The sequence below is a fragment of the Aythya fuligula genome, chromosome 16 (assembly GCF_009819795.1).
Source record: "Aythya fuligula isolate bAytFul2 chromosome 16, bAytFul2.pri, whole genome shotgun sequence".
Classification (NCBI taxonomy): Eukaryota; Metazoa; Chordata; class Aves; order Anseriformes; family Anatidae; genus Aythya; species Aythya fuligula.
Window position 1 is genome coordinate 13,241,604 of NC_045574.1, and position 66,853 is coordinate 13,308,456.

Consider the following 66,853-nt stretch of genomic DNA (forward strand, 5'->3'; position numbering starts at 1 on the left):
TTGTATCCGAGATAAGTTCAGTCAGAACATCGGACGGCAGATTTCTTCCAAAGTGATTTGGGACCATCTGAGCACCATGTATGACATGCAGGCTCTTGTGAGTATAAAAGAGGAATGCAGGCACGCTCGTACCTCCTGTCATTCAGGAGTGTTGATAAGCCATAATCACTGGACCTAACCAAACCTTCATGTTACTGAGAATTACATGTTAGAGTGAGATGAAGTTTTTCTTGTATAAGAGTGTGTTAGGTGGAAAGCAGTAAAGCGTAAAGTGTTTTTTTTTTGTTTGTTTGTTTGTTTGTTTGTTTTTTTCCCTATACTGTGTTCTGAATTTAGGGAGATTTTTTTTTTTTTATCGCCAACATGCTGATCCAGCAAACATTTACACAGTTACTTAACTTAAGTACCAAACAGGGAGGTATACGTGTTTTTATTAAGAATTTTCCAGGATCAGTTTATAGAAATGATCTCTCATGATTATGATTTGGTGTCCTGATCTCAATTATCTTGACCTTAGTAATCAGTTTGACATCAGAAGCATCCTGATTCTCTAGTGTCTGAGTATCTTGTTAAGAATTATTTAGCTACTAATTGCACTTAAAATAGTTTGGGATTGCATTTCTACGTCCAAATTATTTATTTTACCAAAATCATTCATAAAAATCTTTCTTTTCTTTCTAAGCATGAATCTGAGATTCTTCCATTCCCTAATATAGAGAAGAATTTTGTTCTTCCTGATGAATTGATTCAAGAAGTGAGAGAAGGTAAGATGTGATAGCAGTCTCTTGCTTTCTGTTCTTCTAATCTCATCTTAGAACAAGTAGTTTAACACAAAAAGAACGTAACATGCCAATACATGGCTATTCTTTCATTCTGGTGTATTAGGTATATTCATGAAAAAGAGGTATTGAACAGATACAACAATATCTCGTGAATTTGTGAACTGATGACAGAACAAAACTATCAGAGAAAGGATCACACTGCCTGTGTGGTTCATATTTCCCACCTATAAGCCTCTTTGATTCTCTACTGTAGGAGATAGGCCTTTGGTTAGATTCCATACAATATTTCTCCTATTCTTAAATATAATATAAATGGGATGTTAATATGGCACAAACAGGTTCTGCTTATACCATTTAGATTCAACTTCTCTTTCTGGGTGTAGGCAAAAGATATTTTAAACTACAGTGAAATGCTTCTCAATTATTAGGTGTAATAAACTTTATACTAAAAATGCAGTAGAGAATCATATCTAAGAATTGCAATAAGTTTTTCCTAATTAGCATTTTACTTTGTTCCTGTTATAATTTCAGTGGAACTTTTATGTTGTGTGACATGTGCCTTGCTCTTAGTATGGTTGGAGTGTTAGCTACATTTCTCTGTCACAGGACTGAAGAACATTTCTAAATTAATGCTGAATGTTGAACTGAATATTTGTATACACTGCACATATGCTGAGGCTACTAATCCAGAAAACCTACATGTGGTACCTCAAAATGATCTAACCATTGCGTACTGATCATTCCTGTAGGAAAAGTAATGATTGAAGAAGAAGTGAAAGAGGAAATCAAAGAAGAAATGGAAACACATGCAGGTCCAGAAGAAGGTAGATTTGTATTTCTCTACTGTATAGTATGAGAAAAAACAACTACAAAAAAACTCTGAAAGAAAGTTAAGCCCAGTTTTAGCGAACATAAAGTAATCTGTGATAGGATCTCACGAGAGAAATTACTGCCTATAAATAAAAAAAAAAACAAACACAAAAGGTTACAAGATGGTATGCTTAATTAGGAAGGAAGGAAAAGTGTTTTTCTTCTTTTTTTCCATTTTATTTGCATTGTCTTGCTTCTTTTAAATGAAGCTTATTAAGATTTTGCATAGAATGAAGTCAAACATGAACAGTAGTGATCCTGCTATTATCATAACAGGCCAAGCCAACCGTTAACTATGTATTTTCATAATCTTTACATCACAGAAAAAGTGGTGTGTTAAGATTGAGTGTAATAAAAGATCTAAACACACATTTTAAAGGTATATTAAATTTCTTATTCTGGATGTTCAGGTGTGTTTGGTATCTATAATACCAAATGTAATTACCATTTCTGATTATAAATTTCATAGAATGGTCCTATGTTGTGTAAGTGTTCCTATTTAGTATTTTAAGTACTGTTTTATTTCACTTTTAGCCTGTCAGTATACATGCCTGTCTTTAAAGTAAATAATAAAAGCACGCTGTGCCTTTTGAAAAAGTGAGAATAATACTTGAAGTGTCTTTAAAGATGCTAAGAATTGATTGGCTTGAAAAGTTTTATGTAATATAAAGAAATATGATATCAGTTCTTGTTTACCTATAAGTCTGATCTTGAATCATTACTTTGATTCTATTTCAGTTTTTGCACCCTCTGGAAGTTTAGGAAAAACAACTGAAAAGCCAAGCAGCAAAGAGAAAGAGAAAACTTCATCAGATTCTGGGTCCAAAGAAGGATCTGATAAAAGGAAGCGCAACAGAGTCACTGAAAAGGTCTTAAATGCAAACAGTAATCCTTCCAGTCCGAGTGCTGCAAAACGACGCAGAACATAAAGCTGTGAAAAGCAGAAGAAATTAACGATGGGACATTTAAAAACAAATAGCAGGATAGTCATTACGTCAACTTTTTCAGAAAGGAGAAGATACCTGAGCCAGGTACTCGAAGAATCTGCACATTGGCTTTATGCGTACAAGACTTTGCCAGTCTTTCCTGATTTGTTTGCTGGTTGGCACTGAGTAGCCGAGCGATGGCTACCTTCTCAGGGCGTTCAGGAAGGAAGCTGGCAGCGTTTAGTGGTTTATGCGTTTGTAACAGTTGCTGTGTTTGCATTTCCAACCAGAAGCACACACTGTCTCGGCGTAGTTCATGAAACAAGTGTCGGTCATAACACAGAGCCTCAATTCATGAGAAGTATGGGTTATTTCTGTAATTTTTGAATTGCTTGTTTTTTGCCTTTTTTATTGTTGTGAATATCACAGACCCTCTATGGGCTACGTTGTTTGGCCGTTTTAATTTATGCAAACATAGCATTTGTATTAAATGTCTGAATTTGTTGGTTCAGTAAAACTAAAATACTTTTAAATACAGATAACTACTGTGTTGAAGTATTCTTTCACACTGTTTGCTGGAGAAATGTCAACTTTTACCTTTAGTGATGTAAATATTTTCTGTTTTTACAATTTTATATACTGTAAGTAGAGTGAAAACAATAATGCCCCTAGAGAGAATAATTAATGTGTCCTAAATAAAGCATCCAGCAGCATCACTGGTTTTGAAAGGGAGCAGTTGAGCTGTGCCTAAACCTGGGGGTGTTGCTTCATCCGTTTGTACTACAATAGTATAAAACCGGGGGGGTTTGTACTTTGTTATTTATTTTTAAAGCGGTTTTATAAAATGTTAAGTGGAATTGGTACTGCAAAGCATTAACCCTGTTCAACAATTTCATTTTTTACTGACGTTGTAACACTTACTTTTTATACGCTAGAACACTAGGATTGCAGTCGCTATTTTTGACTGGTGCAAAGATGGACCGCGGTCACCAAAAAGCCACGTGACCGGGCTGAAACACTACCAAATTTGTTCCACCGCGTTACCTGTTCGTTAATAAAAGGAATTCTCGCTTAATCTGTCCGCATTGCTTGCGCGGCGAGGAGCCCAGCACCCACCTCACCTAACGCGTCCCCGGGCCCCCCCGCAGTGCTGCCGGCTGTGAGGGGCAGGGCCGGGGCGGGCTTTAGCACCGCGATTCCTCCTCCTCTTCCTCCTCCTCCTCCTCTTTTCCTTTCCTCCTCCTCCTCTTCCTCGCCCCCCACGTGCTGGGCTTTGTGCCGGCCCCGCCGCCCCTTTCGCTTTCCCTTTCCCCGCCCCGCTCCCCCATGGCGGCCTGGCTCGGCTTCAGGCCGGAGGAGGCCGAGGCAGGGGCTGAGGCGCGCTCATGGCAGTACGACTCCACCTGGGAGGAGGACGACGACGAGGAGGAGGAGGAGGAGAAGGAGGAGGAAGAAGAGGAAAAAGAGAAGGAGGAGGCTGGCGATGAAGACCGGCTGGAGGATGCGGAGGAGCCAGCGAAGGGCTCCGGGCAGGCCCAGGTGGGTCCCGGTGGGTTTGGGGGGAGTCGGCGGGTGCCACAGGGGGGGCGCGGAGGCCTCAGCCCCTCACAGCCCTTCCCTGCACCTGCCGAGCCCTCCCGCCGGGGTTTTTAGGTTATTTTCTCTTTAATACTCGAATTTCCAGTCAGCAACCGGAGCAGCTTAAACGGCTGGTAGGGAGCCGAAGGTGGTTTGGGTTGTGGTCGCCGTTCTGGCGCTGAGCAATTATTTTTAATTGCAGCTTCGTGCTGGGGAAGCAAATCTTCAGCCCCCCCCAAAAAAAAAATCCAGCCCGTTTGGAAACGAGCTCTGCAGGGAAAGGTTGTGAAGGCAGAGGTGTGCTGGGGCTCTGCAGCTGCTTCAGGTTTCAGCAGGCTGCGATGTGCTGGGTTCTCGTTTATTCTTTATGTTGTAAATACAAGTTCAGTGTCCTGGGGGGTGCCAGCCGGCTGACTGCACTTTGACTTTCAGACATCAGTGTTTTTCAGCAGCTCTTTGGTTTTAATCGTTTTTTGTTAGTATCCTACTCTTTCTACAGTGTCCTTGCCTACGCTCTTTCATGCCATCGAGAGCCATCACATCTGTTCACTTACAAAAAACGAACTGTAAGGTTTTATTTCTTGTAGCCATTTTTTTTTTTCCTAGGGAGCATGTTATAGAGCAGCTCTGAAAGTGTAAAAGATTCACTGGTGGTCTAAAAACTGCAGGTACGCGTGCAGTTGTGATGAAAAGTGCGAGCGCTTCTCCCACTGCCTTAAAATAGTGTTAATTTGATGTAAAAAGAACTTGTTGATTTTATCTAAAATTCCTAAACTTAGCATCAGTGTTCTGAGTGTCATCAACTTCTGCAACATGGCTTTGCAATTGCAAAACTTGTTCTCTGTTTTTCAGCCTTCAGCTGAAACCCATTACTGTTCATTAATTTAACTCCTCCCCTTTCAAGGAAAGCGAAACTTATCTTTTACTTTAGTTTTGTTTCAGTAAATCGTCCTCAGAATAGAAATAGGCAGATAAAGCTGTCTAATTAATATATTCTTAAAGGAGTTTAATACTGAACTTTAATCTTATTTTATAAACATTAAGTGAATAAAATAATCTCACTTATAAGAACATATTTATATTTATATATATATATATATATATATATATATATATATATATATATATATATATATATGGTAAACATAGTTTTCCAAACACCGGTGACTTCATACCATAACATGCCCTCTATACTTTGCAAACAAAACCAAAATGTTAATGCAGATGTATGTGTACATTTTCATGGGATTTACTGCAGGGAACATAGTTAGGCCTTAGCTATGTATGCGGATCTGTGAAAGGTCACATGTTTCAGATGGAATAGCTGTGGTACTACACAGAAAATCCTTGCTAGTTTCTATAAGTGACTTGCGTTGTTTGATGGCACACCGTCATTTTTCTTTTGTTCACAGTTAAAGCTCTGGTTTTGTGTACAAGCTCTAAAACCTCATAAAATGCCTCAAACTTTTAGATTATCCTTTTTGAATGTGTTTTGTTCTTCAGATTTTTTTTTTTCCTAGAGCAACTTCTGGACTATGACAACAGTAAAAAGCAAGGAGCATTTTTTTTACTCCAGTGAGTGGACTTTTCAAACTTTACGTTACGAAGAACGATGTTCTCCCTGAGACTTATGGAGTATTGCTCTGCATCTTTAAAGAGTTCTTCCTTCGGTGGTGAATGCGTAATCACCTTTATCTTTCAGTGCCTGATTTTTTTTTTTTTTTTTAAGGGGAGTGAGGCCGAGTACAAAAATATCTGCTATCAGTTGTGCATTTACAACCTGCCTAAGGCATGAATCAGTTTCCAACATAAGTTCCTACTTCTGCTTGTATTACACTAATTCTAATTCTTCTCCCCTCAGTCTAGCTGGTATGCTATATTCAAGAAGCTACTAAAGTGTTTTCTCAATAAGGAGGTTAGAGTTTTTTATTATTCTTTTTCACTACACACTTTCAAAGCCTTCTTCAAATTTTACTTCTGTGTTTGCATGTCACTTGTGCCTCTTGCAAATGCTCCAGATTTGCAATCTGAAATTCCTGCAAGTGTATCATTTCAGCTCTTTTGCATTCCGGTGCTTTTAGCTTCTTCTAAAATTAAGTATAGAAAATCTTGGGGTTTGTGCTCATTTTAAAAGTTTGCTTATTAGTCTGCTGTAGTGCACAGGGTTCATGCTCCATTGCTCAGAGCCACGTAACAAGCTCTGTAGTTCTGCCTTCTCCTAACTCTCCACCAACAAAAGGCTTCAATTGCTTCTCAAGGATTTTGTCTTCTTTCTTGTTCCTTTGTCTTGTTGATGCTTTGCGCGTCCCCTTCAGTTGGAGTTGGTTTCTAGTTTCCAGCCAAATGCTGTCCATGTATTATTGTCCATGTTTCCAGCTGATTCTGTCCACTTACCCTCTCTAGCTTTGTTCTCTGCTTTCCTCTCACTCTCCACAAAGCAGTGCAAGTTCTGATTGATGCGTGGCATTGCTGGAGAGGGAAACCCACCTAAAATTGCTTGACAGTGTTGTGAGAGAAATAAGGAGGTTGGATTTATGCATACAAGTTTGTCTCCCTAATCTAGAAAGAAAGGGCAGGTTATGTTTCTGTGTGGCTTGAATTGAAGTTTATAGAGACCCAGGAGCAACACCTCAATGGACAGATGAGGAAGTAAAGAGAGGAAAGACATCTTGATTGCTGTGCTCCAGCTTGCTTTCTTCCTGTATCTTCTTTCTAAGCCAAGTTAGATAGAAGTAACACAATTTTGTAAGGTGCTGTTTCTGTATCTCTGCTTATTCTTCAGCAAACCACTCCTTTCTCAAAATTGGAGGCAGTTGATTGTCTTTCCCAGCTAACTGTGTTAAAGGACATCATTTTAAACTCTTAAGCATAAAGAATGTCTGTAAATTGATTCCCCTGTAATTGGTAGTAAAGTTCTCATTAATTTCACATGTATCAGGATTTCATCTGTGGATTTCAAAACCTACAATTAAAAGCATTGAATTTCGAAGTGCTAAATCCTAGTTTGTGCTTACATCTTGAACAAAAGATTAATACTGACATTCTGGCTGAGCATATTTCTCAGTCTCGGGTTTGCAGCTGCATATTTACTTATTTTTTCCAGCATTAACTGTATAGCAAAGCTTTTTATACTTATGTGCATTTCTAACCATTGTATTGGCAGAACAGATCACAGGGATGGGCACTAGTGCATGGATTGCTAATCTTGTGTGGGCCGTGTGCCTTTGGGAAATGTACTGCAGTGTAGACAGGCGTTATTTTAAGACATCACAGGTTAATACATTTAAAAAAATAAAAAATTGTTTTTCAAACTCATGTCACCAAAATATGGGGGAATCATAGCGTGTAAATAGATATTTAAAATGTAACTTTAGAAATTCTGTATTGATGACCTCCCTCTATAGATAAAGCTTTGATCTCTCTACTGCTGTGCACGCTTTGTAAATTTTAACAATCAACAGGTCTGTTGAAGGGATGACTTCGTTACAAGGAGGTGTTACAAAATCTAATCCCGTTCCCACATTAATTAACAGAACCAGTGATCAGTGTTTGCTGTTCGATAGGAAGTGATTTTCTTTTTCACTTTTCTCTAGGCGAAGGAGGCTGAGAAGTATCCAATGAAGTTTAAAAATAATTCAGGAGATCATTTGCTGCTTCTTTCTTCTAAGTTTCTTAAAACACTGATTTTGCAAGATGGTGCACAGCTTATCCCTGTTTCACAACAACTGCTCCCAGTGTTGGCTGGTGCTGAACGCTGATTCTGGTGTGCTTTGCATTGGCAGGATACTTCTGTTCACAAGCAGCCTCGTTCATTTTGATAGCTCTGCCTTGACATTTCAGAATGCTTTTCAGTGGTTTTTCATGATTTGAGACCAGATGGTTCAGCACATAGCAAGACTAAATCTGTATTGCTTATGAATTGTAACAAAATCTGAAGTAATCCACTTAAATATACCTAAACACACACATAATTCAGTTAAAATGGGTTTTAAGTGATGTCATGCTTGCAACTTTCACAAAGTTCAGAGGAAGAAAGGAAGCTGTTCTTTGTGATTTCAGTGTAGATGCTACAACTGAACTGAATCCACCATATCTGTGTAGTAAGGAGAACCTGATACCGAATTGTCAGGTGAATGTGGCTCTGCAGTTTTTTTTCTATAGGATTTTCAATTATGAATCATGTGAATTCAGCTGTAACTAGGTAAATCTGTCACTTGGCAACTAATAGGAATCATGCGAATTACTGCTCTGGGTATCTTCATCTGGTATATATTTATTTATTTGGTTTCAATGTGTTTCCTACTAAATGCTTTCTCTTTATAGGAGCAAGGAAGTTCAAATTTGTTACCGTTGTCTCAGATGGCTTTTCAGGTAGGCTTGGCATAAAGTTTTGTTACTTGGAGAGATGAGCAGTAATGAAGGTGATTGTTACGGGAATAAAATAAATATGTGATGTGACCATGTGGCTCTGTTACTGTTCACTGTCTAAATCATGATGCCACATCAGCAAGGCTGTTCTAGATGAGGAAGCAAAGATGAAGAAAGTTTCACTTTAATAGTGTCTAGAGGAAAAAGGAGTCTTGAATGATCTTTCTGTGTCTTGAATTCAACAACTTAAAGTATGATCTCTGTCGTGACTAAGGTATGTAGTGACTCAGAGACAAACAGATAAAGGTTTCTAAAAGACGAACTAAAACCTGAGTTAACAAACAAAATGAGATTTTAACATTCAGAGACTTTCCAGCTGATTCTGACCATTTCTGTAGGAAAACCTGTCTGGGGTAAAAGATAAGCATAAAACATGAAGACCCTGATTAATAAGACTGGAAATACAAACAAATATTTTGGTTCAAGGAGATGGTGTTAACTTCTTGTAATCCTAAATAGCCCTCAGGAATACAGGGGAACAACTATGGTAGAAACTGGCAGTTCTTGGGGTGCTGGGACAGCAGGGTGGAGGGTGCAGGGGAGTAGCACACATGAGAGATGCTAAGTTCAGTTTTTTCTTTCCATTTATATTTTTTTTTTTCAGAAGACAACTTTGTTCTGGATGTCTGATCTGTCACTTTTCTCTAGTTCTCAGGCAGGCGCAACTGGAATGCAGCAAGAGACTTGCAGAGATACAGGCATCGTTACCCGGTATGGACTAAATGATAATGCACCTCTCTTGTGGCTCTTCCTCATTGCATGCTAAGTTTAGGAACATGTTCTAGGTTTGAGGACACCCTCTTATCTTTACATCGACAGGCTCAGACCTTTAAAGGATTAGTTTGTGAGGGGGAAGGGATAATGTGCATGTGGGTGCATCAGAAACAAGCTGTTATTTCCCAAAACATTTAAAGGATTTAGCCTGTGCTGAGAACAAGAGGGAAGGAAAGTAAGAAGCATTGAAGTGAATACTGCGTTTGAAAACAATGCTACTTGTTGATTTCTTATTCTCATCTCCAGGGTTTGACAGAACCAGAAAATGAGGAGGAAGAACAGATGTGGAACTTGAGCTTTTACAAAAATGAAATTGTTTTTTTGCCTCAGGGTGAGTACCTTGCTTGATGACTGCTCAGTGCTGCTCTACTGCAGCTGTTTTAAGTTGGTGAAAGATTAGTGTGATCCATGTGGGACAACTATTAAAAAAACAAAACAAAACAAAAAAAAAACACGTGCGCACACACACCAAAAAAAATAAATCCCCTAAAAACGTTTTTGTTCCTGCTGTAAATTCCTTAATTTTTGTTTGCTAGTACAATACTAGTTGTTTTTTTTCCTGACTTCTCAGGATAGTTGTCTAGTAGAGAAGCTGATGTCTGTATACTAATGCCTGCTGATGGATAATGGGCCACCTTAGATGATGGGCTAGCTTTTAATTTTCATTTGGTGTTATTTTGTCTTGCCTCACTTTATTTTTTTTCTCTTCAGGTTTGCATATTGAAACTCTGCTTGAATTGTGGTGGGACAACTATGAAGTTCTGGAAGAAAACCATTCATACATACAGTGGTAAAGTGCCTGCATGAATATAACGCCTCTTTTAAGTCAGTTGTATGTGCATTGCTGAATTTGGCTTCCCAATAGACCAAGAGTTACTCTTGAGCTTTTGACTGAAACTTGTCAGGTTGTGGGTATTATTTTTATTTCATTTTTTTTCCCAAATTCTTTTGGAAGCAGTGCTCTGGAAATCCTGAAGACAGATTTCCAGTGCAGCTGTGACAATAGATCTCAGTTGTGAATGGTCTTTTGACGTACTGCAGAACAAAATATTAAGGCAGTGAGAGATGCAAATAAGTATGTTGTTACAACCTGTGTGTACAATTATTTTATGTAATGGATTTGTCATGAATTGAAGTACTTTCATGTCCATAAGTATATGAGCTCTCCAAGAGGCACCTGTGATAGCACAATTATTGGAAAGATTTAACAAAGTGGGTTCCCTGGGCTGAGTGTCATCTTTGATCACCTGGGCTGAAAACTTTTTTCCTCTTAGGCTATTCCCTTTACGTGAACATGGGATGAACTGGCGTGCCAAACCACTAACACTTCAAGAAATTGAGGTATTTAAAGCTTTTTAAAAATTTTTCCCTGAATGCCTTATATTTGAAGTCTAGCTTTTTTTCTTTTCCTTTACTTCCTTGGGGACCTAATGTGAACAGGGCTTGATCAAGTGCTGTTAAGCAGTTGTCTGTCTTGTGTATGTCTGCCAGTTGCTAGCAGCAAATGAAGTGATGAGTGATATAATTAATCTGTGTTTAAAATTCAAAATGCCACTTAACGATGCAGGTAATTAGAGAGTTGCAGCTTGTACTCATTGGTTTCCCTTGTTTTCAGGCTTTTAAGAAGTCCACGGAAGTCATGGAAAGGTTTATACGCGCTTACCAGCTCATGTTGAGATTTTATGGAATAATTCTGACTAACCAGGAGACTGGAGAACTCAAGAGAGCAGAGAATTGGGCTGAAAGATTTCAAAACTTGAACAGGTGAGTCTCTGTTTATACTACTGGTCATTTACTACAGCCATACACTTTTATGAGAAGAAAAAAAGTCAAAGTCAAGAAAATCTTCAACCTTTGGCAAATAGAGGCTTTTGTTGATATGAAGGCTAGCTAGTTAATATATACTTAACTTGTCTCAGCCTATGACTATATGTTGTCACACTCTGTCACTTGATAAAGATGTAAAGAATTTTATAATAAGTAAACCAGGTGAGACTGATTTTTCTTCTGTATTCAGTGCAACTGTTAACAGCAGGCATTTTTCTTGTTGGCTTCCTAAAGGATGAAATACAGGTTTGGAGATGCTGATATTGGCTCTGCAAGTACTTGTGTACTATAAAATCTATATTTTAAGCAGAAACTACTGGAAGAATTTTAAAGGTAGCAAAGATGCCTTTGTGTTAAGCATTTAAGCTACAAAGTAGGAGTGTAACTATGTGCTTCCCTGATTGTTTATAAAGCTGCCTTAAGCTGTGTGAAAAGCTTTGAACTCTTGGTTGAAAAGTGCCCTGCAAATCATTGGTAACATTATATTATTGCAGGGCTTATCATAGAGGTAGTGTTAACCTTTAATATTCCAGTATCTTTAGTGGTGTTAAAGTCTAAAAGGACTGGGTATACTCAGAAGAAAAATCAATTTTAAGCGTGTCAGGTATTAAAAAAAAAGCTGTTGTGTCTGGCTTAAGTCCTGAAGTCATGAATCTCTGGCAGCATCTTTACATGGCTGTGTTCTTAAACTTTTGTACAGTCTTACCCTGTAGATCACCGTCAGGGGCAGAATATTGGGCTGCATGGGCTTGTCTGTCTGACCCTATATGGAGGATTTATTTACCAGTGAATGATGCAGAATGTCAAAACATTTCCAAGCAGTTGAGGCATTTATTCCAAGCAGTCCCAGAAGGGCTAGGAAGGTACTGTTGAAGGTAGACAGCTGCAACAGATGCATTAAAATTAAGCCAGCCTGTACTCCCATCTGTGCTGTGAAGTAGCCCTCTTACAGATCCCTGTCAACAGCACACAAAGCATTCTGCAGGTACCCCAGAGGTTCGTTTATGACTCGAGGCTTGTAAGGCTGTCACTTAACTTTGCTCATCTGTTTGTCTCAGGTTTAGCCACAACAATTTGCGGATCACTCGCATTCTGAAGTGCCTGGGGGAGATGGGATATGAACACTATCAAGTGCACTTGGTAAAGTTTTTCCTAACTGAAACTCTTGTTAAGGAGACGTTACCAAATGTCAAGAGAAGTGCCTTGGATTACTTTCTATTCACTGTCAGAAGCAAGCAGAAGAGAAGGGAACTAGTCCACTATGCTTGGCAGCACTACAAACCTCAAGACAGCTTTGTATGGGGGCCACATGACAAACTCTCAAAGTACAGACCCCGCTCTGCCAAGTCCCAGCTGCACCAAACAGTTGGAAGTAAAGAGGAAGAACCTGGTAGAAAATGTGATGATTCTGTGGAAAAGAGTCAGAACCCATCTCTAGAGGAAGCCCAGGAAGTGTTGCCTAAAGCGAATGAAGAGGACACGAGAGAGAGGTTAAGTGAGTGTGTTTCAGAGGGAGGAGATGGTGAAGATGAGAAGGAACCTTTGTTTACCCAGCAGGAAGAGAATGATTTCAGCAGTAAGGCTGAAGCACAGGGTACCGCAGAGAATGATTGTGCAAAGGAGAGCAAGAAGAGAAAACTGGATGCAAACGTGGCAGACAATATAAAGAGTGGACCATTGAAAAGCCCTCCTGATATTGAGAAAATTTCCCGTAATCTGGGTGAGTGTGCACTTGATGCAGAAATCTCCCCCTCAAGCTCCCTCCTGCAAACAGAAGAGGGTCAGGAAACACTAAAAGAAGACAATGTAAACGCCAAAGACTTAACAGTGCCAGAGACTGCTGATGCCACGGTAAAACGGAGGAAAGTGGATAAAAGAACGCAAAGAAACAAAATATTCAACTTGGCCATAAACCTGAACATGGGGCTGCCTGCCCGCAGTGCCCAGTTGCATCCACCTGTTTCAAACGCAGAGGCTGAGGAGGAAAAAGCTGCTGAGAAAAAAATGACTGAGGAGGAGGTTAGTAAGAAGGATAGGGGTGACGCAAATGGTGGGGCTCTGAGCTGCCCAGCTGCTTCCATGCTTCCTAAGACTAGCTGGACATCTCCGCCAAGTGATGGCTTGGAGTCAGGTGCAGAGCAAGTCACAGCAAAGAGTGACCAGCACCACTGTGATAGCGTGGTCCTGGGAAGGAAAAGTGAGGCAGATGGGATAGAACAGCATAAAAAGGCAGCAAATGCAAGTGAAGAAGAGGAAGCAAAAGCCACGAGCAAGAAACAAGTTCCAGGGAGTCTTGAACAGAATATGACAACTACTTGTCCTGAGCTTGCAATACAGGAAACTGGTAGCTCTGAGCTGCATGCAGCAGAACCTGATGAAGAACAGGTAGCGGAGTGAGACCGGCACAGCAAACACTTGAGCAAGCAGAGATGACATTGCCCTAACTGCTGGGAGCCAGCTTTACTGATTTGTACACCACAGACACATGGAAAAATAAACTTTGTTTGGACTGATCTAGGCTAGACCCTGTGTCACTTTCACCCTTCCACACTTTTTTTTAAGTCATCTGTAGTGATTTCATTGAGAACAAGCTCTTGGTTACCCTAAACAGGAAAACTTTAAATGATTTGTCATCCTAAACAGGCTGTGTCCTGTTCCTGTTTTATATCTGATGTTCAGAACTATCGTGGAGCAACAGGGATTTTTGCACTTTGCTTTGGTTCTGGTATGTCCCTTTTTAAAGAAGAGGGAAATTAATCAGTTTCCTTGTTTGAACTAGGAAAGTATTTATTAAATACACAAACTTTACTGTAAGATAGCATGCCTGATTTGCCAGACCTTTCTATTACCGTGGCACTTCTTTATCATTTTGCATCATGTGGGAGTGTAGTTGCCTTTCCTCCTGTAAGAAAATAGGTTTGAGTTTAGACTGGGATAAAACGTAAGGCCATAATGTGTCTCTGACCAGTATTAACCTTTGAGTCCAGATACTGTCCTCCAGGGAGCAGAAACATTGGGTAACTCTTCCCTTGATCTTCAGCAGGAGTTGGCTTCTTAGTGCTTGTTAGATTTGTTAAGAATACAAGTTGTCTGCTGGTTTCTAAGAGAAACCTTCCGGCTTTGTGTAAAGCTGGCTGGAGCTCTTCTTCCCCATCTTTTTCCACCACCTTCAGGAGCTTGATAGTCTTCCACAGCTATTTATGCCCGCTGCTAGTTCAAAGGTCTTTCTTCCTCGACTGCTGAAACGGAATAAATATTTTGTCATTGCATCTCTTCAGATTTTGGTGTTGCTTTGAGATGACCTCTGGGGCTATCCTTCCTGTAGGCCTGCTGAGTGCAGCTAGCTGTCTCAAATCTCACCCGCTTCCTAGCTGTGGCAGGATCATTCTACCATTAATGATCAGCGTGTCAGACAGCAAGGGCACGTTGGAGTGCAGCATGTCTGCTAACCACTTGGGGCTTTGTTGTGGGCCGGTTAATTGAAGCTTTAATTGGTGGGGGTACGCTTTTCTGGTTTATTCATTTACAGCCCTTAAGAATTTACTTTCAGCCCTTGCCAGCTCCTTGCCTGCCTTAATGTTACTGACCTCTCTGCTAGCTGTTCTGCCTGACCTGTGCAGGATTCAACCGAGTCTGAAGGAGCACTGAACAATTTAGCACTTATGCTCCTGGAGATTTACAACAGAGGACGTGTTTCATGAAGCAGAGGAAACATTTTCAACAGCCAGAAGGTCTGGACTCGCGGTTTGCTCAGATTGTTTGTTTTAGTTTTGGGCTTTTCAGGTGCTGTTTGTTTTGTGTAGGGGATGGCTAAAGGCTTGCTTGCCTCATCAGAGAGCAGATGCAGTAGCCTGTGCAACGTCAATGTCTCTCCTCTCTCTGCTACAGCTCTTCAGAAGTTCATCTTTCAAGGAATTTGATCTGTGATTGGCCTTCCCTGACTGTAGGCCCTGGTGCAGCATGCCACATCCATGCGTGTGGGGATAAAAAAAAAAAAAAAAGTCTGCAGGCTTTTTATTTAATGCTCATGGTCACACACATGCTGGAAAAAGGCTTTAATGTTTTTTAAATAACTTTCTTATGAAAAGATGGTGTTAAATTGCCAATAAGAGTACACTTACCTACAGGTATAAATACTTGAAGATGTTGAGTGAGAATTCTTTAATAAAAGATGAGTAAAAAAAAAAAAAAATTGTTAATCATGGCTTTTGTACAGATTTATAGTAACTTTGTTATTTAATGAAGTTTTCTGTGTGAACGTATGCTCAGTCGGGGCATAGCTCATAAATCTGGTGTGGTGATGTGCAGTTTTTGTGTTTAATGGGGTTTCACTGTGAGCTCTAGGCTGGAGCGCTCAAAACGAGCTGTTCCCTGCTGTGGCCAGTTGAGTTTTGGCTGTAGATGTTTGCAGCGAGTTCCCGGGCTGTGTTCTCCAGCGCTCGGAGCTGTATGGCAGTGTTACATTAATGTCACCTATTAAAGCATGACTTCAATGCACACCAGTTTCCTTATGTTTTTTCACCTTTGAGGGCGGGATGTGGCCATGGACCTGCTCTGCCTGCCCACCCTGTAGCTGCCTGCTGCTGCTGGGGCACCTCGAGTATTTCCAAGCACAGCTGATAACGCGGAGGTCTGGTGGGCTACATTAACATTAACCTGCTCCTTATTCCACCTGGAGGTGGTGAGCAGTCCTCCTCCACTACCATAAAACATGGCTAGTGAGTGTTTGTAGGGAAAAGACACCTTTTCCCTTGCAGGCTCAGCTCACAGCAGCCCTCCAAGCCCTGGCTTACTACCAGCAAGGCACAGCAACCAAAGGTGTGGGAGCACGCATCAATTTGTGCTCATCACTTCATGCTGGGTCGTCACTTCAGTAACCCTTTTCGAAGCTGAAAACATCATCCTTCCCTCGTCTTGCTCAACAAAAGCATGTTGCCACTGAGTGGAGCTGGGGAAGGTGATTTGCTTTGCCTTCCCTCTTGCTCTGCGTGAAGCAGTTCCCGCAACCACTGCTCTCCCTCAGTGGGGTTTGTGGTGTCTAATAAAGCATTTTTATTTACTTTAAAGCCACCTGAACATGTACAGATGCACGTTCCCTTTCTGTCCCCAGCTGCCTGTTCCAGAAATTCTTGCAGAGACTAGGTAAATGTTTGAGCTCTCTGTCCCCCATCAGAGCTGGTGGAATATTGGCTGCTGGGGAGCTGGACAGGCACTCAGTGTTTGCTCATACAAGCCTCCTGGCACAAGGATGTCAAACTGAAGTCCAGTACTTCATTTTTAAAGCTTTGCTTTTCCTTTTCTGCTCTCTTGCTAACCAAATGAGCTGTGTTATTTCAGTCCTGATGCGTATTTCCACTGTCTCCGCTTGCAAACTGCTTTGGATGAAGTTGTCTTTAACAGATGAAGTATGGAACTATTTGTAGGAGGTGTTTCTTTGTTCTGTTTCAAATCCGCTAGCTGGTAACTGTCATGCTTCCTTCCTTGCAAATATTTCAAAGGCAATTCTTTCTTAGTTTCTTGCAGCTCCCAAGAATTTCTCCTTTTTTCTTCCTGCTCGCGTCTCTCTGATCATCTGTCCTCTGGTCAGGATTCATCGCTTCCTCAAGAAATCACCTTGGCTTTCTTTGGATCTCCATGGAGAGAAAAAGAACTGAAAAACAACCAAACAAAAAAAAAAATCACACACAGCAAAAAACCCCACAGATGTGAATACACTTCCAGTGCTAACAAAGCATCCTGCGAAGCAGTGAGTGCATTTAGCCGTAATTCATCTTGCACTTGTTACAGGTATATTAATTCCTCTGGTGAAATCGAGTAGCCTCAGGCGCTGGATGACTCTCCATCTGTTACTTTTTAATCTGCCCAGCACTGAGGCGGTGATGGGCTTTGAGAAATGCCCCAGCTGAGACTTAAAGAACGTATTTATGTCTCTAGCTGGAGCAGCTGAATTTTTCTCCTGTGCGTGTCTGCAAGTCCAGCCCTTCCTTAGGCTCCCTCCCTGCTTGCTGGGGCTGCCCAGCAGGGCATGAATGAGAGCCTCTCTTCTGAGGGACTGCTGCTCCCCCTCCTGCTCCCACCTCCTTGCAAAACCTCCTCTTGCCTCGGAGCTCAGCCCCTCTTGCCCGAGCTCCTGAGCTCTGCCCCTCCAGCTGGAGCCGCAGGTTTATCTGGAGGCGAGGACTTTCATTTGTAAGCTGAGACCCAGGAGGAGAGAAACCGTTTGGCTGCCCAGGAGTAACAGCGTGGGCACGATGACTGCATTCCCCACTCTTGGGCTCCTCGTCCTTTGTCAGCTATTAGCCACCACCTCAGCTCAGGTAAGAATTTTCTTTTACGTTTTATGCTCAAGAAACAAGTCCGAGGGAAAGATAAGTTGCAATGCGCGTATGGTATAACTGCAGGATGAAATGTGGCAGTAGGCAGATTATTAATCTATTGGTTTATTTAAAATGTGCGAGTTGCTTGGCACTGTGTATGAAAACAGCTATTTTCATACCCACACAGGTAGGCTTTTAGTTTTTATCCTTGTGTACAGAATCTGCTGCTTAAGTTTAAAAAGTACTGACCTCCTATTCAGGAGTGCTGTTACACTAGATAAAGCTTGGTGAAAGGGAGACCTGTTGTAAGAGAAACAATTTTCTTTTACGATGAATAATGTGTTGCCAGCGAGACTAGGATGTCCTAATCTGGTTCATGAGCCAGAGAATTTCTTATTCCTTCCCTCAATCAATTTTAAAACTTTATGAAATAGCATATTTAATTCTTATTCGCTTCATCCATGAAGCTATATTAAGCTTCCCTGAATGGTGTTAATGTTACTGCCTGGGGAAGTAGCTCCTCGGTGAGGTTTTTCATTGTGCTAGTGAGGAATTTTTGCAGTCTGGCTTGGGAATTCAGAGCTGCCCTCATCTGCTGCGAGCAGAGCTGCTTCCACAATGGAACCTTTGTTCGCTAAAGCAACAGCAAGTTGCTCTCTGGAGCCCTCTCCATACAGAAGTCATTTGTTGGACCTTTATTTCCTTTCCCCCACATCAGACCTCCAAACTCCCAGATTTTCAAGTGACATCCTGCTCAGAGAGGAGATTTTCCCTTTCTCATTTTGTCTTGAGCAGTGTCTGGCTGGCTCCATCACCCTATCAGCCCATCAGACTTGGTCTCAATGCATTTTTAATGCCACACACTTTGCACCTATTTTTCATGGACTTTGCCTTTCCTCCCCTGCCCAAAATAAAGCATTCCCATAGGCAGCAAGAACCGAAGCCTGAACAACCAAACTAGTTTGCTTCCCAGCAAGCAGGTCTTATTCCCAACACAGTAAATGTGCTGGGAACCCTGAGGATGTGCTCAGTCAAAAGGGTTTTCCAGAGAGCCTTGTTTGGGTCCTGAGCTCCTCCACGGGATGCTGGGGGGACCCTGCGGGATGGGGTGGCTGTGGGACTCAGCCATCGCTTTCTGATTTAGTCTGTATGTTTCTTCTGATGCAAAAACGCTCTTCTCTTTCTCTTCACCCCCCCCCAATCCTTCCAGAGAGTAGGACCACAAGGCCCTCCTGGACCCCGAGGACCCCCTGGACCATCTGGCAAGGACGGCATAGATGTGAGTGCCAGAGGGCAGGCTCAGCTGAGGGTGGGTGAGTGAGGGGTGGAGCAGAGCAGAGCGAGCTGAACAGAGAAGGGCTTCTTGTTCATCCGATCCCCGGCCTTTGGGCCATCCGGCACAGGTAGATGGACCTGGAGAACCAGCCCCACCTGCGAGAGACCTTGTTCTGCACGGGTCAGAACAGCGAACAGGGGTGCTGAGCGGCCTCAAAAGCTAATTTATGTTGACATAGAAGAGGCCAGAATCTGACTCATGCTTCCAGACACGAGAGGCCTATAGTGGCCCAAACAGCACATGAAACGTTTATTTCAGTGGGCAATTCCTTAGGTGTACGTGTCCTGCATAGGTAGAAGACTGTCCCACAGGAGATACTGGAGGGGAAAAAGAAAATTTCCATATTTCCATAGAAATTCTGTGCATCTGTTGGAGAAGAACTGTGTTGTGTTCTGTAGACGGCAATGGATAAGGGCATCAGATGAATCTTCAACATAACAAATACAAAAGACCAGATTTCCATTTTATTATTCAATTTGAGCAGTGCTTGTCTCTGTAAGCTGCTTATGGACTACATCAGGGTGGTTTTTTTTTTTAAGTTCATCCGAAGTAAATTTCTTGCACTTAGGCCTTTAGGCAGCCTTGAAAAATCCTATTCATTCCATGCAGGTCATTTTCTTTTGGATAAGAAGGTAAAAAAGATATATTAGCTCCCTGGTAAATGGTGAACAAGGAGGTTTTTTGTCCGCAGTGGTGAGCTTTCATGGTGGCTGTGTGAGCAAGGCTGGGCTGCAGGGAAAACCGCTGATTTGCAGCTATTCCCTCTGAAGTGTCCTTTCAACTGAAGGAGATATTTTTTCTGGAAATCTTACTCTGGTTTTGTAGTCGTTCAGATCTGGTACCTCAACAGTTTCTCTCCACTGTTTTTCATGATAAAAAGCCTAAGGGGGATACCCTGGAGGAGGGCAAAAGAGTCACATTCCCATTATATGCAGGGAGCCTATGGAGTTACTGCAGCAGGACATCAGTGTGGCCAGCGGACTTCAGGACAGGGTGGCTGGTTTGGTATACCGAGAGAAAAAGAGGAATTATGGGAGGGATGAAGCTCTTCAGACTTCAGGTTGTGACCAACTTTTAGGTAACAGCAACTGGAAAGAAACAAATCCCCGTGATTGTGTTGTTCAGCAGCTCTTTTCTACAGAATATTTACATCTTATTCTGGAACTGCATCAATGTCACTTCTGACTGCTTTTGGAAACAGGAACCCAGGGAAATGTTGGTAATGTGAATCTACACCTTTTTATCCACTGCTAAAGCTTCGGAAAGCTCCCTGTGGGAAAGGATCAAATAACACCTAATTATCATGAAGAACCTACTCCTAATAAATCAAACTGCTGAGTAAAGTATTTAAGATTTGAAGTTTGGACTCCATGGGAGCTGTCTGCCATTTGAACAGACCCAAACTACATCCCTCCCACAGCTGTAGGTCAGTTCAGGTGCCCTGTTAGTGTGAGCTGTTAAGGATGGTTCAAAGTTCACAGTTAGACCCGTAAGGAATTACACAGGAGAAGAGATTCAGAGCTGTGGCTAGTGTTGAGCACATTCAGGCAGCCTTCTTCATTGAGGGATACTGTTTTTCTGGCAGTACCTTCCAAAAAATTACAATATATAAAATCCAGCACTGAATGGAGAAGAACATGTGGAGCCCAAGCAATAATGTCAATTCTACCACTGCAAAGAATGAAACTATCAGTGGTGAGCCTTTTTTTTTTTTTTTTTTTTTTTTTCAATCAAATTTTCTGGATCCTATCTATGCAAATTTTCTAAATTCTGTAACCAACTCCAGCTGGATTGTCTTCACAGATGGTTTTGAATGAATGCTGTGTGGGAAGAGTCACTGAATGGTCTCTGAGAGTGATAAATGCTGCCGAGGTGCTCAGCAGTCCCTTACCATGGGCCTTGAGACATTAAGTGGTGCATAACACGCAGCTGAATTATTCAGGAGCTCTCTGAACAAACCTTGGATGAACCCCGTAAGAACAATTTCTAGAAGCTGCTGCTCTCATTCCTGCCTTTCAGTAGGAGCTGCAACATGAAATCTTTTATAATTATAGCCTTTAACATGCTTCACAAGCAAAATCTCTCCCTCCTAAGAATAGAAACAGCTTGTTGTGATCAAAAGAATTAGCGACGAGTTCCTGTGAATTATTTCTGAGAATGTAATTCTCCAAATTGCTAATAAGCAATTGTCACTTTTGAAAAATCAAGCTTTATTTTTTTTTTTTTTCCAGTTTTCATCTCCTGGCTTGACTTTAACACAAACTTGCTAAGAAAGAGTAAACTTCCTTCCCAAGCACCCAGGGGAACGCTTCCTTTTGCTGATGGTCTTTGCCTCTAATTCCCAGTGACGTGGCATTAGGGGTATAAACACTTATTAGGCTTTTGATTCATTTGACTGAAGTTCTGGGGCTCCTGCCGAGTGCTGCAGGGGTCCACAACAGCAGGATCAAGGTTTAAGATGGTCCCAAACAGCATTTGCTAATGCTGTGACCTCGCTGTATGGATTGCCATCACATCAGCGAGGAAAAATGCAAAGGGCTGGAAATGTAACGTGGTGAAGGAGGGGGAGAACCACCTATGCTGCAATTTCTAGCTGCCATCACAAGCCATTCATTGCAAAAGAAGTGCTCCTTTCATTTCCTTGGCAAGGCACCTTCCCATACCACGATCTTGATAGTTATTTATGGAAACCCTGTGGGTAATGGACAGCAAAAGAGATTTTTCATCAAGGCAGAGGACAACACTCCCTCTGTGCGGTGGCCCTCTGGTCTGAGCACTGATCAGTTACCTACGCCGTGTGTAAATCCTTGCCTGAGCAAATCAAGGCAGCCAGTCTTGTGGGGAGCCCACAGACTTCACAGTTGCCAACACAGTAAATACAGAAACCTGCTATAAATTCCACGACTTTGCTTTCTGCCTTTTAACTTCTAATTATCAGCCCCCCAGCGGGGATGGTGTTATTTCTAGCCTGGCTTGGTTAGTAACTGGGGATGTGGGTCTCACTAATCTGCTATTGTGGATGTGGAAAAGGCAATCCAGGTTCATCCTGTTCTAGGAAGTGACAGGATCCAGAATATCACCTTTATCCTACTGAGTGTGGTAAAGCTTGGACTGGGCATGAAGGGGAGAAATTGTGTACAGTTGGGAGTACCACGGTTGCAAGAAGTCATCAGAAAGGAGAGGATCATTGCTAACACTGACATATTTTCTCTTTTGTTTAGGGCGAGCCGGGCCCTCCTGGTTTGCCAGGCCCACCAGTAAGTATTATCTGGTTGATATCATCTCATTCATCCTTTTAAAGAGTAATACTGCACAAGAGCTAAGACTTAGTGGTTTGCTTTCCTCTTCAGCTACAGCAGAATTTCCATAACAAATAGGAGAAGAGGTACTCAGCACTGGTCCTGGGGAGATTTTTGGCATCGTTTTGAATCTGCTTTAGCTCCTCGATCTGTTGAGTGATACTGAAAGGTGTGCCATGCGCCACAGCTCTTTGCCTTGGGCCTTGTATCCCATCTCTTTCTACCTCTCTACTAGGAACAGCTTACGGGCAACAGTGTGTGTAAATGATCAATAGGGTTGCAGAGACCTAAGCCAAAGCACTGAAATGCATTTAGGATTTGGATATGGATTCATAACAAGTTTCACTTCTCTGGAGACATTTTTCTGTGTTACTTGGTGTAAAATTAATCAATATATGCCACCTTTCCATTGCTATGATATAAGAATTGCCTGTTTTCTGATTCAGGGGCCAAAGGGTGCACCAGGAAAGCCTGGAGCAGCTGGTGAAGCTGGATTGCCTGGCCTTCCTGGAGTAGATGTGAGTATTTTGTCATCTTCTCTTAGTGTAAATATTTCATATAGGCACAGATGTTGTCCTAAAGTGTCTCATCAACTTTCTCTTTGTCTACTGGAGAAGCAAAGTGGGTACTAGGTTTACATGTCTTATGTATCAGGAGAAATGTTAAGAGTTGAAAGCATCTCTAGATTTAAATAAGCAGTGTGAGAACAATTATGTGATATATAACTGCTAGGACGGCACTGTTACAATGAAATATTGCAGTTTTCAGAGGTACACTGTGCAGGTCTGTAGAAACATGGGTTTTTGATGGTGTTTTTGGAGCAAAACTATTGAGCCTCATTTTAGAAATGCAGTCTTGCTTATAGGTTTGAGGCTCGCTGGTCACTGCCCTGGGTTTTTCCCTAAGGATCTGGACAGGTGACTGCACACAGTGAAATTTTCACAGCTTATTAACTTACTGCCATGGAAACTGAGTATGGGTGAGATTTTAGTACACTTTCTGTAGTACACAGGCTGGGAGAAAGCGTTTAGGCAGCTTCCACAGCTAAGCTGGAGGACAACAGCTCAATAAACTCCAGTAACAAGAGCACTTAGTAGTGTTGATCCACACTTAAAGTACGTAGGGAAAGGTACAGATAATTTGCTTCTAGTCCTCTCCCTTGTGCTTAATTACAGAGAGAAATAAAGTGGTAAGGCTTAGCTGAGAGCTTGGCATATGGGTGATTTGTGATAGTGACAGGGATTTGCTACAGCTCTTATTGCTGTGCTTCTCCACCTTGACATTTTCTTTCATTTCCACAGGGTTTAACGGGAACTGATGGCCCACCTGGCCCAAATGGGCCTCTGGGAGACCGTGTGAGTACCACAGTAGATCTCAAGTCTCTTTAAATGAAACATTGTCATTGCCTGTGTTGATGACTTCTAATTCCTTTGTGAATTGGTGACTTTTAGGTGTTGATGACAGTGGCTTCTTTATCTGTAAACCCTCACAGAATGCTTGGACCCTTGAAATGAAGCCCCAGGTGGCTTTTCTCTAGGCAGGGCGTGATAGCCATCTTCCTTTCATGTGGTTTTGAATGTGCTTGGATAGCCTCGGTGGAAATACTGATGCAGAACAGCTCTTGTGGTATTTTGAGCATCTAAAAATTTCCTTGAAGTAGTCAATAGACTTAATTAAAAGTTTACCAAAGTGAAGCTATTCTGGCCTTTATTTTCAGTCTGAGTATGCAGCTCTGTTATGATTATAGTTACTGCTGCTGTGTATTACTGTTTGAACTTCTACCTTTCATTAATTCTGGGGCTGTCGATATGGTTGACATTTTTAGTCGCTTTGGCACAGACTTCCCTAGCCAGCATAGCAAGAAGAGGTTTTGCTTGCTTCCTGCACATTACAGCTCTGCTGAGGGAACACCACAGAGATAAACTGCCTGCCTGTCCTTCAGATCATCTAAAGATGTCCTTCAGATCATCTACAATTGGACATTACAAGGAGGACACTTAGGCCTCCGTTATGACACTGAGAACAAAACCTAAGTGAGCCATTCAGCACACGTGTTATCTAGCATGGCTATCTGCTTGTCTCCCAACTCAGGGAGATAAGGATTGCATCCAGTGCTGGTCCACCATCTTCTCATCCTCTTGAACTTGGGGCTGTAGTGATGGGCTGACAAAATCTCTCTCTCTCTTTTTTTTTTTTTTTTTTTTTTTTTTCCCAGGGGAGTCACCCAAAGTTCAAAACTGTGAAATTATCTCATTTAGTTGAAGGAATGTGTGGTAGAGCCACGTTTCTTTGATACACTGCTTCCTTTCCCATGTGCAAGGCTGTTTGCTTGGCCACTGGGGAAGTCAAACCCAAACGTCTTGGTCACAGCTCTGAGCCTCCACCCATCAGCACTGCACTGAAAACCATCTCCAGCACTTCTCCTTAGGCCCACCTTTCTTCCCAGAGATCCAGGGCTGTCAAACCCCAATGCCTCAGACTGCCTGTGGCAAGAGTCCAGTATCTTCTGGGAACTGATCTTTGATTTTTGAAACAGAATGATTTGGGACCACACGCAGAAAACTGAGGAGTTTTGTGCTCGTTTCATGTTCGGTGGTAATAATTGCCCGTGCCCACTGTAGCACACAAACTCCTAGTTTGCAGGGTAATGGAGCAGATAATTTCTGGGTACAAGAACTTCCTCTTCAACTCTTTAGTGAAAGCACACAAACGCTGCTTTAGCACACAGAGTTAATGTAGCTGTGTGCTCTGATTTGACATGCTTTCCCTTGTCCTGTAACTCAATCTGTCAGCATGGGGCAAATTTGGGACTTGTCATTTATGGGAGCTTTTCAAGGTCAACGGTCCATCTGGAAAATTATTTTAATTGGTCTAATAAAAGCCTGGAAAAAGAAAAGAAGCTCTAAAAGCTCTAGCACTCTAAAAGGGCAGCATCATTATCCTGAGTGACTTTCTTCTGCCCAAGTTTAAGAACGTATTTAGGTCTTGCAGGAATTGCTGAAATAAGCAGGTGTCTACTGACTGTTGTGGGATTGAATTCACACTTAACGCTATGACTTCTTCTGATAAGTATTTCTGAATTGGAGACAGAAAGAAACAGAAGGTATTTGGCATATGGAAGTGGGCTCCTAGAAGACAGGGTTTAGTAATATATTATTGCTAAGCATTTTCCTTCCTCTGCATGCCACGCTTCAGTCCGTCAGTGATTCATGACTGTCCAGGGACAAAGTACTGTGCAGCTGGCATAACAAAATGGCTTTAATCTTAAATATTCCTGTCATTCACAGCATGCATTAGCTTTTCTCATGGTGCTGTTTACAGACTGAGCAGATCAGGCCTATTTGTTTTTTTTTTGGTGTTTTGTTTTCAATTAAAAAATGCTTCATTTTCAGCCAGGAATGAGCTGGGTTTTAACCTCGCTGCTAGATCCTGATGGCTTTCATTGGAAAGTTTTCAAAAACCATTTTGAAGTTTGATGCTTTACACTAAGAACAATGAGGCAAACATCAACAAATCAGTGGCTTTCAAAGCAACTGACAGTGCTGGTGCTCTAAAATCCCATAATTGCTCATATTTATTTATGAACTCATAATGCCGTATTAATCAAGTATTTCCTGTGCTCAGTCGTTGTATATTCATAAAACATATTAAAGTGGAAAATTATGGTAAGACTGTTTTCTAATCAGAAGAGAAAGAACATTGTTATCAGGAGAATGAGTTGAGTCAGACTGTTATTAAAATAGAGGTGTAAATTAGAGAGTTTCTCATTGAAACTTAATGGAGTCACAGCAGCTTGCTTGGGGACGCAGTGATCTGTTATTGTAGCAAAACTTTTCACTGCTGAATATTCCACCCTACGACCTAAAATATATCAAAATTAAGGAGAGCAAAGTGCCAACACTTGGCGCTTTGGGTACGCTGCCAACCTTTTGGCACGTGGGCCAAAGCAAAAGGGAGAAATGCAGCTCTTTTGGGGTGGGGAGTGCAGGATTACGGTGTAAACCAGTAGGTGCTGGGAATTCTGTGTTTTTACAGGAAGAGATCTCAGCTTGTCCCATAGGCATCGGCGGTTATAAAGACTTCAGCCTAAAGATAAAAGTGACTGGAAGAAAAACCAGAGTAACTCGCAGCAAGAAAAATGAATGAGCTGACATTCTGAACAGAGTTGATTTTTATTGGATTATCGTTCTTTCCCCACGAGACTATTCTTAATGAGGCAGTTGGGTCCTCAGTATCTTTCTCGTTAGATTTAACAAGGGAAAACGTTTCTAATCTCATTTGGTGTGCACAACACTAGGAAAGGGATGGAGTCATCACTGGAATCGGCAGCTTTCCAGCTCTGCCCATCTGCCTGGCTCTTGTGGCCCTAGGGATAGATAGAACTTATTTCCAGCTCAGGAAATCATTCTCAGGATGTTTTGGTAGAGCATTTTGAGAACTTTTGGGAAACAAGTTTGGTCATTCCAGCTGGTAAGAGGCTGAGAAAGGCTTTATGGTGCAACAAAGGGATTAAGGAGTTCTGGCTGGCTTATTGTCTTTGGTTAAGCAGGAATTTAGCAATTTCAGGACTTACTTAATTCTAGTGTAAGACTTAAGAACACCAAACTCTAGTCAAGCTAAAGAGAGAAAATACAAATGGGAAAAGGAGATCTGAGATTTGCCAAGGAAATTAGTGAAAAGGCAGAAGCTGCCAAGACTGAAGGGAAATGTATGAATTAATAAAATTCACTAGAACAAATCCAAATCTTGCAAATAATTCCAGATAATTCAGTCACTGTATCTACATCATGAAAGTACTATGAATGGGAATATTTCCAATTAATTAAATTCATTTTATGAGTGTTTAGATATTCATGGAGGCTCATCTGAGGCCTGCTGCAACTTGCAGAGGTGTCTATTTAGTCTTCTAGGAGCAGCTCGTGTTGTAAGCCCTATTCTATCTTGTCCCGCAAACAGCGAAGCAAGTTGTTGGGGCCAGTTTGGAGCACCCATCCCTACTATCTTACAATGTTCTTCCATCAAGTAATTAATTGGGAATGACAGAATCATTATCCATAAGTTTCTGTCCTTATATTATTTAATGAAGCTGAGCATCTCCAGTTGTGTACTGTTTGTATAAGACACTGCTGGAGCTTCCAAGCAGAGTAGACACTGATGTCTTATCAAATGGAAGCTTCAGTTTTACTTCTGATTGACCTGCTAATTTGCAGTCTGTTGTTTTGTTCCTGTAGGGTGCATTAGGACCTGCTGGGCCACCTGGACAAGCTGTAAGTAACTCCTGGAACTGCATTTGTAGAGGTGGTGTGTGGGACCATGCCTGAACCTGCACCGAGAGAAGATGGGAAGCCTATCCCAAACAAAGAGATCAAAGCCTGAATGAGTGAAAATACTGTTTAAGTATTTAAATATGTATGTTTGAGCTGCTCTGGTAACACAGTGTCTGCTCTTAGTCTCTGAGATGCTATAAAGCAACCTAGCTTGAGATAAAGACTCACATATCAAACCTTCCTTCTATTAGCTGATGTCTTTTGTGCTGTGTAAGAAAAAGGAATAGACTGTTTTGTATATTAAGCTATTTGGCTGCAGAGACATTACTAGCCATTCTGTGCTCATTTTGAAATCCATGTTGCTTTGTTAAACATCTCATTAGCTATTGGCAAGTCACATTTAGTCTTTGATGTCTGTATTGATGGAATAATAGAATACCATGTTAGGTTCATAATGACCAGAACGGATGTCTCTGTAAAGAAAGCCCCTCTTAAATCCTTTCCATCAAATTGAACGATGACTGAATATCCACATTCAACATCAAGCCTAGGGATTTCTGAATACAACTGCTCTGCTAAATCTTTTTTTAGTGTTGCATCTAAAAAGATCTTCAATTAATGCTAAACAAGCTGACAGTCTTCTCCAACAATTATTAACACCCCTGTTTCTTCATGAAGCTGAGCTCAGTTGCAGAGCTTGCTGTGCTGATTTAAATACTCACATTCCTCTGCTGCCATGAGCAGATGTCACCACATCTTGTTTCTTGCTAGTATAAATGTGCTCTTCAGGCAGAGGAACAGAGCAGGAGGGAGAGCCTTACAAGTCCTTCACCAGCGTGGTGCCATGGCACGTCCAGGCATCTATTCTGTTAGAAGCCTGGCCACGGCTGACTCGGCAGCCCGCTTCCTTGTCACCACGCATGGATCTTGCATTGCACGACTTCTGGGGGTGTCAGCTGAGATGAGGTCTCAGGAAACAAAAAAATGCGTGAAAACGGGAAAAGCAGATAAATGTCTGTGTCCCACTATCATGCCACCATATGTGGCTTTCTTTATAGATGTCTCATAGGTAACGAGGATGTAAAGGGAATACAAATTATTAGAGGTAACAAAAGGATACATTAAGACTTTAGCTATGCTCTGATTGCAAATTACATTAATTGGGGGGCAAGAGAGTGCTATGAAATCTGAAGGAAAAAAAATAAGAAGCATTTTCTGAGATGCTGCTTTTCTTCCTGTATGTTCAGTTTCTAAGTGATCTTTTACTGTTTCAAATATCCTTTCCAGGGTAAAGGACTACCAGGACCTCCAGTAAGTAATGAGTCTATTTTTTAAAAAAAGATATTTAAATTACTATACTAGCTTTATTGGATACTCTGATTTTATTTTATTTTATTTTTTAATCTGAATGTTACAAACCCATCCCAGGTCTTGGGTCCCTTTTTTCTGCTGGGCAGCAGGATATGAAGTCATGCACGTTGGCAGCCTTGTGGGCTTGTTATATGTACTTTAACCCCAAGGCAGCTGGCCACTGATGTTAATTCAAGGCAGAGCAGCCTTGTTATTGCTGGAAGTGGCCTTTTCTGGAGCAGCTTTTGTTCTGCTGGGGTGTCTCAGAGCTGCCCTGAGTCAGTGGGGATAGATGCTGGCAATGTATGACAATGACAGTAGCATGTCCCATGGAAAGGTGGAGCAAAAAGAAAGATGTGCATTGGCAAACCAATTGTCTGGGTGCGGGCTCATCTGGGGGATTAGAAAAATGGATACAGCCAGACTGTTTGCTGGGCTTTGGCAGCTGTGAGGTTGCCAATGGTGTAAGGCTTTTTTCTCTGTTCAACAGGGGCCTCCAGGACCCAGTGGGCTTCCAGGTGGAAATGGATTTCGGGGTCCTCCTGTGAGTTTCTCCCACCGTTTGATCCCCATTCACTGAACATAGCACAAACATAGAGGAATAAGGTTCATTTCAGGTTACTTCCACTGATCTGGAAGCATGAAGCACAAGGCATTGCAAGCTCTGCATATGCCCACGGGCGATGCTATTCCTTGTACGAGCTTGTGCGGTGTCACTCCAGTCAACCAGTGCCGTGCCAAAGACACGCAGCTGCTTGCAGCCCTGTCTTCTTTTATCAACGATGAGTAACAGCAAAAGAGCAGCCAATGTCATGAGAACAGAGGTCAGTCACCACTGCTGTGTGCTTTCAGCATCCTCAGTAAGCAGCTGTTGAGCAGAGTGGGTCTGGTCTGAGAGAGCCCATTCTGCAGAAGGATACCATCATTTTTGTATGCTCACAGCTCCACTGGAGAGGTACAGAGACGGTAGAAGCTGGGATGTAGGTACACAATATGCTCTTCCATCCTCCTCTGTATACTTCTATTTGCTATTCTCTTCACAGCTGTGAAAGCGTCTGCAGACTAAAGAGTACAATTTAGTCCAATTAGAAATAGCTTGCCTCACATTCACAAATATGCAGTGGTATTTGGTAGCTATCCTTCCTCTTCTTTCACATTTTTATCTAAATGTTTAAGAAAATAAATTCTTTCTCTTTTTCTTTTTTAGGGTCCTTATGGCCTTCCAGGATTCCCAGGGCCTCCTGGACCACCCGGACCTCCCGTAAGTTGAGACTTACAAATAAATATGAGAAACTTGCCATGGGGAATCCAAAATTTTCACCTTGCTGCCAGCATGTGTGTGTTTCATTTGCTGAAATTGCCACAAGCACTCCCTCTCTGGGCTAAGTTTCAGCAGTCTCTAAACACTAAGCCTCAAGGAGAGTACTGATACTTCACTGGCTGCACTTCAGTGTGTGGGTTATCCCCTGTTTATTATTTGTTCTGTAAGGGGTGGAGGAACCCAATGATGTCCAGGCTTTATGGCATAGGGAGATCACAGGATAGCCTTTTAGTTCTCTCAAGTAAAATTTATATGGTTGCTTGGATCATTATGGGATTTATCTTTACCTCCTTTCAAAATATCAGGTCCTGGGACCACATTTAATGTAGTGACCTATTCCACACTCTCAAAAGGTCATGTATCTGCCAGTTTAGTACTATCTAAGCCTAGAGAGCTTGTAAATTGCTATCGTAGAGCGGTATTGTGTAGTCCCACTGTGCTGATGATGCTGGGCTCTGGACAGACATTCAGCCATCTGGGCAGCATTTGTAGCCTAGTTTCCCATGTCCTTCAGAGGACAAACAGGGAAATATTTATTGCTGGCATGTCCCTTAGAGGTAACTTGTGTGCCTGAGACATCCCTGACTGGGAGCCCCTGCTATGGGCACAGACTCCACCAGGAGCCCATATCATAGGTGTGTTCTTGCAGTGCCTTACTAAGGGGTCTGGAAAACAGCAAATTTCTGTTTTGGATTTCCAGGAGTTTCTTTGGAGGGCCAAATAGGATCAGGAGGGTTTGCCCCCAGACCCAAAGGAAGGCCAGGCACAGCTGCTCTCCTCAAATTGTTGGCATGAGGCTCAAGGATCTTTCCCAAGCTCATCTGTGCATTTCCAGGGGATAGTTCATGTCTGACCATTTTGAGGACCAGTGCAGCTCATAACAGTTCTGGGACTGCATTTTACACCACGTGATTAGGTACCTGCCTTGTGCTGATTCAGCTGATCTGGGTTTGCAAACTGCATTTTCTAGAGATAATATTTCTTCCTTGTGGTTGTCTAGATATATTTAAAAGACCACATTTTATGAATTTCAGGGCCTTCCAGGCATCTTTCCTGATGGCGGTGGGGACATCCAGGTAGGCTTTTCTTTATGTAACATGAGAATATTTTTTGTTATAATCCCTGATGTGGCTTTTCATTGACATACTTGGGTGAAGGTCAGAGCTCTTAACGTGCACTGTTCAGCCCTGCAGACAAGGGTCTAAACTGCCATATCACAGGGTGCATAAGTGTTGCATGAGTAGGTGTTTGCAAGACTGAAATGTCCTTTCAAGAAGGTAGCCATGCTAGTGTTGAATTTTTGCTTGATCTTTGCTTTCCGGTTTGCTTCCTAAAGTGCAGGTTTTGCGTACATTCTGCATCTACAAAACAACTTTAGCAGTTGGCAAGTGACAACAGCTTTTCACGCATCTGTTTCCAATCCTGCTTTGCAAGAGAAAAGGTCATGCGTGTGGCACTGTTTATTTCCATGGATGGTGGCACTGGGTTCCTGTGGGCATATGCTTTGTTTAGACTTCCTTCCTTATGAGAATGTCTTGATTCCTTTCTTCCAAGGGAGAGAAGGGAGCGTTAAGTCCATGAACGATGGAAGTGACATTTCCAGATTTCGCAGCTGTTGTTGTGACAGCATCTTTGGTTTTCTAATTGGCGTGCCCCAAAAAAACTCAGAGTTGGTTTAGGCTACCTTATGGCAAGTCACATGAAAGTTAATAGAAAAGGATACCGCTTCTGCAATTTTAATTTATGTTACCCTGTGGAATATACTAGAAAATTAAATTCTTGCTACAGACATGTAGCCTGAAGTTTTATTAAAAGAAAAAAATAAACAAGTGAAAGAAAAGCTGCAGAAGAAAATCTTGTTCCCTATTTATTCAGCCTTTGGAACCCCCATTAAATTTCCTTGCATGCTCTGATTTGTTTCTAGTTAAATTAGAGTTCCCACCAGGCACTCAACCAGCCCTAGACATTTGCAGACACCAGTATCTTGGTACTTGGGTTAATTTTCTATAGGTCCCCTTCTGATAGGCTCTAATACTTGCCCTTGTTTTGGTTAGGTGAGTGACCTCATGGAAATCAATAGGGGTCAATGTGTGCACAGAATTAAATGTGTTCCTGATGATTTCCAAGGTACCCCTCCAGCTTTACTGGGGAATTCTTGGCCTGTGGACAACTGTCAGCGTTCAGAATTTCTCACTGTCCATGCAAGCATGCTCAAAGTGAAGCTGACCAAGCATAAATCATGATTTTTTGGGTTATGAGGGGCCTGAGGACCTGTTTAGGATCCCCTTACCATAGGGAAATGCCAGTGAATATGTTATCCTATGAATGAATTAGTGGATTTAGAGCCAAAACCCACTAATGTTTGTTTCCAGACATGGCCTTTTCCCTTCTTAGCAACAAAACCAGCTTCCATGGATGCACTGTGTGTATTTGACAAACCAGATTGTTTCTGTTTCTTGCAGTGCCCAGCCCTGTGCCCACCGGGTCCTCCAGGTCCTCCGGGAATGCCAGGGTTCAAGGTAAGAAAAATGCCATCTGCAGATACAAGGGTCTACCTTCCAAAATAAATGGGATAAAATTATATTATCAAATATCTCCTGGGATAAAATTATGTTACATGCTGTACATGTCTCCTGTAGACTCCACACCTCTCCAAACCAGCCATGCATTTGCTTGGTTTTATGGTGTCAAAGCAGAAAACCCCTAAAGCAGCCGGGTGTGTAGCAGGAGGATGAGGGCGCCTGATCCTGTCCTTTTTTCATGCTGTTCCCTCACTCATAACAATAGCTGCTCTGCCACCAAAATAAATCCTGCAAAGTGCCAAGGCCCAACAAGTTTGTGAGTGCTCTTCCTTCAGCAAGAGGCTTTATATCCTCAAAGTACCTGCGTGTGCTTACAGGATGAGTTGTTTTGTGGCTCCATCCACTGCAGGACCACAAGCCTTTGTTAGACATGGGTTATGACTACTGATTTGGACTACTGACATTCATTCCTAAAAATTAAATTTACTGTAGCAAGATATAACTTATATGATTAAGTAAAACCTAGTTGTCATTTTATACCCAGTGTAGCACCAGTCAGCTTTCTGTTGTTTGATTCCAGTACATAAATTCTAGCCCTCAGGAAACCTCACTCAGCACTTAAACCTGTCTTTTCTGCACCCTGTGTCATGATTCCTATGAATTCCGTACAGCAGATACACTCCAGCTGAAGTAGTAGTTACTAGGGTTTTTTATCGGGTTTTAGCAGAAGTTAGAACACCTGGGACTTAGTCTCAATTCCCCGTGAACATAGCTTTTGAATGTCTGTTTGGCCTCTTCGTTGAGTCATTGATTTCATTAGAAGCACACAACGTTTAGAGTATAACTATTCAAAATTCATAGCTTATGAAATGGAAAAAAATATGTGAAACTCTCCAATTATGATGCAAATGATGCACAGGACCTCCTGCACAGTGAGGAATAACATCTACTGTGGCTGAAATTAGTCTGGGTCTCTCCCAACAATAATAGGAAGGGAGCCAAGAAGCAAATTGAATCTGGGCTTATATAAAAGATTTCAGTGGGACGTAGATTTCATTGCAAGCCTGATGATGCCAACATTAAAGATGCCTTTAACAAAAAGAGAGGCTAAAGATGCAGAACACGATTTTCAGAAATGTCGCAGCCCCATTTTCAAAAGTGATAGAAACTGGGTTCTGGAGGCTGACCTGTAATTGAGGATTGCATCCAGAGACCTGACCCTATTCTCAAGGCATTGCATTCTTGAAAACCAAATCTGGGTATTTTCTGAAACAAGATAAATTCGGACCCACTTATATTTAAAGGGATGAACAGGAATGGTGCGTGACTAGAATTGACCTTGATTCACATATTTACAGCACGTATATAGATTATTTTCCTAGTCCTTTATGTCATGTGGGTTTAGGTCTTGCAGTTATCTAACAAAATCTAAATTTTGAGACAAGTCTGTACTGGCACATGGATAATCTGAGCTCTTATTTCTAGGGACACACTGGTCACAAAGGAGAACCTGGTGAGATAGGAAAAGAAGGAGAGAAGGTAAACTTCAATCTAAGGGGTGGGGGGACTTTTCTCTTTAAAAGCACCGTACTAAATGGTTTCTTCAGAAGACAGGGAGATGTAAGGCACTTGGCTGAACTGGGAAGGGAAGCTGTGACTAAAATGTACTTGCTTCCATTGCTCTGCATGTATGCCTGTGTGCTAATGCTTCAAGAACATTCCCATTAATAATAATGTTAAGATCAGTTCAACAAGTTAACTCCTATTGTTTCATATGCAGTGGTGTCAGCTCAGGAAAAAAACCCTGCGTTAATCACTCAGGTAAATTCCTGACTGATCCAGTGTTCTTGCACGTAAAAGAAATTGCATATCATGTAGAAGAAAAAACTGAAGCAGAAATCTGGATGGGAGGGAGCTCAAGAAGGAATAAGATGAGAAGGAACCTGGCTTCAGGTTGGCAGGCTGATGCTGTTTCTCTTCTTGTCTAATTAATTTTTCTCTCACAGGGCAACCCTGGCCCGCCAGGTCCTCCAGGCATTCCTGGCAGTGTTGGCCTGCAGGTAACACCTATTTTAAGACTGGTTCCCATGACCTTTTTGCTATGAAATTGAATGCTGCCATCGATCATTTTGCATTGCACAAACAACTCTTGCCTCTCCATTAAAACATATGTGAAATTTGTTGCTGATAAAAGAGTAAAATCATAGTAGATTCGCTGAGCTTTAATTCAGGTCTTGCTTTTGGCACCTCACCTTGGATGAAACATCTGAACAATAGCCACTGTCTTGGTACTCTGGTAGAGCCCTGGACACTTTTGGTTGGGTCTGAGGCTGAGCTCTGGGTTGGCTTGACAGCCTGGCAAGTGGGCTTGAGAGAAGAGGAATGCTGAAAGCATGTCCACGTGGAGTATCTCACCAGTGTCACTTGCTCCAAGATCATCAGTGAAGGGGGAAAGCTGAACTTTCTGCTACACCTCCATGTGTCTTAAGGTTTTGTGTCTTGATGAGTAGCTGTATCATTCTGTTCCACCATTTTGTGTTATAACAGTGATTATGTTTTAACTGATTTGTTTTCTTAATTAGGGCCCAAGAGGACTAAGAGGCCTCCCTGGCCCAATGGGTCCAGCTGGTGACAGGGTAAGAAAAACATTCTTCTTATTTCTCTCCCTCCACCACCAATTTGTCCTGTCCAGATGGCAGGTGTCCATTTGTCCTGAATGAAGAGCATTGGGGAACTTGTAGAGATGCAAAGTTCAGTCTCTTTCCTGCACACCCACTAAACAAAACAACCATCCAAAGGCAGGATGAGTCTACAGACCTGAGGAATTGACAGGGTCAAGCCCACTGTTGATTTAAACATTCAGATAAGGACAAAATTCTGTCCTTGCAGGACTGACAGTGCTAAAGAATCTTGAAAAAAAAAGAAAAGAGAAATATATCATGAATGTTTCACTTTTTGTTTTGTCTCTTTACAACCAAAAGCCAAAGAACTGATGTACAAAGATTTTCAGGACATGGAAAGCCTCATCAGTGAGAACAGGGTCAATCTCTGCCTCATTATGGTTCTGGACATTTGCCAGGTTCCCTTGACCATTGGCCTAGAGACTGAATGGTTTTGAGTTTGATAAAGTCGTGCATTTATTTAGGAACAAGTGTGTTAGCAAGATATCAGGCCTGTGAATGATATCAGTGTATTGCAGACATAATGGTGGGGAGATCCAGAGTAAAAACCTGCTTGTTCAGAGGGGGATCTTTTTTGCAGGACTGTATTACAAACTATCAAGAAATATGGGCCATCTTTCCAGGGTTTTGTGTGCTTTCTTAGACTGCGGTATAAGGTAGGGATACTGTTACTTTACCCTCTGCCAACACCAGCCTTACAGTGATGTATTATTCTTCGCAGGGTGACATTGGATTCAGAGGGCCACCTGGAATCCCAGGACCTCCAGGGAAAGCTGTATGTATCTGCTTTGCGGCCCCACCTTCCACAACCAAAGCCTAAAGTTGATCCTTCCTGCACTAAACCCTTCACTGCCAATGAACAGGAGGAATATATACCAGTTCCATCAGATTATTGCTGTCACATTTCCCCCCCCCCCAGTTAAAGCAGTGATATTTCACCTGACCCAGATTTCATGATGTCTTTCCACTTTCCCCATGCTAATTCTGCTAGAATAAGTTCACCACATTTCCATTGCTCTCTTTTCTTCCCTGAGCATCAGCAGCTGCAGAAGAGTAGTGAGGAAGAATCAGTAAGAATTATCCTGAGTTTACCCCCTTTGGGCCTGGTCCATGCCTAGGTACCCACAGCTCACAAGAACTTTTGCCACAGCCAGAATTAGTCAGTTGTGTATTAAAGATGCAGTCCTCACCCTTTTGCAAAGCTCTGGGAGGAAGCACAAGAGAACACAATCTGTAGACGTACCTATGGTTAGACCCCGGTACCCTCCTTAGAGTGCCCAAATACTGGCTGCAGCTCCAGAATTATGGCCTAAGAACATTTACCACTGGCCTGCCACCTAGTTTTTCTTCAGCACGGATAATGTGACATCCACTTCACACCAGTCACCTTCACCTATTTATAGCAGCCAACTCTGCAATCTGTATTGACCCAAAAGCAGTATCACCCCCTGGGGACCGTTCCCTAGTCTTGGCAATTATGGAGGAAATTCATCTGAACTGAAAGAAAATGAGGAGCTTACTGTCCATTGAACATTTAATTACAACAGGCAGAATCTAGACAGCAAACGTGAAAGTTTTTCTCCTGCCCTGTTTCTGGTAAAAGAAAATGCTTCAGTAATTGAAGGGGAAGATGGTCTCTGCCCTGTGGGATTGCTTGCAAGGCTGTTGCTGCAATTCATCCGAGTGTCAGGAATTACAGAGTGTAACTGAGAAAGTGTAGCCGAGCTCCTAGGGGAATGTGTTCAATCACTCTTCTGCTTATGCCAGCAAACAGCACAAAAAACTTCATCATGTACACTCTTGAAACATTTGTCTTTGTCGCTGTGATGAAGATGCTTGATGGCTTTTCCCCTTTTGTCCTAGGGAGACCAAGGAAACAAAGGACCTCAAGGATTCAGAGGACCCAAAGGTGACACTGTAAGTGCAGTAAAACATCCGTCTGCTGCAGTGTTGGATGTGGCATTCAAAGCAGTCTGTCTGGCACTTCCTTATGACTTGTCCCCCTTATTTTGTTGGTTTTTTTTTTAGCACTTTGCAGTGTCCGTTCTTAAAGCATGATAAAATTTGAAAACTTGTTATTGGCTGAGAAGTTGGTGCAGGGAGATGATGTTGGCAGGGGCTAACTGGAGTCGTAGCTAGGAGATTGTTTTGTGCTCAGTGTTTTGTGTTTTCTGATATTTTATCTCTCTGTAAACAGGGACTAATTTTTCTTATGTATCCTTCTAAAGTACTGGGGGCACTTTAAACAGGAAAAATTAAATAGTGGTAATGATATTCCTACATGTATTACATTTGTAAAATGAATTGTTATTTTTCTTCAAAATAGAAGATCCTTTAATTCATTCTTTTAGTTGGCTGATATTTAATCTTAGATATTTCCTCTCAAGAACAGCCTGGGTAAAAGAGATGAAAGTATTCCTCGCAGAAATGAGATATTTAAGTCTTACTAAAGATGTCTAAGCAGTAAGATGCCTAAGTGCTTCTTACAGCCCTGAGCACAGAGATAAGATCTTTCATCCCCATCACTAGAAACAATCAAGAATTTTCCCAGGTGCCGCAGCCCCACCAGGGCTCAGTTTTCTGGTGCGTGCTGAAGGAACCACTGTACTTATATGAACAGGACAGGGGACTGTGCAAAGTGAATGAAATGTCCCTGAGGAGTTTGAGTATTATTTTTGTCTACTGATTGTTCGTAAGGGTTGTGTCCTGGATAACACAAGCTTTATTGTTGATCTCTAGGGTAGACCTGGACCAAAAGGAAACCCAGGGGCACGTGGACTCATAGGAGAACCTGTAAGTCAATTAAGCAGGATGTAAATCTCACTCTCTTGCTTGCAGATGACAAGATAAAACATGTTAGGAGAAATCTTGCATCATAAAGTCTTTGTTATGAAGGTTCTGCTCCGTGGGTCTGTGTAACCTTCAGAATAATCCTGATTGGAATGAGCTCTAGGTGTACTGCTCTTAATGAAAAGTTTCCCCATTTCCCAGTACAGTTGGAGATGGACCCAGTGCCAAAAGCTTCTGTTTTTGTGAATGTGTTTTGCAAACCAGTATCTGCCTTGTAACCTTAACCTGCATTGTGTATGGTTGCAGGGCATACCTGGCAAGGATGGACGGGATGGAGCTCCTGGACTCGATGGTGAGAAGGTTTGTAAAATCCTACTTACACACTGTGCAGGAAAGGTTTCTGTTAATGTCCCATGTGAGTTGCAAAGCTTCTGATGCTTGTCAAGAAAAAGCACTGCTGGAAAGCTTTTGCTTCTAGAGAGTTTTCCAACAGTGTAACTAGTGAAGAAGAGTGAAGTTGCTTATACTAATTAATCCCAAGGAAATTCCCTAAAGAAAGAAGATGCACATATGGGCCACAAACATATGATCTAAACTCAGTTTTGCCCCTATACTTCATGGTTCCCATTGGCTGACTTTGGGCCTTCAGAGATGCCTTTCAGAGCTGTCTGCAGAGGCATCTGTTTATTTTAATTGCCTGTAGACAAAGTGCTGTCAGGTACTAGTTGCCTGGTTTTTGAACAGCGATCCCACAGGAACGTGCACCATGTGCTGCAGAGGAATGAAAGTTCTGGGATTATTGAGGCTGGGAGCTGTGAGGGGACTTGGGAAACACCTGAGAGCTCTGAGCACCCAACAGCCTTTGTGTCCAGTGGGTGTCCACCTCCTGTAGGCACAACAGGTCCTGCACATACAGGGAGGGAGAAGATTACAAATGTCTCTATAGGAATCTGTTCCCTGCCTGTGTCAGACCACTTTCCAGTAGCAGAGGGTCCCTGCTAACTTCTCGATATCCACAGGGTGATGCAGCTCGCATGGGTGCTCCTGGAGAGAAGGGGCCAAACGGACTTCCTGTGAGTATGGCACCTCGATGGTCATCTTTTCAAAGGGCCCCTTTTAAACCAAGAGGAAATGTGCATTCCCCACCATACGGATGGGGAGCAGTGTACAAGACAGGATGGAAAAATCTGGAGTAGCATCAAATAGTAATACCCTGGCTTCTGGCCACTCTGGGCCAATTTAAAATCTAAGTCTGAATGGGATTTTCTCTTTCCCGTCCCAGTGATGTGCATCCCTTACTCAGGGAGATAAAATCTGGGGCACAAGTGACCATGATTCAAGAGTATGCTGAGCTCTGCCCCTGACTTACTTGTGCTTATTGGCAAAATATTTAATGTCTCTTATCTTTCAACTATTTAAACAGAGGTAAAGTATTCCTTTCTTTCTGTCTTACAGAATATTTTGAACACCCCTCAAGGGAGGTTTCCACTGTGGAGAATGTTATTGCTGTTGTTTTATTTGTATATTCCTCCTCTTTGCTCTGACTGTCAAGGAGCAATGTATGTAGAGCAGCTAGGACAGTGAACAAGACAAAAATTGAAGGCATCATTTTCATGGTGAAAGCTGCAGAAATGTAAATCCTCCATTGCTTCAAGCAAACATTGCTTCTTGTGTGTCAAGTCAGACCAGAATAACAAATTTAATAACTTTGCTTCTTCTGACACTGCTTTTTTATTTTTTCCTCTCATTTTTTTCTTTCAGGGACTGCCTGGAAGAGCAGGTATTAAAGGCTCAAAGGGTGAACCAGTAAGTGAATGTCTCTAATGATGGGTTCTGGTGGGGAAGCCATTAGCCTGTCACAGCAAGGGGGATCGGAGCCCACAGGAATACCAGGAACCTTGCGTAAAGGTGACACAGCAATGACTTAAATGGGCACCCTAAACGTGGCTCCAAAAGAGCATCCCTGTCTCACTGGACCACATCAGCCTGAGATGGGGTATGGTTGCACTGTCCTGGAGCTCACAGCCCTCCCTGGCCGCTGGTCCCAGGACAGGACATACTGGTCACCTATTCTTTAAATGCCCATTGTTTAATTTTCTCTTCTTGTCCTGAAACTGTAAAAGCTTAAAGCTTTTCTTGTTTCCTGACTCACATTTTAACTTCTCTGTTTTCCAGCTTGTTGCTGTAGGTAGAACAGAAATGAATCTCTGAAGCTGTTCCCTAACAGAGTGTTTGCTTTCTCCTCTGCAGGGCAGTCCTGGAGAGATGGGAGAGGCAGGTCCCTCTGGAGAGCCAGGCATCCCTGTACGTATCCCCATCGCTTACATTTATCATGAGCTCGGCTGAGTGTTCTAAGGCAAACTGTGAAGCTGGAGCTGACACACTGCTGCTCTGCAGAAAGAAAGCTTTTAGTGACAAGAAAGGTGCTGTGCTGCTTATAATCCATGCAGGTCCATGGTGATAAGCACTCCCACACAGCTTTATGCTTGCAAGGAGCTTCCCAGCACATGTGGTGCAAGTCAGCCAGCTGGCCACCTCCATGCACAGATACTACACTGAGGTCAAAGCCCATCCGAGGCAGGTGGTGTCACCTACTGGATTGAAATAATTGGGATCCAAGATTTCACGTTGAGGCTCTTCAATGGGATGGGGAGGGTGGATTTGCTGCTCCCAAATGACACGTCTGACTTTGGTGTTGGTTGACAGGGCGATGTCGGTATTCCTGGTGAGAGAGGTCTGCCGGGACCCAGAGGAGCAACTGTAAGTACAACGCTGCTTGTAAACCAAACAGATACTAAAGGAGCCACATTCTCTGATTGTATTGTCCCTGGGGACTTTCAGCAGCAGAGGAATTATGATCCTGTAAAAGGGTCAGATTCTGTTCTTGCTGACAGCCCTGTGCAAATGCAAAGCGATTCCTTCAATTTCCTTTGGCAAAGAAAGCTGAAGCTGCCCAAGCAGTTAGTGAGGAGACACTGAGCAGTGAGCAGATCCCTGATTAAACAGTGATAATGAAGTTCAGCCTGAGCTGAATGCCAGTTGCTAATGAAGCAAAACTGTTAAGCTATTTCAATGTACGTAGCCACCAACATATGAAATCTGTCCCATTCCTGTATCACTTTCCTTGGAGCAGTAGAGGTGTACTGCAAAACCAAAACCCATGCAAGCACTGGAAAGCCTGCAAATTGCCACCCTGAATGACAGGAGCTTAAAACATGTTAAAAAGTTGGTAGACCTGCTGGGAATCTCTTGCCAGAAAGGCACATAGCTGCAAAGCTTTTCACAACTGCTTGAAAACACCCTGAAGCTCTCAAACATACAGTGCAAAGCCAAAACAGTTTTCAGGTGGGAATCTGCTCACACATTTCATCACCCACCCCCAATACTGCAGCAGCTTTATCTTGCTGAGAGCCTGTAGGTGTGAGCCACTAGGAAACCAACCCATGTACAGCTCTAGCAATTTTTGTGTTTACTCTCTGAACTGACAGCTTTGTGAAACTTCTGGGCTAGAAACCAGTGTGGTCCTCAATGGAGCATTTTGTTCCCACATTCATTGCGTTTCTTGCATCAACCCAGAGCTAAAGAAATAAAAAGCCACGGGAGTTGCAATGTAAACCTGAAAATAACTGCATGGCTGCCTGTTGTGTCCCATCTGAACAGCAAGGATCATAAAAAAGTGATATAAGGATGATAAAAACTTGATTTTGTTCATAATACTGAAGATTCGAGGGTACCATTTATTTTCTCATTCCCCAGCTAGTGCTGCCATTGTGGTTGGACCTGACCTTCCAGTGGTTTTGTTGGGCTTTTTTTAATTTTATTTTCATTCATTAATCTCATTTTGAAATCCAGAAGCCTACAGCAGGTCTAACGTGATTTCTGGTATGTGCCACTTGAAAGAAATTGAACAGTATAACGATTTATGGTTTGTGAGCAGTTGCTCTTTAGATGGCCAGGGAGAGGGAAAAAATCAGCCTTAGAAATAAACTCAATTAATAATGTTTGCTTTTATGTTGGCAATTTTTCATCAAAATCACCAGCCCCACACAAGGTATTGGATTGTTATAGCTAAAGAACAAATGCAATTGAGCTGATTACATTGGTGCAGGCTTCTGACATGGATGCAATAGCATTTGAGCCATGCTTCTTTCTAATTTCTGATTTGTGTTGGTAGAGTTCTAATTTATACGAAATGTCGTTAAGCCTAGGCTGTTCTAAGAGAGATGCAGGATTTGTCCAGTGTTGTGTTAAGACCATCTGGCTCAGAACAATTTGAATCTGTCACAGCAAATCAAGGGTTTCTTCCCATTCAGAGGCTGTCAGATTTTATCCGGTACCACAACTTTAAAGCAGGAGTACAAGAGAGTCATTTCTGACATAATTTAATGTAACTGTCTTAGAGCTCTGTCTATAATTCTTAAAGTTTGTCTTTAAACTACAAGCAGAAAACAGAAGCAGCCACAGACATACCTGAGCAGTCGTCTGGCTCATTGAAGATGATGCTGTGCTGTTCCAGCAGATGGGCTCCTTCTGGACAAACCCTGCTTTTTGTACACAGCTACAACCACAGTTGGTCTCAAGACCCAGGCAGGGATAAGGGCAACTGGTTTAGGTTGTACATCGAGTCACACATCACAAGAGGATTTCCTCTTCCTCTTGGTGATGACCAGAAAAAAAAATTATGTGAAACACTGGGTGTTCAGATACCAGTGTGAATTTGTAGGGCTAACAATCAGAGAAAAAATACTTACGGAAAAAATACCGATGCCATTTTGCACAGGGCACACCTTTGCTGCAATCCAGTAGAAGGCTGGGTTCTTGGGTACAGTGGACAGGCTGTGCTGACTGATCCTCCATCTGCAGCAGCCAGTTTGGAATTGATTTGTGTCCCTTCACACTGCAGAGATGGCTGTGAAATGGTCCAAGCAAGTGGATGCAATTGTCATTTTTCATGTCTAAGTGCATGCAGCCCATTTTACAGCAGTTCCTTACAGAACTGGATCGACCAAAAGCACAACACTGGGATAGCAGATCCCGTTTAATGTGTATTGTCTGTGCTATGTCGTGCCTACATCTTTTGCTGACACTGATCTGTACTATTCAGGTGTATGGTATGTTCCTAATCATTAGCATATATATAGACAAGCATTTTTATTTGGTAACAAAATCATATTTTTACTAACAGCATTATTTTTATTTAGTAAAATACAAATTTCAGTTCACACCAACACCACTGTAATGGCTGTATCAGCAACGCCACTGGGAAGAGTGTTCTGTAGTACGTCACAGCATACTTTCTGTCTGGTAGAATTGAGCCAATTTAACTGCACAATTGACACATCTGGCCCTGAATGAGCTCCTTACCAAAGCTTATCCTTCTCTTTGCAGGGCCCACTTGGTCTCCAAGGCCCGATAGGAGCTCCTGGTGTCCGAGGCTTCCAGGTTGGTATGCTGATCAGGGTAATTTCACATGCATCCCATTCTGGTGGGCTGCTGCTTTCTGCAAACATCTGGCAAGGCAATTATTTGGTGGCAACAGCTGATGGGAAGAAATATCTCACCTTGCCAGGACCAGGTTACCACCTTCGTAACATGTGCAGTAGAAAGAACACGACCAGATAAGCTGCCTGCTGGAACCAGTGATATTTAGTATTTTTATATAAGAAGGGTTTGAGCTTGATCTATATGAGGACACCTTACTTTCTTCTCCACCTGGACACCCTCAGCCTGTATTTCTTCAGTGAACTCCTTTCCCCCTCTGCTGCTCTGGGGGCTCTATTTCCTCAAGTCCTCTCCAAAGGAGAGTTTACAACCACTCTCCATTCCCCTGTGAACAGGCTGAGAAATGATGCATGGTGCTTGTGTCTGGGAGCATCTCGATCAGGGGTTACAGGTGTGAAGTTACCAGCAGAAGGCTGGAGCACCTTGTCAGTGTGGTCGACCAGTTGCGACGCATGGTGGGGCAGAAGTCAAAGTTGTACCAACCATGCAAGCGGTCCCTAGGTCCTGGGGAATCAAGGAGAGGGGAGAAGTGAGACAAACAACCCTTTCAGACCTTTTATTGGTACTGCTGAACTCAGGGAGGTCAAGACGTGCAGGGTTTCCTGTCACTTTAAGCTCTAACTCTCTTTTTTGTTGTTTTCCTAACAGGGTCCTAAAGGTGCCAGTGGGGAACCTGGCCTTCCTGGTCCAACTGGAATTCGGGGAGAGTTTGGTGACAGGGTAAGGAGAAGATAATATCTGTACCTAATTCCTGTGTGGGTGATGTGAAATCAGAGCATAACAGGGCCCCAGACACGATGTAGCTGGCGTCATTACATCAAGCACAAGTAGACTTGGTAAAAGGCTGGTCCACTGGGGGCATCCCAGCCCACCCTTTAACTGCTGAATGCCCAAGGCAGACCAAGATGGCAGGGAACAGAATTCATGCATCCCCTCTTTTGTCTCACTTCATATTCCTGTCCTTGTTTCCAATTAAGCTCAGGAACTCCCACTATTTTTAGACAGGATGGATTGCTTAAAAGAGACTCTGGAATCCTATCCTAGCCAGAAAAGACAATTGTTTTTTCTGCTCTGTGTGCTTATTTCACCAATGACTAGCTCCACATGGACATATGAGAGCTGATTCATGCGTTTTTGTTTTTCAGATGCTTGATTAGGGTTTCTGGATTTTTTTAAATTACGTTTTGCTCAGAGATTTTGTTCTAAACAGCAACACACCTGGGCCCCACACCTCAGAATAAATCCAACTTTTTATTTAAATGAATTCATTCTCATTTAAAAGAAGCCAGCAGAGCAGAGTGAATGGCATTTGTTCAGGGCTTGCAGGAGAACAGTAGCTGTGTGTTCGTCAGCAGCCTTGACTCCAGCTTTAAGGTGAAGTTTCTGTGTAAACGATCGCTGCGGCACCACGGGGATTTCACAAAGACCCTTCTGTGCAGGCTCCGGGCAGGTTTAAAAAAGCCCCTTAGTCGGAGGGACTGTGAGCCTAGAAGTGTAAAACAGGAGGGTCATTGTGGAGCCGTGGGGTCCTGCCCAAATTCATAGCTTTGCTGTGGTGAAAAATGTGTGTTCAGAGGGTCAGAGGCCCCTGCACAGAGCTGCCAGTTATCCAGAAAGCTGCTTCGAGCACAGGGAGAGAAAATTTTATGCCTAAAAAAAAGGGGGGCCAGGAACAAATAAAAATCTAGGCTTTATTTCTGGCTCTGAAGTTAAATGTAATTACTCTAAGATGTAATTCTTCATTGTTTCTTAAGCCCCCAGTTCTTTAACAGTTTTCCCCAGGAAAACATGCTGCAGCAAGTTAGGATAACCCCAGAAAACATAATATGAATGTTCTCAATATAAAATGAATGTTCTCATTTATTTCATACCATGAGTAAATTCACTTTTCTTCTGACATCATCCAGTGTGGAAGGCAGAGATCAGTCACCCACCAGCACCATTCGGGACCTCACTTTTTAATATGCAGATTTGTAAAGTTGCTATTTCAGTCGTGATAGCAAGATGACAATGATGAAAAACAGAAGGGCAGAAGAAAAACGGAATTCCTGCCCCAGGATGGATAAGAAAGATTAGTTTTGTGAAATGGGTGTAAAAGACTATGATGTAAAGCACAGAATTAATTTTAGCTTCATTTAGGAAACGGAGGAAGATGGTATGAAAAAAGGTCAGTGTGGATAACCCACGCTAGGCAGGGGGGAGCAGTGCATTGCCAAAACACTTCAGGAAGGGCCTGGAAGGATGAGGACTCAGGGAGGAGAGGAGCACCAGGCCTGAGTGGGATCCTGCCTGGGCTGCGGTGGGATGAGGCTGAGGACCTGCCCTACAGCACGCACTGGTGACTGCAGAGTGCGCTACAAGGCTAACAGGGATGCTCACGATCCCTTTATTTCTGAGAAGTATGAATGAGATTTGATCCCTCCTACTTCAGTTAGCAGGCTCCTTCCCAGCCCCTTGCTGTGTGAATGAATGTGTGAAGGGTGAGGAGAAAAGCACTTTGAGCTCATTTGTCGTCTTTTACTTATTTTCAGGGCCCTACCGGTGTTACTGGTCCCAAAGGTAACCAGGTAAGTGTAGCTGATCTTTGTGATGAATTTCATGCTGCAGTCAACAGAGACATTCAAACCATAGCTGAGGTGCAGCCTTTGAGACCACAGCCTGCTTTTCCTTCCCTCAAACTAAAGTATTCAGGAGCAGACACCAATAAAACACTTTTTGTTCTATTTTTTTGATGCTGGCAAGAGAGATATAGTCTGTTCTGATGGAGACATAAGAAAATGCAGCAATAAAAATGCTGGACTCTTGTTTATTTTGTAACCATAAGGCACGCCGTATATAAGCTCCTCACATTAGTGTTCCTCCTGAGTTAAGTTTGGAAGCTCAGCTTTTCACCAGGGCTGTTCCTGTGACTAATGGAGAGGATTTGTCCTAGCCTCGGAGCTTGGCAGGCTAATAGACTAATTTAATCTTTTATTTTGTGCTGCTTAGCTTCCACAGCTGGATCCATCTCAGTGATGAGCTTTTGAGACAGTTTTCATCAAATGTATAGCTTATGTCTGACGTTGTTTTAGCAATGCCTGATGTTGTTTTTGCAGAAAACAAGTGCTTTGCCAACAAGCGTTGCGTGTTTTGTTTACCAGCTTCAGTGCCTGTGAGGTCTGTTGTGTTGCTAAGGCAAAGACCAAGCTGACCTCTGTTTGTCTTGAAATAACTTCCTCTCTAAAGCCATATAGTCGCCATAACGATGTTCATCATGTGCTCTAATTGCCATGTAATAAGGAGAGTGCAGTGGTTTGTGTTGCCTCCACTGACGCCTGACTTGCACGCGCTGCTGTCACCACGTTAATTCTTTTATCTCCCTTTCAGGGCATTGCTGGAGCAGATGGCCTCCCAGGTGACAAAGGAGAACTGGTAGGTGTCCTTGCATTGAATTCTCAGATAATAGAGGGGTCTGGAGAACCGTGGTTCAAGAACCAATAAGATCAGTTAGAATTAACCATCCAAGAGCTCCAACCACCATCATCAGACCACTGACTGCAAAAAGAAGGCAACCCAACCCTGTGGGTCCCTTCCAACTCTGGATATTCTATGGTTTTATGATTTTTCCAGCCATAATATTCTGGGCACGTCAGCTCCCCTAGTCCCTTCAGGAGGAACTGGCTGGGTAGCCAGATGGTGTGGCCTTCGCCGAGCTGCGGCACATCAGCACTTTTTGTCATTTTGCTCCTCAAAGCCACAGGGCGCCGTGGGCACTGCTCTGTCCCTGGGAGGTTTTGTCCATCTGGAGAAGTGGCCAGGCTGCGTTCAGTGCTGCCACCCAGGGCAGCCTGTTAGTGTCAGGGTGCCGGGTCCAGTTGTGTAAGGGCTGGATCAGGCCTCCTGGCCCCTTTGCTAGGGACCAGCACGTGTGGATCATCATCACTGCTTCCTGCATCTTGCAGAGCGGGAGATTTGACTTTGGGTGCATGTTTTCTGCAGGATTGTTCTTTCATATCTCCCTTTCCTTTCTAACAGGGTCCCTATGGTCCCCCCGGCCAAAAAGGAGAGGTATGTATCAGGCATTGCAGACTTGTGCCCAGTAACATTTTGTTTATAAACATGGCTATTGTATCTTTCCGTGATGTATCTCCACAAACTATCTTCTAAACACACATGGTCAGCCTGATCAGTTAGAGAGACTTGAAGAAAGGCTTAATTAATCCCCATGAGAAAATAATGGACCATGTCTCGTGTTGCGTTGTTTAATTTTCTTCTTCTTCTTTATTACAGCCAGGAAAAAGAGGAGAACTTGGTCCCAAAGGTGTCCAGGGACCTAACGGGACAGCTGGAGTTCCAGGGATTCCAGGACACCCAGGGCCCATGGGCCATCAGGGGGAGCAAGGCGTTCCTGGCATCACGGGAAAACCTGGGCCTCCTGTAAGTATTGTTTTGTGTTATTTGCATCCATTGGAAGGGGCTGCAAGTCACAGTGGTCATTGCAAAAGTGAATTAGAAGTTTAAATATACAATTCCTAACCAGTACTTCAAATGTTAGGCTTCTGTCTCAGTCCAGAGCATGTTTAATTACTCAGGAAAGGCCAAGTAAGCCTCAGATTAAATATCTGGCCTTAAACATTAAAATTAATTTCTGCCATTAATGTTGTGACAAAGCTCCTAAATTGAAGCCATCATCTTTTGAAGAGGAGGAACAAAAACTCATCTTCATGCAGGATCCTACGCTTCTTATTGAGCTGCTGGAAACGAGTTTCATGTCCTGAAGCTTCTGTCAGTGATAATTATTAACAATGTGCTTTTTATAAGGCAACATTCTTCTGTTAATTGCAGGGCAAAGAGGCCAGTGAACAACATATAAGAGAACTCTGCGGGGAGATGATAAATGGTGAGTATTACTGGGAGAAAACTCACTTCAATTACCATATTTAGCTGAAGATGAGGAGATCCCAAACATAAGACAGCTGCTGAGATCTGTTATTTTTTCTACTTTAATTAGGAAAAATGTGCTGATGTTTAATGTAGAGAAATTATTCAGGAGGTCACCATTTGTCTGGGTTGTCTCATTATTCTGAAATTAGTGTTTTTTAAATGATTCATCAGGGCAATACACAAAGCATGCTGAAAGAATCTTTGACAGAGCTGGCAGTACACGTGGGCAAGTGTGTCCCCCAGCCTGCATCGTTCTGCGCTTCAGCTCCTACCTCCTCCTTCCAGCTTGCCTCTCCCTGGCACACTGTGCCTCCCTGGAGCAGGCACCAGGCAGGTGCCAGCTCCCAAGAAGAGGCCTTCTTTCTTTGAACTTCATGTATTTCTTTTAGAGATTACGTTCAGCATTGCTTGTTTCAGAAAATTTGTTTTGAGTATTTTTTTCCAGAACACTCATTATCTTTTTAAGTGGTTTAGGAACCAGGAAAATATTAATGGCTTAAAACACCTAGAGATTTCTGACCAAAATCTCCCTCAGTGGATATTAAAATGTTGCGGATGAGCTGACAGGACAGATTCTGCAGTGTTTAGTTGCTTCCTGCCAGAAGCTCCAAGTGTGGAGGAGTGGCAGGGGGCAAGATCTGCACAAGCGTGCATCTCTGCTTTGTTGCCAGATACCCAGTTCTCAACTGTTCCCTCAGTTAAGCACATTTGAGGGTAAATGATAATTAGCTGAGCAAAGGGTGAAAATGTTGGACGTGCAGTTTTTAATTTAGGTGTGTTTTGTTTTTTTTTTTTTCCTTTTTCAGATCAAATTGCCCAGTTAGCTGCTAACCTGAGGAAGCCCTTGTCTCCAGGAATGACGGGTCGGCCTGGCCCGGCTGGGCCCCCCGGTCCTCCTGGGGCTACGGGAAGCGTTGGGCATCCCGGTGCTCGTGGGCCTCCTGGCTACAGGGGGCCAACAGGAGAGCTCGGGGATCCTGGTCCCAGAGGTAAGTGAGGCTGAACCAAGCCCTTTCTCTTTGATGCCCACTGAAACAAAATGACAAACTTGTACTGATTGCAGCAGTGGAGAGGAATGAATCAGGCCTTTGGCAGCCTGAGTTCTGGAGGGCAGTTCTGCTCGCACCTTTTAGGATGCAATGCGAGCAGAGATCTTAGTAGTATCCTGAGGATTTTGAGTTCCTCTTCATCTTTTCCCTCCCTGTCCTCAGATCTGGCTGCTGTATACAACTCTTTGCTGAAATTGTCTGTTTGTGATTAAAGGTGACACTGGTGAAAAGGGAGATAAAGGACCCGTTGGACAAGGTATCGATGGACCCGACGGCGATCAAGGACTTCAAGGTAAGGCTGTGCAAATAATTTAATGAACCATAACTAAAGTAAAGGCAAAAGAACAGGTCTGCATGTTTTTGGCACTATGTTGTAGTCCCTTTGTCCATGTAACGGTTACAGTAGGGTTGTTTTCCTCTGGGTACAGCAGGTGCACACAATTTGAACAGTGGAATTTAACTAGTACATCCCCTCTCTGCACCATTCCCATCTAGTCCTAAATGTTTTGGAGAATGTTTTAGAAAAAAGGCAGCTGGGACAACCAGACTCCTCATTTGTTCTTGGTTCCTTCCACTAATGGCTGTGAAAGGTCAGGAGCTTTTACAGATTTGAAGGTCAGGACCTTTCAGAACTACTCTCAAGTGGTTGCCAGTATCAGCAGGTTATTATTGTCAGTGGCACTTCATACATAATAATCACTTAGCTGATATACTACTTATCATCTGGTTTAAAGGTGTGTAACACCAGTGAGGTTCTGGCTTCAGATTAGAATCATTCCTGCTGCCTGTTTCCTGCACTCTCGGTCTAGAGGGACATTTGTCTTTGCAATGCTCTGATACAGACTGCCTGCAGTGAAAACAGCATGCAGGACTAGCAGCAATAGTCCTGCAAAACTGAATTCATGTCTCTGGCTTAAACAAGTTCTGCAGAGAAATCAGGGATGTTACTTCATTTTGCCAGAAATAAATATAACTTCTTAGTCTACAGCTGTAGAGTACAGTGGTGTTACTGCTCTGTATTTGGCTATAGTTCCATAAATCCTTTATCAGAGGACTCAAAGATTCATTTCTGCAAATTAATGAATATCTATTAGAAAGTTTGAAAGTATATTTTTTATTTTGCTTGCCTATTAAAGCAGTTTTTCTAATTGTGATTACATCTTCGCAATGAATAAGTTACAAGCACCAAAACCAGGCTCTGCATCCATATACTTTCATAAAAACAGTATATTCATTTCTCTCAGATTTTTCCATAGAATAATTGCATTAATACATAAATATCTTCTTTTCCAAAGCGAGTAAAAAGATGCTATTTTTATATATTAGATATTGAGAGCATTTGTCCTATTCATGAAATGTAAGATGTAGTATAAGAATAGTAGATGCAATTAAGGAAAACAGTCAGGCACCATTTCTTTATCGCAATTAAGATGAGAATGCAGGTTTATAGATCATCTGTTCATATAGCTGTCCTTTGAGGAAACAGAATCTTATTTTACAGTATTGAAAAAAGTTTCAGTAGCTTCTTGTTATAGAAATAACTTGTCAAAAAAAAAAGAATAGCTCAAGTTTTCCCAAAGCAAAAATAGTTTTTGCCAATAAACAAAATGTATTTCACCCTAAGAAAATTTTTGAAATTAGACACAGGTATACAGGAAGTTACTTATCTGTAGTACCAAGGAGGTTCTGTATCATCACTCACTACTCTCTTTCCCTTATTCAGAGTCTTAATTATGATTAGACTTTGAGAGGTGCAATGAACTGAAGCAGCAAAATGCCGCTGCCTCCTACTAGGGACTGGGAAGTAGGGATAGACACAAGCGCTCCTATTGGCACAGTCAGCAAGCTGTGAGCTCACACAGCGGGAGCATCCCTTGAGCTAACTTTTCAGAGACCCTGCAAAATAATTCTGATTACAAATTAACCATTGTCATTCATGAAGTCACACACTAAGGTAAACACACTGGTCAGCAAAAGTCAAAACAGACACATGCAGTGACAAAAGTGCAATGCTAAACATCTGCCTTCAGCTGTACTCGGGTAATTCCAGTAAACCAAAAGATACCCTCCAGATTCAGGCCAAATTTATTCAACACCTTGCACTCAACAGGCTGTAACAAGTCTGATAAACAGACACTCCAAGTATATTAAGAACTCTAAAAGTAATATATATTTATACTACTTTTACATATGTATATATAAGTTTATATAGTTATATATGTATGTATATATCTTTTTTTAGATGAAAGGCAGGAAATATTTCATTTAATGTTTTTCCCCTTCTTGTTTAGGACTTCCTGGTGTACCTGGAATTAGTAAAAATGGTCGTGACGGTGCTCAGGGTGAACCCGGTCTTCCAGGGGATCCTGGTACTCCTGGTGCTATTGGGGCTCAGGGAACTCCAGGAATATGCGACACATCGGCTTGCATGGGAGCTGTTGGAGCATCAACTTCCAAAAAATCATAAAACAGTACAAGAAGTGGAGAAGTGACTGAATATTTAAATAAAGAGTGCATTGTAAGAAAACAGAATCTTCCTAGTGATAAATGGACAGATGTTCCTTCTATTATATTAAGTGGAGACTTTGACACAGTCATTCAGTTCTATGAAAAAGAAAGCATCAGATGACAACTGTAATTAAAGATGCTTTATGAGTATTTTTTCCTCCCCCGATTATTTTCCAGAATTTTTATTGCTAAACAACCTCACCTTCCCTTTCTCCCTTTGCTGAAGAGACCTGCGAGAGGAAGCATTCCTTTCCACCATCATCTCCCTAGCTGTCCTAAAGATCACCATGGCTATTCTGCATAAAAGTTTGAGCCTTGGCAATTGAATTCTTGGTGCTGCTCCTACTGACTTCAGTTACACAGGTTTGTGCACTACGTCTGCACCATTAAGGTATTCAAGCACCTGGCTGCTACTTACATCAGTGGCAGTTAGGCATTTAAATAGCCAGTATTTGAATATCTTAATATTCTGGGCAAAGAACATAGCTTACGGATATGCTGTCTGTTTTCAGACTGCATCTCACATAGCAAATACTAAGCCCTTGCAATCAAATTCTGCAAAAGGTGCAATGTATATATTTTAACTTACAGGGGAGAGCTTTTGTACATTTCCATATGATAATAAAGGAAGTTAAGTAACAGCATTTTCACGACCTCTACGTAAGCTATTTGCACAGTAATTGTGAATAAAACCCCAAATAAGAAAGGATGCTCTTCTAAAGTTCAGCCAAAAAAAACAACAACTGTATGAACTGTTGTAAAAATAAAAGGAGATTTTTTTTAACCTTTTCTTTGTGCTGTTATAAGTGTCGTTATACACATCAAATGCTCAGATGAACTCTATATTCCAAAACTGGTTTTACTAGGACTGTTTGGAAATAAAATGCTGCAAAATTGTCAATATCCGTGATTTAAAATAGTATTTATTTTGAGATCTTTTTGTACTTTAAAACCTGCTGGCATCATCTATTATCACCAAAATTAATAAAGCCACTTTCAGCTCACACAATAGTCTATCTCTGCCCTAAATGCTGAAGCTTATGAACAATAGAGACATATTAATCTTTAAATACTAAAATAGTTTGTGCGTTTAATAATCTGCTGGTTATAATGTGCCATTTTTGGACTTACCAGTACAAGAAACTGCTGGGCAGTTGTGTGAGAGGCATTAAAGTAATGCACCACTATAAAAACAATGGTAATAGCTTTACATTACTCTTTAGAGTGATGAATGTTAAATTATGCATGGCAAACATGAACGCCATAATAGCAGCACAGTTGTAACTATGCACTTACTCGATTAACCAACATAACCTTTAAACTTTTAATCAGAAAAAAAAGGGCATTATAATATGGTACCTTTAATTCCTTTTTACATTTAAAGAATACATTTGCCTCTAGTCATTAAAATAACAGAATAGGTTGATGTTCTACAAGTCCTAACTATACTGTATCACCTTAAAAAAAAATAAAGGAAGAAGAGCACAACCACAAACAGAAAAAGAGCAAAAAGAGAAAAATAAGGCATCACGACAATTTCTTATTGCCTCTAGTCCCAAAGCCCCTTTAACAGAACACTGATTTATATTGCTGGCAGTCAATTTTCATTTCCATTTTGAATGAAGACTGTTTTCTGTTAAGCTCTATTTATGCATTTTTACAAGTTATATTTTGAAAGTCACTCCTGGAGCATATCAAATTCATCACAATCAGATGAATCCCAGCATGTAAACAGGAAAAAAAAAACGGGGGTCACTTATTTATCCACGCTTTCCATACAGTTCAAAGCAGTCAGTTCAAGCTACTTGGTCTCCATGCATGTTTTCCTGCAGTGGACACGTTACAAACGAGTCTGAACTTGCTATTTTTAGTCTCCTGCCTGTTTTACCACAGAACACAGTCTCAAATTCCTAAAAATCAAAATAATAAAAAATAATTATGCTTAATGTAAGTATTTACTTGAGACGTATGTTTTTGTTTCACTAGTGTCTTGAAAAGACCCAGATACACCTTCTTTGCTGAGCGGCTATGCCAGTATCTTGACAAGGTTTTCCTATACACACTCCAGCTACTCTCTTAAGATACTTGGCAGAGGCAGAATTACTCATGGGCTGCAAGTACTGCAGTAGGAACATGAAATCTTATAGTGCATATAACCCTTTCCTACTCTCATCCATTCTGAGATACCATGGGTATTCAGCTCCCGAACCCCACCATGTAGCTACCTGTTCATGCAAGCTAGCTAGATGATACCTCTGTGAACAAAACGGGAATAGAGAAAAAGGGAGGGGCGAAAAAAAGAAAGGACTCAAGACCCTAATTCTACAACGTCCAGACAGCACAATTCCTGAGCGTGACACTAGCTAAAAAATAATCAAATTTGAAAACCCTGAGGATACCACACTACTGTACTGAAACTGTTCTGAGGGCAGCTGGTCAAAAACAAACCAAAAAGGAGAGCTCAATGATCCTTCACAAATAGCATCCAACAGAAGCATCCCATATACTATGAGCTACATTACAATAACTTTAAAATGCTTCACAGTTCTATCAATAACAAAAAAGAAACTGGATTCGAACCTGTTTCAGCGAATCGCCGTGCTTTTCCTGAATGTACTTGAGAAATGCCGTTGTCCATTGTAATGTTGTTGCTTTATCAGTATCAGCGGTACAGAATGGAACCAGCAGATTCAGTTCATCACAGCAAATCCGGATTCTGCGCCTAAAGACAAATACAAGAGGTTATCATCCAGATGGGAGAGAAGGAAGGAAAAAAATAAAAAATAAAGAAGGAAGACTACTCGCATCTGCTACAAGCCACAAACTTTGGGGACTGCATTTTGTTCTATTTTAATCTAGCTATCTTTTGTTCACTACAAACTTTACATTTGTAAATTAGTCATGTTATGTGCATGTTAGTTTCCTTATCATTCTAGAGCTGGTTAAATGTTTTAAAATACCCTTTGTGTTTATAGAGCAAAAAAAACAACAAAGCAGCCCACAATTAAACATAATTTTTCTTTCCTCTGACACCAAACCCTCACCACTTGCATCTCTTTTTCTTGTGAGTAAAACAAATGTGTCAGATTTACCTCTACCTCTGGATAAAGATGGGAGTATTACAGTATCAGTATTTTAGCCTTCAAAAACTTTGTATTGCAGCCTCTCATAGAAATTACCTTCTGTCTCTCTCCATGCGGTTATGTCTTTCTCTTCGCTGAGCAACTCCTTCCTGTGTACCACTCTGCACCTGCACGCTTGGGTTGGACTGTGCTGACTGCCAGGAGCCCTGTGCAGGCGCAGCGCTCTGGCTATCACACATATTTTGAATGTCACTAAGAGGTTTGCGATCTACGTTTGCTTCCAGTGGGCTTACTCGGCTGCAACTTCTTTTGCTTAGTGCTTGCTTGCATAACGTGTCTTCTTTGCAAAACAAAGAGGAAAAGACCCCATTGAAAACCCTCCTATTGATCATGGAAAATATTGATCATTGAAGATTTATTTTTTTGTTTTATGTGGAATAATCTCCGAATCTTTATGGCTAACCTAGACTGCCTCTTACAGTAACACGTGTCCTATGCCCCAAGGCACTGCTTGCTGTTCCAAAATCCACCTAGCTTCTGTTTTCTCAGCCAACCTCCTGAGATCATGCCTGCCTTTGGATTAGCACCTAAAGAAGTAATTTAACTGTTCTTTAGTTGGGTAACTGGATCTGTTATATCAACTTTGGGGCCAAAAATGCAGAAAGAATCCAATTACATACTTTAGGCCAAGCCTTTCAGAGATACTTTAGAGCCTCAAGTTTTCTCATTTCAAGCTAGAAGTGCTACACAATTTTGGAAGTATAGCTAAAATTACAGGTGTTGAACTTTTTTGGGTGGGGAGAAATCTAGTTCCATATTGCCTACAGTACATTTCAGACAAAGACCACAGCACATGTGAATAACTACAATCACATTAAACGTGGAAAATACACAAATTCGGGAAAAAAAATACAGATTTGGAGGACAGAGAAACCTAAGTATAAAGAAGACAAATGTTTTACCTCCAACTTTAATCCAAACTTCCTCAGGCAAAGCTTTATTCATAGCACCTACTGTCTGCTTTGTGGATTCAATTTCCTGATGGTAACAGAAAGAAAACGTTCTGGGTATCCCAAGGTCCTGATGTTTGGCAGCTTCCAAGATAGTGCAAGATGTTCCAGAGGTCTGTGAAAACCAAAAATGAAATATTTAGAGGATTACATAAAAAGGAGAATTTTGATATCTTCATGTGAATTTCTTAAGTTTTAGCTTCCTGATTCAATGGCGTATGAGAAATCTCAATTACTTCTGCATGTGATTTTAACAGAATGATTTATTTTTTTTAATACAACTCTGAGATTTCCTGAGTGCCATACTATCATTCTTGCTTCAGAGCTTACTGTGAGTTTGGGGGGAAAAAAAAAAAAAAAAAGTATTTTTCTATTTTTTTTATTTAAAAAAAAAGTACTTTTTAAACATCTTCTCCTCTTGAATAAGTGAAGCCAATATACTAAAATAAAATCTTTCTCTTAAGAAATCTAATGGCCTACTGATTAATATCCGATGCACACTTACAAATGACACTACCACACAATGGCTTGAATTACTTTAGATAGCATTACAGATTAACACATTAATAAATTAATTAAATTATAGATCATACTACTCGTGCCTATTGAAACCAAGGCACACTTTAACACAAGACTTTAGAAGTCTATGACATTCAAAAGATTAACACTATTAGCATTGGAAATCAGGAGAGTACAACCAGTGCAGAATATATTATCTACCTACCTGTGCTTGTGAAGGATTAGCACTCCCAGAAGCAGAACACGTGTTCATAGTAAACAATGGATACGTGAACTGTAAAGAAGGTGCGGTAGGTACGGTCTTATTTTTCACCAATGTAGCACACTTGTTTTGATGCTGATGAAGAGGAACACCTATCAGTTCTGTTGGCTGTCGAATCAATGTTACTAAACTTAAAAAACAAAAAAACAAACAAACAAAAAAAACATACAAGACTGATTACTTGAAAAACAAGGTGCATAGAAAAGTTTATAGCTACACATGGTCTAGTAACTATCACCTAGAACCCACTTCCATTTACTGTAAAAAGAAATCATTACTGCTGTTGTATCTCCTACCTCACCGACAAAAAAAAAATAAAATCAGCTGACAAGGCATTTTATTCTGTGCAAGGTATCTTATTCTGCTTTATGGCTCAATAAAACACTTTATCAGCACACTAATACAGTTACAGGGCAGTATTATTGCTGGAAATTTTTCCTCACAGTGAGGCCTCCAAGTTATATCATTAATTATAACAACCAACTTCTCCTCGTTTTATTAGGATCAAAAGCTACCTTGCTTTCAACAAGGTGCAAGTTAAAGTAGGTCATGTTCTTCTCTCGCCTCTATTTATGATACGTGTTGTTATCAAGAATAAAGTTGTAAATTAACTAATTTTGTAACCACATTCTGAGGGGCCTGGAGAACAAGTCCTACGAGGAGCGGCTGAGGGAGCTGGGCTTGTTCAGCCTGGAGAAGAGGAGGCTCAGGGGCGACCTTATCGCTCTTTATAGGTACCTCAAGGGAGGCTGTAGCGAGGTGGGGGTTGGCCTGTTCTCCCACGTGCCTGGTGACAGGATGAGGGGGAATGGGCTTAAGTTGAGCCAGGGGAGTTTTAGGTTAGATGTTAGGAAGAACTTCTTCACTGAAAGGTTTGTGAGGCACTGGAACAGGCTGCCCAGGGAAGTGGTGGAGTCACCATCCCTGGAAGTCTTCAAAAGACGTTTAGATGTAGAGCTTAGGGAAATGGTTTAGTGGGGACTGTTAGCGTTAGGTCAGAGGTTGGACTTGATGATCTTGAGGTCTCTTCCAACCTAGAAAATTCTGTGATTCTGTGATTCTGTGATTTATGCAATATAGGGAAGGAAGTAGTCAGAGGTCAGTGGAGTTGCAGCCACGTGTGACTGGCACAGTTTACAAAAGCCCAACTCATCAGCTCGTGTATTAAAGAAGTACTGAAGTACTTTTAGTTAGAAAAACAGTTTTCAACTCTATGAAAATACGTATCTTAATAACATAAGCTAAAATTAATTACAACACACTTGTTAAGAGTTACTCCAGATTCTTGGGGTTCTTGGCATCTGGGGTTTTCTGTCTGGATGCTGTTGAATCTGTCTTCCAATCGAACTCTGACTGCAGATTTAGATCTAGACTCTGACGGCAGTGCCGAATTTTCGACAGGAATGTTTTCTTTATTCGTCCCAACAGAACTGTCACCATGTTTAACCTTTACTAAACTGTGTCCTGCGACTTCTGCAGAGCTACTACCCTTGGGCGTTTTATCTGCTTGGTTCGCAGGGGGGTTGGACTCACTGAGTAACATCATTCTGAGCTCCTGGAAGTCAACATGGCCCACACATGGGTTTGAACTTAGCAAATTGCCGTCGGGGGGTAATGCTGACTGGCAGATAACCGGGAAAACCGCCCGGCTCCCAGAGCTGTTTGAGGAACACCCATCCTGACCGGGGTTCGCCGAGGCCTGGGGCAGAGGCAGCTCTGCAGAGCTGCCAGCTAAGAAAGCAGAACCGACCCTGGCTTCTACTTCACCTTCAGCAGCTTGTCCCTCCGCATGTGAGTAAGGTATGTGCTGGAGCTGGGTGTACTCTATTTCTGTCATCTCCACCAGGCTGAGGTCTGTGGTGGTAAAACTAAGGTTTTGCTCACCAAAGGCAACGTTGCTTGAGCCTCCAGGTCCGCCAGCAGCCGGAGCGGGCTGGGGAGCGCTGGCCGTGCTGGGAGGACTGGAGGTCCGAGGCTCCTCTGGGGCTGATCCTGATCCTGACATGCCTACAGCGCGCCTAACCAGTTACCAACACCTTTTTCAAACGCTAAACCGTAAAACCCGTAAAAATTATCAATAACAGCCATAAAAAAAAAAAAAAAAAAAAAAAAAAGCAATAATAGCAATACATAAACGTAATACAGATTCTGTAACTCCAGTACCACGAGGACTCAAGGCTCCAGCTCCGAGCACCCCCAGCTCCAGACACCGCTGCTCACGGGAGGGATTTCACCTGCCAGCACCCGGGGGGGCTCCGGGCTGCCTGCTCGCCCGCAGCCCCCTCACAGCAGCCCCCGCTCCGGGACCCTTGGGGGACGCCAAGAGATGGGCTCCGGCTGAGAACAGCCGGGGGGAGCCCCTCGGTGGAGGGACGGAGAGGGGTCGAGGAACCCCCGGGCTCGGTCCAGGAGGGTCCCCGCCGCCCCCTCAGCCCACCCTAGCGCTGAGGGGACCGAAGGCTCCCCCGGGGCAGCTCCAAGCCCACCCGGCCGACCAAAGAGCCGCCGCCAACCGCCCCTCAACCGCCGCCCTCCCGGCGCCTGCGCCCTGAGGGCGGCTTCGCCAACCGCCATGAGGCGGCGGCTCGGCCCCTCGCCGTCCTGCCGGGCACCATCGGGCTCCAAGCCCCGCAGGGACGGGTGCTGAGCCCTCCTTGCTGGTCCCGGCTTCGAGGGCTTTGCGTTTTGTTTCAGTTTAGGCTGTGGAGAAAGTGGCGGGGTGGGCGCGCAGAGCGCGGTCTGTGAGGGAACGGCAAGGGGAAGGCGGGGGAGCGCTGAGGGGAGAAAGGGCTGCAAAGGTTTTAAGGGTTTTTTTTTTTGTTCGTTTTTGTTTTTCTGCGTCAAGCCTCCCCATTCGATGCGAACGGTGCAGGAATGCATCGCCTAACACGAGTCGGAGAACGTCAAAGCCTTCGCTGAGGGAACCGCAGCCGCAGAGCATGCAGCAGAGCTCAGCTGCTGAGCACAACGAAGCTCGCTCATTTCGGCGGCTGTGTGGCCTCAGCCGCTCCCGGTGCCTAAAAATAAAGCCAAAATAAAGCCAAAATAAAAATAAAATTATTAAAAAAAAAAAAAAAAAAAAAAAAAGAAAGAAAGAAAAAAAAAGCCGTATGGGAGCTCAGCGGCCCCAGCTGGGGCTACACACACGGCCCCGGGGCTGCCTCAGCTGCCCACCCGCGCACCAGCCATCAGGAGGGGAAATCGTGGGAGAAAAAAGCCACGATGTTTTGAAATTAACACGTGTGTTTTGTTTCTTTGTCGCAGGATGCTCTCTCCTCCCTTTCTGCCTTTCTCTCCCCCCCCCCCCCCCCCCCCGAGGAGCACGTCTCCGCAGCACTGGAGGCAGGAGCCTGCTACACGCAGGTACGGTGGAGGTAAACGCCTTGGTAATGCACCTGTGTGTAAAAACTTTTCTGATGTAAACCGACTCAAAAGCCCCTTTCCAGTCTTCCGAAGTTGTCAAGTGGTATTACTGCATCATGCCATGAAAATGAGCGAGGTGCATTTACGGTTCCTTAATGGTGAACAGATTCTCCAAACTAATCTGTGATAAAAGAGTGTTTCCTATAAGGAAAAAGAAAACTTTCACCCATCTATTTCACAACAATGAAAGGTCCGGGAATCTAGTATTTCCATAGCTCAAAGCCAAAATAAATTACTTAATTATTCATTTCTCCAGATCTTTTTGGTGTAAAATCTGAAAGTAACTCAAACAACAAAATCTTCCGAATAAATTAGGGCACGTGTTAGAACTGAGAGAAAAAATCACAAGAACAGACTTTCACATGTTTTTCAGAACACCTACAAGGAAGTATCAGTTGGGCGTGGTGGCATCGTGTAAAATATCTTTTGTTAAACAGATGGAAATGAAACTTGTGTGCCATCAGCCTCTTGTGGTGGCATGTTGAGAAGTAGCAAAGCTAGTTAGAAAATAATACACATGTACAGATTTAAGAAATGGACAACGTTTCACTGTAGATGTTTATTCTACTTATCGTAACAAAAACCTGTGAAGTCCCATATTTTAATGTACAGTGATATATTTTGTCATATAAAATACAATTTATAGAAATTTCTATCAAGTAAACCTAAACAAACACACTTGCTTTTTGCATACTTTTATGTGTCTTTAAATTAGAAACATCTCATTAAGAAAAATCTTACGCCATAGTAGATGTTTGCATTTAATACCGCCTCTTTGCATTTTAACATTTTGTCTACAGGTTTGGAATACAGACGATCATTTCAACCAGCAAATCCTCGATGTATAAGGACTTGTAAGATGCACCAATGTGAACTGTAAAATCTGTAGTGAGATACATGACATACTTGCTACTTGTAATGTAGACTTCAAGATGCAAATGTTTATAGGAATCTAATTTTACATTTGCAAAACTATTTTATAAAAATATCAAAATACTTCTGCAGCTGTAATTTACATGGTCAAAATGTAAACCAGCAGGGTTTTCTTTATTTCATTCTTTAGAGTTACATACTTGAAGAATACATGAAAAGTAGCAGAGTAATGTATTTCACAGTGAAAAATTTCCCTCTTGAATCACATTAAGTATTACCAATCTTCTTTTCAAACTTAGTGCAGTTTTATACCTTTTTCAGTGGACAGTCTTATATACACTACCAGCATAAGCAGGGTCTGACAACAGTGACAATTTTTTTTTTTTTTTTTTTTTTTTTTTTTTTTTAGGAGAAAAACACTTTTAGACTGGAAAGTACAGGAAAATGGAGACATTTCTTAAATTTCCAGCAAAGTTCTGCCGAAAGAAAACCCAAGAAATGCTCCACATAATTAATTTCAATCGAAGAAATAAATTCAATGGCCCATTTAATAAACTTCTTTTATTTAACAAACTTCTTTTTCTTTCCTTTGGTATACCAATTCATTTGTAGTCTTAGCTCTTTGCCAATAGATGTCTGATTTTTAAAATTTTTTGCTGGTTATAAAGGTGCTACTTTTATATACTCTTTAATTGCAGGTTTGTAAAAATGTGAAATTAAAAACTCCTCATCCACATGAAAAACTAGGTACGGTTTGTTTCGTTGTTGTACACTTAACAGATGGATTTCAAAACACAAAACACCTGTATATAAAAAGGAAGATAGTGCACTTTAAGCTTATAACATTCCGTTTTCAAATCCTCCATCCAATAATCAGTAACACTGTTCTTCTGCAGCCTTCTCCTAAATACGCATGACCCTTCCATTGTAAAATAAACAAGACAGCAATATTTGACTCCTTTTTTAAAGCGTGTGCTGTAAGAACAACTTTGACACCAAAATATCACATACCTGAGATGTAAAGGTATGGCTCCTAAGGTCTTGATTAAATTCTCTTATAAAATTACAATTCAAGTTACTGGAAAACATAACCTTATAATTTTAAAAAGCAATATGCTCTTCTTAGACTTTTTCCATTTCTGTACTGTAAATGGAAATTTTAAGATAAAGATGCAAGTAGAAAAAACAAAATCTCAGAACAGGTAACGCTGTGAATTTTTATAAGAAAAGCATTATGCACAAAATGCAGCAAGTGAAAGTCCAGTATGTTCTTGCCTTTTACCTACCTGAATATTTTCATTCACAGTTGTTCAAAAATTGCTAATTTGTCAGTACATTTTGTAAGGCTAGATTTACAACAGCATTTTTGTAAAGGTGAGAATATACAGTATATACTGAAGACATTGACTCAGTCCTTGCAGTGTTGTATATTATCTATGGGAAATATAACAGCAGTTATAGTTCTATGACTGATTAGTGGAAGATGAAGCTTCTGCTTCTGTTGGTTTCTGACCTTCCTTAGGTGTTTCTGGCTTCATCTCTTTACTGATCTCCCTACTTTGACTCCGATCTTTCCGATCTTTTCCTCTTTCACGATCTTGATCTCTGTCTCGATCTCTTTCTTTCTCCCTGCTTCGATCCCGGTCTCGGTCTCTGTCACGATCGCTGTCTCTGCTTCTTGATCGTTCTCTGTCACGTCTCCTGTAGGTGTTGTCTCTGTGTCTCTCCCAGTCCCTGTCTCTGTTCCAGTTTCTGCCACGGTCTCTTTCCCAAGGTCTGCCATGTTCTCGATCCCTTCGTCTTTCCTCAAAGGGTCTGCTTTGTCGATTATCTGCTTGCTGAGGCTCTGGCTGATCTAAAACCTTGTCTTTATTTCCTCCTTCGTATCTCTCTCTCTGTCTCCCTTCAAATGTCTGGCCTCTAAATTCAAGATTTTTGCCTTCTCGGAAGTCAGATCCTGACCACTGTCCTTCTGACTCAGGCCCTTGCCCAGGAATACCAGAAAGAGGTGCAGACGGCCCAGCTTCCTCCCACATCTCCTTTCTGTGGCCTGGTGGATGACTGGGAAGGTCCAGGAGTGGTCTTGGGGTTGGCTTCATGTTTTGTGGCGACTGACCTTGGAAATGAAATCTGGAAAGGGGAGGTTCGTTTTGTTCTGGAAACATTGGAGGTGTGGCTCCTCTTGGTCCTCCAAACTGAAGCGGAGCTGGACCTCTCTGGTTGGCAAACCTGGGTGGTGGACTCCCTCCTCTCCGTTCTTCAAATGGCTGTGGCAAAAGTCCTCGTGGGCCGGGTATATGGTTTGGAGCCGGACCTCTTTGCCCTTCAAATTGATTTGGGTGAGGCCCTCTTGGTCCCCCAAAATGACTAGGGGCTGGACCTCTAGGCCCTCCGAACTGCGGACCTCCTCTCTGTCCTTTAAACTGAGCTGGTGGGGGTCGCCTTTGACCTCCAAAAGGAAAAGGCGAAGGTCCTCTGTTTCCCATGAACTGAGGTTGATCAGGGCCTTCAAACTGTCCCGGAGGCCTGATCATCTCGTTATATTGGGAATCTGAGAATTCCCTTTGTTCCATGTGAGGCTCCCTATGATCTTCAAACTGAGATGGTGACATTCCTCTTGGAACACCGTGATAAGACGGAGCAGGGCCCCTGTTATCACCAAACAGAGATGGTGGTCCATGCTGTGTAGAAAACAAGGAAGGAATGGGACCCATTTGACTTCCAAATCTTCCAGGGGCAGATCCTCTTTGTCCATCGTTATTTGGAGAACCATGCTCTTCTGAGAACTGTGGCGCTGGGCCTCTAAAATTAGGTCCATGAGGTCCTCCGGGTGCGTTGAGCATCAGTGGTGCTGGAGGTCCTCCTTTCTGCCCAGACAAAGGAAACGGACCTCCAGCTCGGTTCTCCTCAAAGTGCTGTGGGAGAGGTCCACCCTCACCCTGAACTGGTGGAGATTCAGTTTGTTCTACAAATTGATGAGGCTGAGGGTTTCTCTGTTCTTCGTATTGCACCGCAGAAAGACCCCTGTCTGGTTCAAAGTGACCAGGTCCCTTTTCCTGAGAAGTAAACATTGGATTTGCCTCATTTGACCAGGATACTTTGTGCATATCTTGCAAAGACTGACCGTCATTAGATGTGGAGAAATTAGGCTGAAAAGACGTACTTGGAGGTGTCGGAAGCAGCACTTTACGTAAAGGCTTGGATGTAGAAGGTTCTGCAGAAACTGCTTGACTCACATTTTCCAAAGTAACTTGAACAGTATTTTCAAATTTGCTATTAGGTGCCTCTTCCTGCAGCACTGCAGGAGCCTTTTCACTGGAAACCCAATTATCACCACCGTAACTAAGCTGAGTAGCAGGAATTAAAGTTTTTTCTTCCTTACCAAGTGAAGTCTGCAAAGTGTTTGGAAAACTCGCTTGAGGGTCACAGCTCTGGTTTAAAACTTGTTCTTGCTGATTGGAAGGTAAATCTACTTTTTGCGCAGCCTGTTGGTCCTGATGGAACAATTCAGTCTTTAGTAGGGAAGATTTTGGTGGAGGTGACATTAAAGCATCAGACACCGAGAAGTGAGCCATTGAAACACCAACAGCTGCTCGTTGTTGTCTGAGGGCTTCTTCTTGCTCCTCTATTTGTCGTTTCTGCTCTTCTATTTGTCTGTCTAATTCTTCTAACATTTTTTGCTGTTCCTCCAAGGATGAAGGCACAAAAAAATCTGGCACATACAAAGCAGGTGTTTCCACAGAAGTGTTTTTAGTGTCTGTATACATTTTGTTAGGTAAATCATCAACAGTAACTTTTGATTCCAAGATAGATTCCAAGATAGTTTTGTCTTCCGGATCATAGGCCTCAACCTCTAGTTCTGCTGTGTTACTGGGCTTCTCCACACTATACAGTTTTTTGCTTTCACCAGTCTGCATTTCAAAAGCTTTCTCTGGATCATATTCTTCTTTGGGATCGTATGGCCTGTCATCCTCCTCATCTTCTATAGCTTTGTCTTTTGACATCTGTCCGAACTGTTGTACAATGGGATCTAGCAAAGGAACAGCTGACACACCTCCATCCACAGCTGCTTGAGCTTCCTGATTTGAAGACTGGACAGTTTCAGTCTCCTTAGCAAGAGGTTCAAAAGTCTTCTTTTTACCAAAAAGTATCTGGAGGATGTGCTCAAGAGGTGTGGCAGTTTTTGAGGATGAAGAAGGTGTAGCAGTAGCACTTGTAGAAGCAGTAGTGGAAACTGGTGGCGTTATGGTACTTGTGGTTCCACTCTTAATTGAGGACAGTATTACTGAAGGTGTAACTGATGAGGTTTCTGGAACGGGAAGTGGGGGTGGAGGTGGAGGAAATCCAGGTGGTGTTGTACTTACAGCTGAATCTCCCGAATACAGTGTGTATTTCGGAGTTTTCTTTTCTTGTGAAGAAGCTGCTGGCCCCTTAGAGTACAGCGATGTTTCTGTTCCCTTTTGCACCTGAATTCGGCTGCGCTTTTCCTCTATTTTGACTGTATCCATGCTAGTAGCAAGACGCTTCCCTTTCTGACAGATAACCAATCCAAGAATTAAATTCGGACGTGAAGACTCCAGACCTGAAAGGAAACACAAAGATTGTATATGTAAAAAACTACTATATTTTATCTGTGTTTTCAATAGGAACTTATCATTTTATATAATGGCAGCTATGAGAGTCATAACAGTAACAGTTCTTCTAAATTTCACGCAGTGACATTAATTCATAAGCATATGTATCTATATTTATTTACTATTTATATAAATTTGTATACAGTAACTAAAAAATATTTTAATTCTTTCCCTTGATATTCTTTAATATTGCAGTAACAGGTATGATTACTGAAAGATGTCCTTGCAAATGTCTCTAATGTTCAAAAATTAAAGTTTTCCTATTTTTGTATTATTACTTTCTACTTATTGTTGTCCACTTCCCCCCCAATCAAATATTGCCTTTCAAAATACTTTGCAAATACCTTATATACACAGAGATACTGATAAGTGAGAAAACCTGGACAAGCAATCTAACTTTCTGTAGGGCTATGTTGGAATTGAAGAACCAGAAATAAAGAGAAAAAAACTAATGCTATTAAAACAAACAAACAAACAAACAAACAACAACAACAAAATACAAACACTCCACTTTCTGTTACACAAAAAGCACAAGGCATTGTTAAACTTAATAATTACATTTCTGTTCTAATCTGTGCTAAAATACCGGACTGACATTTACACCATTCCATCAAGGTGACTTTTAACACTGTTGTAGAATTGAGTTTGATGCCACAGACCCTTCCCTAAGTAAGAAATGTGAGCAGAATTACTCCATTGTGAGAGGGCAGGGACGGCAAGATGTACAACAAAAGGAGGCAGGACAGGAACTAAACAAGTAATTATCTTTGGTGAATCTAAGATTATTTGGAAAGGATCAAAAATCCTTGATTCACCCAATTAAAAACTCCTTTCAACCCATTGCCTAAAAGCAATCCTAGCAATTCTGATCACTATAGTTTACTACCCCAGATGAAATTACATTAATACATAACATCAGGGCATAGCTCAAAAGACAGCTTACTTGGGAAGACTGTGTACACTCTGAAGAGACTCAATAGTTAGGTATGATTCACTCTG

The 66,853-nt window shown here is 42.1% G+C and overlaps 4 protein-coding genes across 5 annotated transcripts in view; 3 read left to right on the top strand and 1 right to left on the bottom strand.

Annotated features, from left to right (window-relative positions):
• MRGBP (MRG domain binding protein) overlaps positions 1–3,653 on the top strand; it is a 4,405-nt gene extending 752 nt beyond the window's left edge. Inside the window, exons 2-5 of the mRNA XM_032198540.1 lie at positions 1–97; positions 683–764; positions 1,532–1,606; positions 2,391–3,653. The exon at positions 1–97 is cut by the window's left edge and continues 25 nt beyond it. Coding sequence (XP_032054431.1) covers positions 1–97; positions 683–764; positions 1,532–1,606; positions 2,391–2,581 — 445 coding nt within the window. The 3' untranslated portion in view covers positions 2,582–3,653. The remainder of the gene's footprint in view (positions 98–682; positions 765–1,531; positions 1,607–2,390) is intronic.
• Positions 3,654–3,890: 237 nt separating this feature from the next.
• Positions 3,891–13,746, top strand: OGFR (opioid growth factor receptor). 2 transcript variants are annotated; one of them, XM_032198381.1, is made up of 9 exons: positions 3,891–4,117; positions 6,018–6,071; positions 8,480–8,527; positions 9,233–9,295; positions 9,605–9,689; positions 10,070–10,148; positions 10,633–10,699; positions 10,974–11,122; positions 12,244–13,746. In XM_032198381.1, the coding sequence occupies exons 1-9, from the start codon at positions 3,905–3,907 to the stop codon at positions 13,580–13,582; spliced, it is 2,097 nt and encodes a 698-aa protein (XP_032054272.1). In that variant the 5' UTR covers positions 3,891–3,904; the 3' UTR covers positions 13,583–13,746. The 2 variants fall into 2 exon arrangements, with proteins under 2 accessions (XP_032054272.1, XP_032054273.1); XM_032198382.1 differs by lacking the exon at positions 6,018–6,071.
• A 3,531-nt stretch (positions 13,747–17,277) lies between these two features.
• Positions 17,278–52,934, top strand: COL9A3 (collagen type IX alpha 3 chain). The gene is made up of 32 exons (XM_032198633.1): positions 17,278–17,502; positions 18,713–18,781; positions 22,060–22,095; positions 22,584–22,655; positions 23,439–23,492; positions 27,369–27,404; positions 28,692–28,715; positions 29,245–29,298; positions 29,962–30,015; positions 31,110–31,151; positions 32,538–32,594; positions 34,083–34,136; positions 34,604–34,657; positions 35,180–35,233; positions 36,000–36,053; positions 37,142–37,195; positions 38,018–38,071; positions 38,375–38,428; positions 39,088–39,141; positions 39,830–39,874; positions 40,319–40,372; positions 40,775–40,828; positions 43,457–43,510; positions 44,219–44,290; positions 46,102–46,137; positions 46,937–46,981; positions 47,585–47,617; positions 47,840–47,986; positions 48,395–48,449; positions 49,300–49,482; positions 49,757–49,834; positions 51,834–52,934. Exons 1-32 carry the CDS (start codon positions 17,437–17,439, stop codon positions 52,007–52,009), a joined length of 2,028 nt encoding a protein of 675 aa, XP_032054524.1. The 5' UTR covers positions 17,278–17,436; the 3' UTR covers positions 52,010–52,934.
• Positions 52,935–53,846: 912 nt separating this feature from the next.
• On the bottom strand, positions 53,847–58,929 carry TCFL5 (transcription factor like 5). Its single transcript, XM_032198541.1, has 6 exons — positions 58,187–58,929; positions 56,868–57,054; positions 56,096–56,258; positions 55,230–55,470; positions 54,631–54,772; positions 53,847–53,960 (listed from the first exon to the last, which is right to left on the bottom strand). The coding sequence occupies exons 1-6, from the start codon at positions 58,927–58,929 to the stop codon at positions 53,847–53,849; spliced, it is 1,590 nt and encodes a 529-aa protein (XP_032054432.1).
• Between the last annotated feature and the right edge of the window lie 7,924 nt (positions 58,930–66,853).

What these genes read in the sequence shown, in the direction of transcription:
- OGFR (XM_032198381.1), top strand. Translation starts at nt 3,905, where the DNA reads ATGGCGGCCTGGCTCGGCTTCAGGCCGGAGGAGGCCGAGGCAGGGGCT. An exon ending in AGTGTTTTCTCAATAAGGAG is followed by an intron (nt 6,072 to 8,479) that starts GTTAGAGTTTTT and finishes TTCTCTTTATAG; the next exon opens with GAGCAAGGAAGTTCAAATTT. An exon ending in AATTGTTTTTTTGCCTCAGG is followed by an intron (nt 9,690 to 10,069) that starts GTGAGTACCTTG and finishes TTTTCTCTTCAG; the next exon opens with GTTTGCATATTGAAACTCTG.
- TCFL5 (XM_032198541.1), bottom strand. Translation starts at nt 58,929, where the DNA reads ATGTCAGGATCAGGATCAGCCCCAGAGGAGCCTCGGACCTCCAGTCCT. An exon ending in AGTTTGGATTAAAGTTGGAG is followed by an intron (nt 55,471 to 56,095) that starts GTAAAACATTTG and finishes TTTGCAAAGAAG; the next exon opens with ACACGTTATGCAAGCAAGCA. An exon ending in ACGGCGATTCGCTGAAACAG is followed by an intron (nt 53,961 to 54,630) that starts GTTCGAATCCAG and finishes TTTGATTTTTAG; the next exon opens with GAATTTGAGACTGTGTTCTG.
- COL9A3 (XM_032198633.1), top strand. Translation starts at nt 17,437, where the DNA reads ATGACTGCATTCCCCACTCTTGGGCTCCTCGTCCTTTGTCAGCTATTA. An exon ending in ATGGCGGTGGGGACATCCAG is followed by an intron (nt 31,152 to 32,537) that starts GTAGGCTTTTCT and finishes TGTTTCTTGCAG; the next exon opens with TGCCCAGCCCTGTGCCCACC. An exon ending in CTGGACTCGATGGTGAGAAG is followed by an intron (nt 38,429 to 39,087) that starts GTTTGTAAAATC and finishes CGATATCCACAG; the next exon opens with GGTGATGCAGCTCGCATGGG.